We start from the raw sequence: 72,089 nt of genomic DNA, 5'->3' as shown, positions 1-72,089 counted from the left end.
TCAGAAGAATACTTCAGTATTTTGTAGTAAACTACATACTCCCCCCCCCCCCCACCCACCCAAAATAAGGTGGCCTTGGGAGGACGGAGCTCAGAGTACATTTAGAGGCCAGTTGCCGATCTCCAATTTTGTGTTCTGGTCTTACTAGTGCGTCCTTCAGTGTTTCAAGAAAAACGCCCTGAAACATCGACTGCTTGAAAAGCGAATTCACGGGCGGAGGAGACCAGATATAGTATCTGATCTTGTTCTTAGATAAAAGTGCCAATATGTCAAGCTAGTGACGCCATAAATCTTTTTCGCAGTAGAACATACTATGTTTCTCAATATACATCCATGAGCCAGTGGTTACTAAAAGAAGTAACCCACACTCATGGCAGAAAAAAACGGATAAAGTGCCTCTAACAAGATGGTAATGATAAAAAGGAGAACAGGACTTGATACTTGCAATATCTGGAGAAAAACATAAACAAGGCATTCGCGAGAACGAGTCATGGTAATGGAGCCAATTTTATTATTTTTGAAGTGAGCCAAGAGTACAGAGAACATCGAACACGACAATGCGATTAGTGAGAATTAGCGCGTTACCTAAACATGTGCCGCGGCAGTGCGTTTACCGTTGTGAGCGATCTTTGCTTGGTGAGATGATACGAGGAGACGGCAACTGATTAGCAGAAACTTTCGTCTAACTCAACGGCTTACATCCACCAAGTAAGACGAATTAATATCAAGGAAGGTATGATTTGAAGCACGTAAATAACCTTTATGTAAGATACATATGTCGCTGGGCGCGATCTGATATTTGGTAATAAATAAGAATTTTTGCAGCCAAGACTGCATGTTGAAATATTTTTCTCTCCTCATTGGCCCGTTTCGACGGAGTGTAACTGTCATCTTCGGATCTTCTGTAGATAATGCTGACCGGGTTGTTTTGGGGGAGGAGACCAGACAGCGAGGTCATCGGTCTTATCGGATTAGGAAAGGAAGTCGGCCGTGCCCTTTCGAAGGAACCATCCCGGCATTTGCCTGTAGAGATTTAGGGAAATCACGGCAAACCTAAATCAGGATGGCCGGACACGGGACTGAACCGTCGTCCTCCTGAATGCGAGTCCAGTTTGCTAGCCACTACGTCACCTCGCTGGGTAATATAATACTGATGTCCATGAATCACACAACCATAACGAGAGCATACCATTTATAAAACTAAGACGCTACATTAGCTTGTCAGATACATAAAACAGTGGAAAAAGTCCATAGCACAATCAGTGTGCCCTGGATTGGAGGCAAGATCGTCTGTGGAGCCATCATAGCTACGGTCTGTCAGAAGAGACCGAGGTTTCCTAGAAGGAAAGGTACAGTGGAGGAATTACTTAGCCGTAATCTGGAAGGTTGTGAGCGTACAAGATGTGTGGAGGGGATTAATTAGAACGGCAGTTTTCCACCGCAGAACACGTGGCTGGCGGTTGTTCCGGGGCCTTGGCGAGCGTTGGAAAAACCCGAGTGGAAGCTATGCAGGGGAGCATAAGCCCGTCTTGCGCGCTTGGAGGAATTTATATGCCTGAGAAAAATTGATAAAAACGGAACGAAGAGTGACAAGGAGGTGCGAGTTGGCACTCATGGACAGAAAAATATGTAAAGCTAAATTATCTAGACGCGCCACAAAAATGTATAACAGTTTCAAAGTTACTGTAGTCTTAAAAATTGTATATTTACGAAAGTTCAAAAGCTAATATGTAGGCAATGCTTTGGCCGCTTAATATAAACAAAGTGTTTACCGATGCGGCTAGTAGAGCAATCATAATCGATTTAGCAGAAAATGTACCACTTTTGAATGAAAGCTCGGAATATTGGATTCGACTGAGAGAAACTGTGTTTTTGGTAATAAAGAAATTTAAAGAGACGAAAACAGGGGCACCATTCTAAAGCTTAAAGAGGTAGGTGAGTAATTAAGTATGTATTTTTGTTTTTTTATTCGTGTTCAGTGTCAAAGATCCGGGAAAAGCAAAATAGCGCCTCAAGAGCATTATTTGTTAAAAAAACTGTGGCAGATACGAAAAATTGGACTTTAGATTGTTATTGCCCAGAAAATTCTATATTTTCAATGTATCATTTGTGTTTTTGTATTTAGTTTTAGAATGTTCGTAATTTTTGGTCAAACATTGTTTTGAGTTAGACAGTCGTTTCGAGGGTGCATAGGGCAGCCATCTTTGAGGGAAGTTGAGTTAGAGTGACGCTAAGAGCCGAATCTGCCGCCTATCTGCGGTAGTAGTGGGTTGGTAGCCACGATCGGGGACAAGTACGTATGTAAAGACGTTAGAAAAAGATCAAGTTGAGAGCAATATAACGGTTTAGGACAGCAGACAACAGACAACAGTGTATTTTGTGAACTGTGAATAGACTGTCAAGTGCCGTGATCGCGATATGAATTTTATAGTGAAGTGTTGTGGCAACAGTTATTAGTGGCCGTCCTCACGTAAGAGTCACAGAGACTGCATTTTAATTGTTTGGTCAATATATTGAAGACTATTCGTGGAAAAATAGAAATAAACTACACTACTGGTCATTAAAATTGATACACCAAGAAGAAATGCAGATGGTAAACGGGTATTCATTGAACAAATGTATTATACTAGAACTGACATGTGATTACATTTTCACGGAATTTGGGCGCATATATCCTGGGAAGTCACTACCCAGAACAACCACCTCTGGCCGTAATAACGGCCTTGATACGCCTGGGCATTGAGTCAAACAGAGCTTGGATGGTGTGTACAGGTACAGCTGCCCATCTACATCTACATCTACATCCATACTCCGCCAGCCACCTGACGGTGTGTGGCGGAGGGTACCCTGAGTACCTCTATCGGTTCTCCCTTCTATTCCAGTCTCGTATTGTTCGTGGAAAGAAGGATTGTCGGTATGCTTCTGTGTGGGCTCTAATCTCTCTGATTTTATCCTCATGGTCTCTTCGCGAGATATACGTAGGAAGGAGCAATATACTGCTTGACTCTTCGGTAAAGGTATGTTCTCGAAACTTTAACAAAAGCCCATACCTTGCTACTGAGCGTCTCTCCTGCAGAGTCTTCCACTGGAGTTTATCTATCATCTCCGTAACGCTTTCGCGATTACTAAATGATCCTGTAACGAAGCGCGCTGCTCTCCGTTGGATCTTCTCTATGTCGTCTATCAACCCTATCTGGTGCGGATCCCACACTGCTGAGCAGTATTCAAGCAGTGGGTGAACAAGCGTACTGTAACCTACTTCCTTTGTTGTCGGATTGCATTTTCTTAGGATTCTTCCAATGAATCTCAGTCTGGCATCTGCTTTACCGACGATCAACTTTATATGATCATTCCATTTTAAATCACTCCTAATGCGTACTCCCAGATAATTTATGGAATTAACTGCTTCCAGTTGCTGACCTGCTATTTTGTAGCTAAATGATAAGGGACCTATCTTTCTATGTATTCGCATCACATTACACTTGTCTACATCGAGATTCAATTGCCATTCCGTGCACCATGCGTCAATTCGCTGCAGATCCTCCTGCATTTCAGTACAGTTTTCCATTGTTGCAACCTCTCGATACACCACAGCATCATCTGCAAAAAGCCTCAGTGAACTTCCGATGTCATCCACCAGGTCATTTATGTATTTTGTTAATAGCAACGGCCCTATGACACTCCCCTGCGGCACACCTGAAATCACTCTTACTTCGGAAGACTTCTCTCCATTGAGAATGACATCCTGCGTTCTGTTATCTAGGAACTCCTCAATCCAATTACACAATTGATCTGATAGTCCATATGCTCTTACTTTGTTCATTAAACGACTGTGGGGAACTGTGTCAAACGCCTTGCGGAAGTCAAGAAACACGGCATCTCCCTTGAACCCGTGTCTATGGCCCTCTGAGTCTCGTGGACGAATAGCGCGAGCTGGGTTTCACACGACCGTCTTTTTCGAAACCCATGCTGATTCTTACAGCGTAGATTTCTAGTCTCGAGAAAAGACATTATACTCGAACATAATACGTGTTCCAAAATTCTACAACTGATCGACGTTAGAGATATAGGTCTATAGTTCTGCACATCTGTTCGACGTCCCTTCTTGAAGACGGGGATGACCTGTGCCCTTTTCCAATCCTTTGGAACGCTTCGCTCTTCTAGAGACCTGCGGTACACCACTGCAAGAAGGGGGGCAAGTTCCTTCACGTACTCTGTGTAAAATCGAACTGGTATCCCATCAGGACCAGCGGCCTTTCCTCTTTTGAGCGATTTTAATTGTTTCTCTATCGCTCTGTCGTCTATTTCGATATCTACCATTTTGTCAACTGTCCGATAATCTAGACAAGGAAGCACAGTGCAGTCTTCCTCTGTGAAACAGCTTTGGAAGAAGACGTTTAGTATTTCGGCCTTTAGTCTGTCATCCTCTGTTTCAGTACCATTTTGGTCACAGAGTGTCTGGACACTTTGTTTTGACCCACCTACCGCTTTGACATAGGACCAAAATTTCTTAGTATTTTCTGCCAAGTCAGTACATAGAACTTTACTTTCGAATTCATGCAGCTTCAACACGATACCAGAGTTCAGAGTAGTGACTAGCGTATTGTGATGAGCCAGTTGCTCGGCCATCATTGACCACACGTTTTTAATTGGTGAGAGATCTGGAGAATGTGCTGGCGAGGGCAGCAGTCGAACATTTTCTGTATCCGGAAAGGCCCGTACAGGACCTGCAACATGCGGTCGTGCAATACCCTGCTGAAATGTAGGGTTTCGCAGGCATCGAATGAAGGGTAGAGCCTTTGGAAGGAACACATCTCAACTGCAACGTCCACTTTTCAAAGTGACCGAGACGTGTAACCAATCTCACCACATACCATTACGCCGGGTGCTCCGCCATACTACTTGCTCCCAATGTGCGCTCACCGCGATGTCGCCACACATGGATGCGACCATCACGATGCTCTAAACAGAACCTTGATTCATCCGAAAAAATGACGTTTTACCATTCGTACACCCAGGTTCTTTGTTGAGTACACCATCGCAGGCGCTCCTGTCTGTGATGCAACGTCAAGGGTAACAGCAGCCACGGTCTCCGAGCTCATAGTCCATGCCGCTGCAAACGCCGTCGAACTGTTCGTGCAGATGGTTGCTGCCTTGCTAACGCCCCCATCTGTTGACTCAGGGATCGAGACGTGGCTGCACGATCCGTTACAGCCATGCGGGTAAGATGCCTGTTATCTGACTGCTAGTGATACGAGAGCGTTGGGATCCAGCACGGCGTTCCGTATTAGCCTCCTGAACCCACCGATTCCATATTCTGCTAACAGTAATTGGATCTCGACCAACGCGATCAGCAATGTCGCAATACGATAAACCGCAATTGCGATAGGCTACAATCCGACCTTTACCAAAGTCAGAAACGTGATGGTATGCATTTCTACTCCTTACACGAGGCATCACAGAGACGTTTATCCATGCAACGCCTGTCAACTGCTGTTTGTGTATGAGAAATCGGTTGGAAACTTTCCTCATGTCAGCAGGTTGTAGGTGTCGCCACCGGCGCCAACCTTGTGTAAATGCTCTGGAAAGCTGATCATTTGCATATCACAGAATCTTGTTCCTGTCGGTTAAATTTCGCGTCTGTAGCACTTCATCTTCGTGGTGTAGCAATTTTAATGACCAGTAGTGTACTTTTTCAAATTATGAATCAACATGAGTGACTCAATATTTTAAATTTCACCGCAATACCTGCCTGCATTTTTTTTTTATTTCAGGTTGAACATTGAGTTAACGATAGGTGTGAGCTGCCACCCTACGACGAAAAATCAAGCCAAACACTCAGGCCAGGCGTATCCCTCTGCCGCTCAATTAAGCTGAGTGTTGAGTGTATATGTATATATTTTCGTATTTTCGTGCCATAGCACGTGGTGTCACGAGCTAACTAATGAAACTACAGTGCGTAGTGCCCAGTGGCGTCGTAGGGTGTTCCCAGAAAGGGATTTCATTACGCAGCGGAGTTTTTCTACTTAAAATTTTCTGGCACATTAAAACAAGTTTAGAAATTGTAGAATGGAATGTTTGAGGATGGATACTGAACTGTGTCTGCATAGTTCAGCGATAAAAACGCTGGTTGCTAAATGGTTCAAATGGATCTGAGCACTATGGGACTTAACATCTGAGGTCATCAGTCCCCTAGAACTTACAACTACTTAAACCTAACTAACCTAAGGACATCACACACATCCATGCCCGAGGCAGGATTCGAATCTGTGACCGTATCGGTCGCGTGGTTCCGCACTGAAGCCCCTTGAACCGCTCGGCCACTTCGGCCGGCGCTACTTGCTAAAGGTAAGATTGCACGGTCGAGGGTGGTTCCGGTATGGTGTTATAATCTGAGAGGGAGTTTCAGAGCAGCACATGCTCTGCTCCGGAGTGAATACTTCATTCTGGAGATGATTTGCAAGCAAGTGGAATTCACTGAGTGTGAAGTTTCATGTCGTAGTCCAGTGAAGAAGCCCATAAATATAGAGGTAGTAAGGCAGTTACGCCTATGACATTGGTGCTGTGTAAAAGTTGCAAGCAGAATATGTGCTGACCGCTGGTTCAAGCGTCCAGGATCCAGTTGAAAGTCAGCTATCATGGCGACATACAGCATCGAGCAAGAGCGACATGTGCTGGCATGATATGGGAAACTTTCTGTAAGATTGATATGGGAGGTGCTGCAGGTGCGTAACGAATATCTGCTCCGATTTGCGCGGCTCGAAACTGAAAGGAGAGCAGCAGACAATGCACATCGTAACAACTGCGGAACGTTCGCACGTATGACCGAAGTCCACTCACCCTGAAAACCATCCTTACTGGGACAAAGACCTGGCGTTACATATTTGATTCGGCCCAAATGCGTCTGAGGACGATGTAACAACGTTACGATGTATATTTACGTGGAGGAGGTCATTAGAAACGGAGTACAGGCTCTGATTAGAGAAGGATGGAGAAAGAGGGCGGCCGTGTCTTTTCGAAGAAAAGCGGTTTTGGGAGAATCGCAGGAAACCTAAATCAGACTGGCCGGACGTCCTCGCGAATGCGAGTCCAGTGTGCTAATCACTGCGTTGTTATATGTAGTGACAACTTTTAAACTTTTCATTATAAGGAGCACCTTCGGCAGAAGCCGGCCGTGGTGGCCGAGCGGTTCTAGGCGCTTCAGTCTGGAACCACGCGACTGCTACAGTCGCAGTTTCGAATCCTGCCTCGGGCATGGATGTGTGTGATGTCCTTAGGTTAGTTAGGTTTAAGTAGTTCTAAGTTCTAGGGGACTGATGACCTCAGCTGTTAAGTCCCATAGTGCTCAGAGCCATTTGAACTATTTGAACCTTCGGCAGAAGGCTGCGTGAATTTGATATCGCTTCTTAAGTGAAACTCTTAAACGCAAGTGGACGTGGAGTAGAAATTGCCTATTTGCTCAATATCGAACTTTGTGACCAATTTTCAGGCGTCTGCGGTATTATACTGAAATGCTTATTTTATCGGCGCAGTGCAATGCGAGCAGAAACTCATAAATATAAAAATGGCTCAAATGGCTCTGAGCACAATGGAACTTGACATCTGAGGCCATCAGTCCCCTAGAACTTAGAACTACTTAAACCTAATAAACCTAAGGACGTCACACACATCCATGCCCGAGGCAGGATTCGAACCTGCGACCGTAGCAGCAGCGTTGCACCAGACTGAAGCGCCTAGAACCGCTCGGCCACTCCGGCCGGGTCATAAATATATTCCAGACTGTTTTCACCATATTTGGTGATCAAGGATTGTTCACTGCCAGTTCAGTTCGCCATTTCGTGAAACCCCAAGGATGAAAATCATCAGGTTTCGAACCGACTGTCTCTTTGTCGAGCGCTATCGCTCCACCTCGACTCATACATGAGTATTATAGTGATAATACGGTGGAATGTCTTCACTGAAATCCTTGTTTTAATTCAATCTTTTCTGAGACTGTAGTATACAGTACAAGAATGTTACTTGTGAACATCAATCTGTATAGGAAATGTGATGTTTCCATGGTTTATTTTACAGAAGTATAAAATGCAAGTGAAAAGAGGGAAGTGGCTCAACACGAAATGTTTCAGACCATTTCGGCACGATTAGATTATAGCAGAGTTAAAAGTAAAACTGTCAGTCCAACACAAGGTTCCTTCGCAAATGTCATGATTGATTTCTTTCCCTTTCAGCTCTTCGTCTATAATGATACCAGTGTCGACGAATTCTTACTTTCCGAACTTCACGTTTCGCAACAACTCATAGTATGGAACGTAGCTTCACAGAACTGCTATTTACTCTCTCTTTCCGATAAACGTTGCAAGATATGGAAGTTATTTCAAACACTGCAGTGAAACGTAGAAAACACCATGAGCCACGCAGAATGATGAATTACTTTCCGAGGGCGATAACAGTAAATTGTCCCTCGAGAAACGTCCTAAGTGTCGAGATAATACACAGTGTGAAAGAAAAAGTTTAGGTGAATTACACACAACCACCTTCCACCACTCCTACCCGCAATACCACAGACACATTCTTGCAACTAAGTATGAAGAGTAATGACAGTAATATTCTGCAGATATGCCGCCTTCTGCAATCGTAAAGTAAAATTTACGGTGGGATGTGCTTGGAGATAAGGCGGTATCTGGAGAGGCGCTCTCGAGAGTGGAATCCAGCCAGCGAGCGACGCGAGACCTTCGCAGAAGAGACTTCTCCAGGAAACACGCCGCTAAGCAGGTGGCTCACTCGCTTTATAGTGTACGCCACGTTCCACATTTCTGCAAAAACCAAAGGAGGTCGTTGGTTGCCTCTAAGGATAAGCTAATGGTGAGTCCACTTAGGGAGCGTAGCTGAGCATCACGAGCAGCAGATGAAGTGGGTGACTTAGTCATACGATTTTTGTAAGTCTGCATGAATAGCCTAAACACTACTTTCTAAGGTAAATGAAATGAAATGAGCGTTTGGCGTCATCGGCCGGGAGGCCCCTTGTGGGGCAGGTCCAGCCGCCTTGGTGCAGGTCTTATTACATTCGACGCCACATTGGGCGACCTGCGCGTCGGATGGTTATGAAATGATGATGAAGACAGCACAACACCCAGTACCTGAGCGGAGAAAATACCCTGCCCACTCGGGAACCGAACCCGGGCCCATAGGACGGAAATCCGTCACGCTGACCACTCAGTTATCGGGACGTACACTTCCTATGGTGTGAGAGGAATACGCTGTGGTAAAATTTTCCATTTATGTTTGTCGTGAAAGGTCTATAGCAGGCAAATTTAAATACGCGTCTTGACAAATTGGTATAAACTGAAGCGCTAGCGGAGCGTAATGCTTTGCTTCCTAGTAAATGATTGAAAATGGCTTTTAACAAACTGCTATGCCAACAGCATGAGCTACTAACGAATAACGGGAAAAAACTTCTAAACGTAGGCTTCCGCGGCCGTTGTCACAGTCAAGTAAAGTCAGTCAAATGAGCAGTTAGCCACACACCCTGAGGAAGGGTGACAATGCGGCCTCAAACCCAGAAGAATTTTATTGACTAGGGAAAAACTTGTTTACACTGTAAATGGAATTTTAATCTAATCTAAATGGCTTTTATCATACATTTTTAAAGAATTAAAGCAAATTCCGCTGTCAAAATATGTGAATCGTATGTTGATAGTGTTATTTGTTTCTAAAACAAAGGGAGACTGACTTTTTGTGATACTATACATTTTCGACAGCTCCATCAATCAGGAAGGCTGTAGTAGTTCATACAGTTAGCAAAACGATATGTAGCAAAAACTAAAACAAAAATTTTCTCTGATAAATTGTTCCAGGTGGGACACGCAATGCTATGTTTAAATTTGACAGGTAGTGGAAAATTAAGAAGATTTTTTTAACTCGCCCGGAGACGGCATAACCATCCGGCAATAAGAGAACACCCTTTTTCGAGTAAATCAAGAAAAGAACTAAGTTTAAGAGGAAGAAATAGACTGTTTAGCGTCTATTGCTCGCCTTTTCTTTAGGAAACCAATTTCAGTAAGAAGAAACTATGTAACCATCTTCAGCCCCTATAGTTTCATGAACTTCCGATAGATGGCGCCGCTATTCGCAGCCGTCAAAATAGCGTCTGTAACGGAGGTGTGTTCCAAGCAAAGAGCTATCATTGACTTTTTTTTTTTTGGCTGCAAACCATTACATAGTAGAAATTCATACATTCTTGCAGAAATTCTATGGAGACATGGTAGGGAAAAGCATGGCGAATTGTTGGGCGAGGCGCGTATCATCATTATAACAAGGTCACGCAGACCATCCGTTCTCCCGCCTGCCGGCCATCTGCATACAAGTGTAATTCCTACAATGTTCGAACGTGCTGACACTTTCATTCGAGGAGATCGACGGATCACATTCAAACACCACACTGGTCAACTTGTTGTCGGAGGCTGATGTCCGCCTTCATGTGCAACGATGCCGGCCGGAGTGGCTGTACGGTTCTAGGCGCTACATCTGGAGCCGAGCGACCGCTACGGTCGCAGGTTCGAATGCTGCCTACTATATTTCTTTCCCTTCTTTTTCATATATGATTTTTCTTTTGGGACATTACAATTAAATGAATAAGTAAAATATTATTGTTACTAATAAAACAAAAAAAGGTTTCGATCCTATATTATTAATTTGCTAATTTCATTCTGACATTTCATACTGTAATAAACACCGTTTCTTCGGTCACATGTATATTTAATTTACAACATTTTATAACCCAAAAAAATAAAAAAACAATCAGAAGATGGATAAGCGACTGCCAAAAAAAAAAGAAATAAAAAAATAAAAACAGATACTGCCTCGGGCATGGATGTGTGTGATGTCCTTAGGTTAGTTAGGTTTAATTAGTTCTAAGTTCTACGTGACTGATGACCTCAGAAGCTAAGTCGCATAGTGCTCAGAGCCATTTGAATCAATTTTTTGTGCAACGATCAACTACGAAGCATATTGTGCTACTCTCAGCAAACTGAAGAAATGACCTCGGCGTGTTCATTGCCACGAAAATGTAAATGAACTTTCCTTTTTTTGTGACAACGCAAGGCCTCACAAATCTGAGCACCCGAGAGAACCTCGCAGTCGCATCTTCCGACTTCCTTCTGCTCGGCCCGGTAAAGCATGTACTGCGTGGGAAGCATACGTGGATGATAGTGAGGTTACTGATGCAGCAAAACTTTGTCTCCGACATCGGCCAGTAGAGTGATACCCTGCGGGCATATACGCCCACACAGTAAGGTGGCGTAAGACCATCACACTGAACGAAGATTACGTTGAAAAATAGGGTTTCGTAACGAAAGAAAAATGTGATATCGTCTATTGGAAACCTAACCGCAAACAAGCTGCTTTCATATTTAAAAAAAAGTGGTCTATTACTTTCTGAACACCCCTCATACCTTAAAAATCTAACACTTTCAGTTATTTCGTGCGTTTTTACGTACACTCGACCTTCAGCAAAGATTATCGATCTCTGTTTCGGCCAACATAATGCCGCTAATGACATTCTAGCACGATACAGCCAGAATATATGTGTGTGTTTTGTCACGCAGCAAGGTCATGCTTATACTAGTGGCTTCCTTAACATTAAACATAAATTTACGTTTTGTTCCCAAATGACAGCACCCCATCTACTACTTGATGTGAGACCCTTCCATTGTACTTAATTCTTAACCACTCTACTGACTGGTTTGATGCGGCCCGCCACGAATTCTTCTCCTGTGCTAACCTCTTCATTTCAGAGTAGCACTTGCAACTTACGTCCTCAATTATTTGCTTGACGTACTCCAATCTCTGTCTTCCTCTACAGTTTTTGCCCTCTACAGCTCCCTCTAGTACCATGGAAGTCATTCCCTCATGTCTTAGCAGATGTCCTATCATCCTCTCCCTTCTCCTTATCAGTGTTTTCCACATATTCCTTTCCTCTCCGATTCTGCGTAGAACCTCCTCATTCCTTACCTTATCAGTCCACCTAATTTTCAACATTCGTCTATAGCACCACATCTCAAATGCTTCGATTCTCTTCTGTTCCGGTTTTCCCACAGTCCATGTTTCACTACCATAGAATGCTGTACTCCAGACGTACATCCTCAGAAATTTCTTCCTCAAATTAAGGCCGGTATTTGATATTAGTAGACTTCTCTTGACCAGAAATGCCTTTTTTGTCATAGCGAGTCTGCTTTTGATGTCCTCCTTGCTCCGTCCGTCATTTGTTATTTTACTGCTTAGGTAGCAGAATTCCTTAACTTCACTGACTTCGTGACCATCAATCCTGATGTTTTCTCGCTGTTCTACTACTTCTCATTACCTTCGTCTTTCTCCGATTTACTCTTAAACCATACCGTGTACTCATTAGACTGTTCATTCCGTTCAGCAGATCATTTAATTCTTCTTCACTTCCACTCAAGATAGCAATGTCATCAGCGATTCGTATCATTGATATCCTTTCACCTTGTATTTTAATTCCACTCCAGAACCTTACTTTTATTTCCATCATTGCTTCCTCGATGTACAGATTGAAGAGTAGGGGCGAAAGGCTACAGCCTGGTCTTACTCCCTTCTTAATACGAGCACTTCGTTCTTGATCGTCCACTCGTATTATTCCCTCTTGGTTGTTGAACATATTGTATATGACCCGTCTCTCCCTATAGCTTACCCCTACGTTTTTCAGAATCTTGAACAGCTTGCACCACTTTATATTGTCGAACGCTTTTTCCAGGTCGACAAATCCTATGAACGTATCTTGATTTTTCTTTAGCCTTGCTTCCATTATTAGCCGTAAAGTCAGAATTGCCTCTCTCGTGCCTTTACTTTTCCTAAAGCCAAACTGATCGTCACCTAGCGCATTCTCAATTTCCTTTTCCATTCTTCTGCATGTTATTCTTGTAAGGAGCTTCGATGAATGACCTGTCAAGCTGATTGTGCGATAATTCTCGCACTTGTCAGCTCTTGCCGTCTTCGGAATTGTGTGGATGATGCTTTTCCGAAAGTCAGATGGTATGTCGCCAGACTCATATATTCCACACACCAACGTGAATAGTTGTTTTGTTGCCACTTCCCCTAATGATTTTGGAAATTCTGATGGAATGTTAACTATCCCTTCTGCCTTATTTGACTGTAAGTCCTCCAAAGCTCTTTTAAATTCAGATTCTAATACTGGATCCCCTATCTCTTCTAAATCGACTCCTGTTTCTTCTTCTATCACATCAGACAAATCTTCACCCTCACGGAGGCTTTCAATGTATTCTTTCCACATATCTGCTCTCTCCTCTGCATTTAACAGTGGAATTCCCGTTGCACTCTTAATGTTACCACCGTTGCTTTTAATGTCAGCAAAGGTTGTTTTGACTTTCCTGTATGCTGAGTCTGTCCTTCCGACAATCATATCTTTTTCGATGTCTCCACATTTTTCCTGCAGCCATTTCGTCTTAGCTTCCCTGCATTTCCTATTTATTTCATTCCTCAGCGACTTGTATTTCTGTATTCCTGATTTTCCCGGAACATGTTTGTACTTCCTCCTTTCATCATTAAACTGAAGTATTTCTTCTGTTACTCATGGTTTCTTCGCAGCTACCTTCTTTGTACCTATGTTTTCCTTTCCAACTTCTGTGATGGCCCTTGTTAGCGATATCCATTCCTCTTCAACTGTGCTGCCTGCTGCGCTATTCCATATTGCTGTATCTATAGCGTTAGAGAACTTCAAACGTATCTCGTCATTCCTTAGAACTTCCGTATCCCACTTCTTAGCGTATTGATTATTCCTGACTAATGTCTTGAACTTCAGCCTACTCTTCATAACTACTATATTGTGATCTGAGTCTATATCTGCTCCTGGTTACGCCTTACAATCCAGCATCTGATTTCGGAATCTTTGTCTGACCATGATGTAATCTAATTGAAATCTTCCCGTATCTCCCGGCCTTTTCCAAGTATACCTCCTCCTCTTGTGATTCTTGAACAGGGTATTCACTATTACTAGCTGAAACTTGTTACAGAACTCAATTAGTCTTTCTCCTCTTTCATTCCTTGTCCCAAGCCCATACTCTCCTGTAACCTTTTCTTCTACTCCTTCCCCTACAACTGCATTCCAGTCGCCCATGACTATTAGATTTTCGTTCCCCTTTACATACTGCATTACCCTTTCAATATCCTCATACACTTTCTCTATCTGTTCATCTTCAGCTTGCGACGTCGGCATGTATACCTGAACTATCGTTGTCGGTGTTGGTCTGCTGTCGGTTCTGATTAGAACAACCCGGTCACTGAACTGTTCACAGTAACACACCCTCTGCCCTACCTTCTTATTCTTAACGAATCCTACACCTGTTATACCATTTTCTGCTGCTGTTGATATTACCCGATACTCATCTGACCAGAAATCCTTGTCTTCCTTCCACTTCACTTCGCTGACCCCTACTATATCTAGATTGAGCCTTTGCATTTCCCTTTTCAGATTTTCTAGTTTCCCTACCACGTTCAAGCTTCTGACATTCCACGCCCCGACTCGTAGAATATTGTCCTTTCGTTGATTATTCAATCTTTTTCTCATGGTAACCTCCCCCTTGGCAGTCCCCTCCCGGAGATCCGAATGGGGGACTATTCCGGAATCTTTTGCCAATGGAGAGATCATCATGACATTTCTTCAACTACAGGCCACATGTCCTGTAGATACATGTTACGTGTCTTTAATGCAGTGGTTTCCATTGCCTTCTGCATCCTCATGTGTTTGATCATTGCTGATTCTTCCGCCTTTAGGGGCAATTTCTGACCCCTAGGACAAGGCCGTTGACAGAATGAGGCTGACTTCTTATGCCGGAAGTCTTCGGCCACCAATGCTGACTATTTATCAAAATTTAGGCAGTAGCGAGGATCGAACCCGGGACCGAAGACGTTTTGATTAGGAGTCAAAGACGCTGCCCCTAGACCACGGGTACAATATACTTTTCTGTTAAGGGCTTAATTTTGGCCGTTCTGTTTTGTATGTTTAGAGTAAACCTTTTTTTCGATAACCAATTTAGTTGCTCTCTATCAGAAAGAGTTCCCTACCACGTGAAAAACAAACCTGTAGTTTTCAAGATGAAGGCTCACGGCTTATTTAAATCACTGTCTGTAAAGTCTTTCTCTAGTAACATCTAATTCTGACTGGTCGTTTTGTATGTGCTATTTTCCTTCATAATGCACATGCTTAGTGAAATACTAATTGCTGTTACAGCATACCAGACCACAGACAAGTGTGTTCTGGCAATTTACAATTATAAGTGAAGAACGAATGAGCACTGAAAGGGTCGCTTGCTATTTATATTAAGGAAACTTTGTTAGATGATGTGAGATGGGTGGGTTTGATCATTGTATCATTCCTTTATACAAATTCTGTCTAGACTCATGAGGAAGCACATGTTGTCTTAAATGGGAGTTAAAAGCCCACTTGTCTCTATTCTGGCGACGGTTTGACCTACACAATAACAAAAAAGGAATATCTGTTATTGCTGGCGACCACAACTGAGGAATCTGTTACCACTCCGGGAAACTTCCAATATCTCATCATAAACACAATGTAAAATACTTAAAAATTTATATGGCTATCCTTCTGAAGATAACTCTCATATTTAAATCTGTTCCGGCTCTTCTGTGGGTGAGGCCGGCCGGGGTGGCCGAGCGGTTCTAGGCGCTATAGTCTGGAACCGCGCGACCGCTACGGTCGCAGGTTCGAATCCTGCCTCGGGCATGGATGTGTGTGATATCCTTAGGTTAGTTAGCTATAAGTAGTTCTAGGGGACTGATGACCTCAGAAGTAAGTCCCATAGTGCTGAGAGCCATTTGAACCATTTTTTCTTTCTGGGTAAACAGACTGAACCTTAGCTCATTCCTGTTATTGTTTTCAGTGAGCCAGATGCGTAATAAAGGATCTAAGATGTCTGTAATCCTACTTCTTCCGTACTTACGGATCTCAACTCCGCTATATATTCGGCGTTGCTCAACTCCAGGGCTTATCGCTTTATAACATTTCTACGAAGAGAACTGGCGGACTGATGTACTCTCTAAGCAGCGGTGATGCTGATACGCTGTTACTGATTAACTTAACGATACTTTCATTCTAGTGGAGCCACTTCCAAGATTTTGCTTGCAATTATTTTCATGGCATTTAATGTTAATTCTGACTTTGATTTCATATTTAATGAAGACTGTCTCGAGTAAATAAAGACTAACAGATTCAGAATCTAGTTTTTGATAGCGTCACATCATTCCACACAGTTGAAAAGGAAACAAAATAACTGCATCTACATGGAAACTTTGAAATTTGCTTCGTAACAGAGTGTACTGCCAGCGGAACTGTCACAACTAGTAAGCACTCAGTCTTCAGGCCGCAAGTGACCCGTCGGGACCATCCGACCGCCGTGTCATCCTCAGTTGAGGATGCGGATAAGGGGGGCGTGTAGTCAGCACACCGCTCTCCCGGTCGTTACGAAGGTTTTCTGTGACCAGAGCCGTTACTATTCGGTCCAGTAGCTCCTCAATTAGCATCACGAGGCTGAGTGCATCCCGAAGTCACAACAAGTGCAAATGTATAAACCACAGAAAAGCCCGGAAGCACTGCCATAAAATTAACCGCCGTGCCATCACCGCTGCACGGAAGTCTTAAACAGGGTCTCCCCTCAGAAGCGTCTAGTGTATGTCCACATTAGAAATATTCATACCTGGAATTTCAATCGAGATGCTCTTGCCTTATTTCAGTCACTGTCTGTCAAATCTTGCTCTAGTCCTATATAATTCTGAGTGGTCGTTTTGTATCTGTTGTTTTACCAATACAGGCAATTGTTGCAAAGTCTTGTCCCGTCACATGACCTCCAATACTACACGTGGAATAATTTAACATATTTACCTAAGCGTTGATTCAGTGATTTTCTATCGAACTTATTTTGATCTCTTTATATCTTTTACCGTTGGAGATGTGGTCTCGTTCAGCGATCAGATTTCACTTTTTCTGCATAAAACAGTCTGATTCACTTCATTACAGGCATTAACGCCCTTTTCTCCGGTGTTCCGTACACCACTCCCATCATCAAACTTCAACATTAATTCACATACATGTTCCCACCACCACCTTTGTCTACTCCTGCTAGCCATTTAGCACGTGGAACCTCCGTACAAGCACTATGTACAGATTGCTGCCGTGGTATGAAAATTAAAATCCGCCTAACTGGCTGGCATTATTTTGCTTCTCGCACAATGCACTCATGAGATTCTACTGTTCCTTAGGGATGACATATCTGAACATACGTTCATTCTCTTTACTTGCGCCGTTACTGAGTTGTTTATTCGCTATGGTCAGGAAACAGGTTTCGTCTACCAATATTTGATTATGTAACATACACCGATGAGCAAAAACATTAAAAAGCCCTGATCGATAGCTTGTTGATCCACTTTTGGGACGCAGTACAGCAGCGATTTAGAGTGGCATACATTGGGGGGTTTCTAGAAGTATATGGCACCAGATGCCCAATCGCAGGTCACAATGTATTATACTAGAACTAAGAGTCACAGAGACTGCATTTTAATTGTTTGGTCAATATATTGAAGACTATTCGTGGAAAAATAGAAATAAACTACACTACTGGCCATTAAAATTGATACACCAAGAAGAAATGCAGATGGTAAACGGGTATTCATTGAACAAATGTATTATACTAGAACTGACATGTGATTACATTTTCACGGAATTTGGGCGCATATATCCTGGGAAGTCACTACCCAGAACAACCACCTCTGGCCGTAATAACGGCCTTGATACGCCTGGGCATTGAGTCAAACAGAGCTTGGATGGTGTGTACAGGTACAGCTGCCCATCTACATCTACATCTACATCCATACTCCGCAAGCCACCTGACGGTGTGTGGCGGAGGGTACCCTGAGTACCTCTATCGGTTCTCCCTTCTATTCCAGTCTCGTATTGTTCGTGGAAAGAAGGATTGTCGGTATGCTTCTGTGTGGGCTCTAATCTCTCTGATTTTATCCTCATGGTCTCTTCGCGAGATATACGTAGGAGGGAGCAATATACTGCTTGACTCTTCGGTAAAGGTATGTTCTCGAAACTTTAACAAAAGCCCATACCTTGCTACTGAGCGTCTCTCCTGCAGAGTCTTCCACTGGAGTTTATCTATCATCTCCGTAACGCTTTCGCGATTACTAAATGATCCTGTAACGAAGCGCGCTGCTCTCCGTTGGATCTTCTCTATGTCTTCTATCAACCCTATCTGGTGCGGATCCCACACTGCTGAGCAGTATTCAAGCAGTGGGTGAACAAGCGTACTGTAACCTGCTTCCTTTGTTTTCTAATTGCATTTCCTTAGGATTCTTCCAATGAATCTCATTGTGGGATCTGCTTTACCGACGATCAACTTTATATGATCATTCCATTTTAAATCACTCCTAATGACTACTCCCAGACAATTTTTGGAATTAACTGCTTCCAGTTGCTGACCTGCTATTTTGTAGGTTAATGATAAGGGATCTAACTTTCTGTGTATTCGCAGAACATTACACTTGTCTACATTGAGATTCAATTGCCATTCCCTGCACCATGCGTCGATTCGCTGCAGATTCTCCTGCATTTCACTATAATTTTCCATTGTTACAACCTCTCGATACACCACAGCATCATCTGCAAAAAGCCTCAGTGGACTTGCGATGTCATCCACCAGGTCATTTATGTATTTTGTTAATAGCAACGGCCCTATGACACTCCCCTGCGGCACACCTGAAATCACTCTTACTTCGGAAGACTTCTCTCCATTGAGAATGACATCCTGCGTTCTGTTATCTATGAACTCCTCAATCCAATTACACAATTAATCTGATAGTCCATATGCTCTTACTTTGTTCATTAAACGACTGTGAGGAACTGTATCGAACGCCTTGCGGAAGTCAAGAAACACGGCATCTACCTGTGAACCCGTGTCTATGGCCCTCTGAGTCTCGTGGACGAATAGCGCGAGCTGGGTGTCACACGATCGTCTTTTTCGAAACCCATGCTGACTCCTACAGAGTAGATTTCTAGTCTCCAGAAAAGTTATTATACTCGAACAAAATACGTGTTCCAAAATTCTACAACTGATAGATGTTAGAGATATAGGTCTATAGTTCTGCACATCTGTTCGACGTCCCTTCTTGAAAACGGGGATGACCTGTGACCTTTTACAATTCTTTGGAACGCTTCGCTCTTCTAGAGACCTACGGTACACCGCTGCAAGAAGGGGGGCAAGTTTCTTCGCGTTCTCTGTGTAAAATCGAAATTGTATCCCATCAGGTCCAGCGCCCTTTTCTCTTTTGAGCGATTTTAATTCTCTATCCCTCTGTCGTCTATTTCGATATCTACCATTTTGTCATCTGTGCGACAATCTAGAGAAGGAACTACAGTGCAGTCTTCCTCTGCGAAACAGCTTTGGAAGAAGACATTTAGTATTTCGGCCTTTAGTCTGTCATCCTCAGTTTCAGTACCATTTTGGTACCTGTTGGCAAAGGCCATCACCGTTGGAGAAGGCATCAAACATGAATGCATGCAGGTTGTGTGCAACAATGTTCACATAGGTCACAATCGTAGATCCGCTTAGCAATTTTATAGGAGCAGAATATTCTGGGGTTCTCGGGCAGATATTTTTCTAAGGTATGACGGTGGTAGTTATCGTATGCTGCACGCAAATATCTTTTTGCAGACGCATGAATCACTACTAACCTCTGCCGTCATTTGCGCGTTCTCTTTTGCACCGAGAGTATAATAGCCTTTGTTTCCTCACACATGTCCAACTTTCGTTGTTAAATCATGGTGGCTCTTCCCCATCCTTACTTACTAGGCATGTACTTGCACAGAGAACGAATTACAATCTGTTTGAACTTCGCCCATAATTCCTCTAAGACCAATAAATCGAAACTAAATGACGTCATTTCATTTTTGCTGTTAAGAGTACTGATGAGGTTTAGTTCCAAGTTAGGTCGAACTGAACTCTGCAGAATCTTCAAACACGAACTAAGTTTGCAACAAATCTTTCTCCCATACCTTTTTACTCTGAGAAAGCATTACTCTTCTTATACGTATACATTCGAACTCCAGCAGGCACAAGTGGATGTTGGATAGCTCTGGATAACGGACAGTGGGAGGGGTGGGTAATGGCTGAATGTCAGACAAAGGTACTTGATTAACAAGCCTTCAATGAAACCGCAGTTCTCTCCTTATTGCTCCTTCTTCTGCGTTTACTGTAGTAAATATAATAAAACCTTCGTTATTCGGTAGGACGATGGTTCAATCCTGCGTCCGGCCGTCCTGATTTAGGTTTTCCGTGATTTCCCTAAACCACTCCAGAGAAATGCCGAGTTGGTTCCTTTGAAAGAGCACGGCCGACTTCCTTCCCTAATCCGATGATGATCGATGACCTCGCTGTTTGGTCTCCTCCCCCAAACAACCGCCCCCCCCCCCCCCGTCTTAAAGTTTAAAACTGCTCTTAGTTGTGTACTTAAAGGTAATTTCATTGTACTTTTGGGTAATTTCTTTAACACCGAGCTGTATTAATGCGCAATGACATGCAGTAACCCAGATCATTTCAAACGATACACTGCCGGAAAAAATGCACCGCTCTCAGGGATAATGCAAATTTATTTAAAAGTGATGTGACACTAGTTTATCGTTTTAGGAGTATATGATAACAAATGCACACCAAATGAAATACACTTGTCACAGTAAATGGTGCCCAAACAGTGGTGTCAATACACAGTGTATCCGCCCTAAGGCGGCAATGCAGGACTGCATTCTTGCTTGCAAGCGATCATAAAAGTACCGAATGGTATCCTGCAATAGACTGTCCCGCGCACCTTGCGCCTCTTGCAGCAATTTGAGAATTTTTCTTGCAGGCGCTGGAGAACAAGCAAGTTCCTGCTACATCGTGTCCCATGCTTGTCCAGTTGGCGAGGTATCTGCTGATCCTGCTGGCCAGGTATGTTGTTGTACACCATCCTAGCAGCAGCCGTCTGTGCACGTGCATTGTCCAGCTGAAAAACACATCACATTAGTGTCGAAGAAACGACAGGTGAACAGGGATTAAAAAAAACTGTGCATTGGTCCTGCAGAATCACCAAATGTGATGGTTCAAATGGCTCTGAGCGCTATGGGACTTAACACTGGGGGCCATCAGTTGCGTAGAACATAGAACTAATTAAACCTAACTAACCTAAGAACATCACACACATCCATGCCCGAGGCAGGATTCGAACCTGCGACCGTAGCGGTCGCGCGGTTCCAGACTGGAACGCCTATAACCGCTCGGTCACAGCGGGTGGCACCAAAAGTGACCGTGAGTTGTGAGTTGCAACTGATAGCCTCCCACTCCATGAAACCTGGTATGGGACCTGCTTGGTGTGGGCGTACGGACTCCGGAAAAAGCCGCTCACCAGGTCTACGCTGTACACTTATACGCCCACCTAGCTCATGCACTCAGAACCTATTCTCATTACTGAAGACAACAGAGGAAAAAGTTGTTTGAAAACGTTCATACTCTCCAGTCGCGTCTTCGACGACACCAGAATAGCCGTGCTTGGTATTGTTGTGGTCTCAGTAATACCCTGATCAGAGGCATACGTGATCATAGTCCGGCTGCAAGCAGGCGGTTCCCAAGTGTCTTTGGTGACACTGCAGTGCATTATGTGTTCGGGTTTCTTCTGCTGATAATTTTTGTTTGGCCACCGCTGCTCCCACAGTGCGCCGACCTTGAGTTGCACCTGTACTATGCGGACATTCATAATCTGGCACAAGGGTGTGGGAATCTTCCTCGGACCATTGTGGAAAGCAGCAGCACACCACATTCTGCCCACTATGTACAGAAATTTCTCGTTACGTCCATCCACGTTCCCCCAGGATGAAGTTGTTCAATAGGTAAACGCACTCATCCACATGACAGGGTTGTCCCCTACAATGAAAGTTGTAAACAACGTTCTCCCCTAAACTCAAGACATTTACTACCAGCAGAGTTAAAACAGAGGATGCACAGGCAGGCCTTTCTGAGTGCCATCTGATCGCCGATGACCGTGACAAATCCACTGAAGCGCCAAAGAAACTGGTACAGGCATGCACGTTGAATACGGTGCTGCGGCCCTCAACGCCAATGACAACAAGTTTCTGGCGCAGTTGTTACATCGGTTACTGCAGCTACAGTGGCAGGTTATCAAGATTTAAGTGAGTTTGAACGCGGTGTTATAGCCGGCGCACGAGTTGGACACAGTATCTCTGGTGTAGCAATGAATTGGGGATTTTCCCGTACCACCATTTCACGAGTGTCCTGTGAATATTAGGAATCCGGCAAAACATCACATCTCCGACACCGCAGCGGCAGAGAAAAGATCCTGCAAGAAAAGGAACAATGACGACGGAAGAGAATCGTTCAACGTGATGAAAGTGCAACCCTTCCGCATATTGTTGCAGATTTCAATGCTGGACCATCAACAAGTGTCAGCGTGTCTACCATTCCACGAAACATCATCGATAAGGGCTTTCGGAGCCGAAGGCCCACTCGTGTAGTCATGATGACTGCACAACACAAAGCTTTACGCCTCGCCCGGGCCCGTCAGCACCGACATTGAACTGTTGGCTACTGGAACCATGTTGCCTGTTCGGACGAGTCTCATTTCAAATTGTATCGAGTGGTTGGACGTGGGGTAGGGAAGCAAGCTCATGAATCTATGGACCATGCCTGTCAGCAGTGGATTGTTCAAGCAGGTGGAGGCTCTGTAATGGTTTGGGTCGTGTGCAGATGGAGTGATATGGGATCGCTAATACGTCTAGATACTACTGTGACAGGTGACACGTACGTAAGCATCCTGTCTCATCACGTCCATCCATTCATGTCCATTGTGCATTCCGACGGACCTGGGCAATTCCAGCAGGACAATGCGACACTCCATTCGTCCAGAATTTCTACAGAATGGCTCCAGGAAAACTCTTCCGAGTTTAAACACTTCCGTTGGACACCAAGCTCCCCAGAAAGGAACATTATTGAGCATATCTGGGATGCCTTTCAACGTTCTCTTCAGACAAGAATCCAATCCCTTGAACTCTTACGGATTTATGGACAGCCCTGCAGGATTCATGGTATCAGTTCCTACTTGAGACCTTTAGACATTAGACGAGTGCGTGCGACGGCGTGTTGGGCCACTTACGCGTGCTCGAGTGGGCACTACAAGATATTAGCCAGGTCTATCAGTTTCTTTGGCTCTACAGTGTAAATCACTAAGACCCTAAAACACTAACTCCGTATGCACGTGGTACCACTGGACATCACTCTTGAGTGTCTTGCACTTCTTGCGGCAGTGTATTTGATCGCGTAATGAGGAACACATCAGTGCAAAAATGTCAATTTTTTAAACTTGTTGTGCTGGAATTGCATCAGGAAGAATCTCATCTTACGCTCTTTTTATTTAATATAAACATCACAATATAATTATAAAATTTATTTCTACCTTGAGTGTGTCTCGTATAAGAGATTTAAGATACTCTTGATCCACTTGTAAATTTTAATGAGTTCGCAACTTCTCAGAAGGTGTTCCGAATCATTTTTCGATATTTTAAATTGAACTGTAAATGTCTCCCCGTCATAGGTAACCATTACATCCGTGTATCAAATTCTGCAAATGATTCACAATAGATATCGACATTCTTTTGCGATTCTGATTCCTCTTCCTCAACGCTTGTTTAAACACCCAGTTTAAAATCAGTGTTAGTTCTCTGACAACCATACGATTTACTTCAGATGAAACCCCGTTGTAAAATTAGGTGGTAGAGATTTTTATTTGTTGTGTGGGGACAGGTGTTGACATTTACAGTTACTTGCGTGGGTATACACGCGTACGTTGTCAGTGCATGTGTAAACCCTGGAGAAAACTGCATTGTGTTTGTACGAGGGGACAACGAGACACAAGGATACAGGGGACACCAAAGACTGACGCTCGGGAAGACGAGGAACGTTAGTGAACGGGGAGGTCAGTCCATCACTCACGCAGCGCACAGTTTCTCTGCAGGGTCAGTGATAGCTGTACAAAGGGGCTGCCAGTCTAAGAGAGCTGCCGAGATTTACAACTCAACAGGCTACCGAGTTCTGCGGATATCGCTCCCGAGTTCTGCGGATGTCTCTGTACTAAATGTTAGTCAGGAATGTTTATAAACAAACATCTTTGGCAACATTGTCTTTTTTTTGTCACGGTAAAGGAATGTGTGATTCAGTTGTAACCTCCCCCTCGCTTATCGACCTTAATGGCAGTGAAAAATTAAACCGCGTGTACCTAATGAAAATTTGGGAAAAGCAATCGTCACTGAAGTTAATCTGTCGGTAAAGAGGGAGGAAGGGTTACATCTAAATAAAAGGAAAAATGCAAATGAAATTGGCGGAAATTAATTTTGAAAAGGGGTAAAGTTAATGAAGAAAGTAAATGTGCGGTCATTACGTTAAAAATTAACAGGCGTTAATCAGATATTTGAGATTTGGGGGAAATTACGGTCACCAGTCCTATGGACAACTACTGTAATAACTGAAAAAGAAAGGTTAATGCACATATAGTTAGCAACTGAAGGTTGACACGTGTTGTGTGAAAACTGAATGTTTGGCAGAAGCAATAAATTTCGCTACACTCTGACATAATTTAGCAAAAGAATTAATGAAACTGGAAAATTTGAAGTTAATTTAGTGACTGAAATTAATAGTGAAATTTGCTTCTGAAACACTACGAAATTACATTAAATAAGGTTAGTCTTGGGCTACTTCAACAATCATCTCAAAAGCTACTTGAATCTACGCAATTTAGAAATAAGAGATTTAACTTTGAACTTGAATTAAATGATTTTGAACAATTAACATTAGTAAAATTTAGTACGTACCGAGCTGAGCTGCAGTCACAGGTAAGCTAAAATATAGAAACAAAACTCGCACACTTAATTTGTGCTTGTGTAATCCAAATATTATAGCGAACTATGAATTCTTTAACTGAACTTTGAAATTAAAGCAATTAAATGGAATGGTATTACTTTAAAGCTGGCGTTTGAATATCAACGACACAAGGGGTCATTTCGAAAAAGGAAGGGACGCTGCTTGGTAATGCAATTGGGACAATGAGCAACAAAGGTTCATGCTAAGTTGCTGTATTTTAGTGATGCAAATCGAATAGTTTGAAAAGCTGAGGTCTGCCATACAGTTCTAAAACGTTACGTGCTTTCAGTCTTCCTTGTTGGTTGATTGAAGGTTTGAAGTCTTCGATCGAGGAGGTGGCAGCAATCACTTATTGTCGGCCGTCGCTGTTGCAGAAGTTCGAGGTTGGCGCGCCTGAAATATAAGTACCCACATATGATTTAATGAAATTATATTGCAGATATGCAATGCCTACACACAACCGCATTACTATAAACCATGTCACCAAAATAGCGACTCAGCAACCGCCGCATTCAAAACCAGCCAGTCCGATCATCACACTCCACGCCTCGGAGAAGTGGGAAGCAAGCACATGGAAAATTACTTATCAGCATGCCTGTGTGCCGAGCTTTTGCAATCAATGGCTTGTGACTTCTAGAAGCGTGTGACCATGCTTCTGCAATCCTCAAGAGAAAAAAAAATCAGAGATGGCAAGCAACTGAATCTTTACCGCTACAGAATCTTCTTTGCAATCTTGGTACGGCAACTAAGACGTATCATAATAGCCATTATGCGTTGTAACACATTAAAACATTAAGATAATCCAATTTCTTTGTGATAATTATAGATACTAGCGCCAGAGTTCACTGCTATATTTTTTTAGATAATTATTGATACAAACTTCTCCGTGTTGTTCATTATTGATTCTAATCAGATGTCAAGTCGTTATCCAATGAAGGAAGAGCTTTGCTTTAAAAGTGTGCTACAAAGATAGTTATAGTTTAATACTAAAGGAGTAGAATAATAATATCAGTGCCGTTCTACCTACAAGGAAGTCTATTTACTATTAACGGAAATCTTTTTGAGAAAAGTGGATCTGCAGCGGTTTGATAAAGGTCTGGAAGGTAATCAATAATTGAGCTTAAAGTTTTACGAGTGCTTATCCAGAGCCCTAAAAAGCCTACTTGAAGGCTAGAAATTCTGTGAGGAGAATTTTACACAACACCAAATTCAAACACTACACACTTGGTTTCATACATGGGCTATTGGAAGGCGATCCTGGTCGTAAGCTTAGTTTTGCGAGACAATGTTAAATGAATCAAGAGACAGTGATATTGAGTTGTTCCCTAAGGTAATTGGAGTGATGAGACAAAATTATCAGACCACGCAACAGACACAACTGTACCTATTGGTATACAGTCAACCATAGAATTGTTTTTGAGAGGCAGTTAAAATAACCTGATGTGACTGTTTGGGGTCGTATTTCATATCGTGGAGTAATTGGGCTTTGGATTTTTGATGGAGCAGTAACTGGAGAGAACTACAGCTAATGCCATTCCGACACTATAAATAACATACGACGACTTCATCTCACTTTCCTTTCAATATGATGGAGCCCCACCGCAGTGGGCAACAACTGTGAGAAACTACGTTTTTACGGTATATGGCGAGAAAGTTGAAACATCCACTTAGAAAAATTTAAAAATTACTGTGCTGATAAAACTCTTGCGTTATTTCCTTTTCAAACAGCTGAGAAGAACTGAACGTACTCAGACATTTCTCTCTCTGTATTTATTCTGATCAACACTAAACTGACACACAATATTTTTAGCGCAACGCAATCTGACTTTCAATCATCCCTACAAAAGAATGGCCCTGACTAACAATAACCTATACCTTTCATGAGTCACTTACCTCACACAAATCTTCGTTGCTCGAACTACTGCAATACAGCGAGCGCCAATACTGCCAGCTAAATAAAAGATTCTAACTACTGAAGGCACTAACTACTGATTGGCATAGTTAGCAAATAAAAGATATTGATAGAGAATGTAGCAGCCCTTTTTCTGTTTTCGCTTTTTCATCTAATAGGTGAAAGTCTGATTTTATTTTTTACACATTGACTGTTATTGAAGGGTTTTACTTTTATTTAATATTGTACCGGCTAAGTATCAGTTAGATTACTTTTAAAACCCATTGTGAAACGTGGGTCGCTACACGTATAGTCTTCCCAACTCTAAGAGAAAAAATCCTTAGTAGCTTTACTACCAATGATTACAGACGACGATACTTTAACCTTTCGGTCAATTGTTTTAGTTACCAATCGCTAGTTTGTTCTTGGCATAGATCACGTAACCTTAACGTCGCATCACGTAACCTTAACGTCGCATACACTCGTCTAATGTCTAAAGGTCTGAAGTAGAAACGGACACCACGAATCCTGCAGAGCTGTCCATAAATCCGTAAGAGTTCAAGGGGTTGGAATCTCGTCTGAAGAGAACGTTGAAAGGCATTCCATATATGCTCAATAATGTTCCTTTCTGGGGAGTTTGGTGGCCAACGGAAGTGTTTAAACTCGGAAGAGTGTTCCTGGAGCCACTCTGTAGCTATTCTGGACTAATGGAGTGTCGCATTGTCCTGCTGGAATTGCCCAGGTCCATCGGAATGCACAATGGACATGGATGGATGGACGTGATGAGACAGGATGCTTACGTACGTGTCACCTGTCACAGTCGTATCTAGACGTATTAGCGATCCCATATCACTCCATCTGCACACGACCCAAACCATTACAGACTTGTATTATGTTTCAAATTAACAACGTCATTTTATTGACAAGAATTATTAATAAACAGGTTCACTCATACAATCTCATTCAAAGAAGCTCTTTAATTAGATGTCTAAGTAGGATTCCCGCTAGCATCAGAGATGTTAGATAATGTCTTGTCACTTTCGATAAATAAGTTATTTCTATTTAATATCCGCAAACTGTCATTAACTATGATCACTAGTCGCGTGAAGTTAAAATTTCCCACTATCACAATTCAAAGTCCGAATCCGGTTAAAATTCTTAATTCAGTAAAGCGTTTAAATATTCACACGAATGGGCATAAAATCCAAAGAGATTACTATTCACCTTCCCATTTATCTAATCTGATAACTGTCCAAATTAAAGTCTTGAATTGACAATCCTCAAAAACAATCTCATCATGGTCTATTCTTGATCCCCGTTTAATAAAGTCCCAATTGTTGTTCTCTATAGCTGTACGTCCTAAATAACTTCTGAACTAGAACAGACTAGAGACTGGAGTATCGTAATTACAACGTATGGCTATTTATACTTCAATAAATACTATCTTTGGTGTCCCAGACCTACATTCTATGACTATAATATTGATTTTATTACGTATTGCAATAACTAATATTTTAATATTTTCTACTGTTTCCCCCCTTCCCATGTTTCTAAAATTTATAATTAAATTTTCCTTTTCTTTTCTTTTGTTTTCTATACTATTTCCCTCTTTTTTTTATTTTTTTCGTAATTACTACTTGTGGAGGGAGTTGGGTCATTTTGTGAATTGATATTTTAAGGACATGGGAGCTAATTTGGAAGCTATTTTTGTTTTTTCAACACCGAGAGGCGCTGTAGGTGTTACAAGAACAAACAATGTGTTTACCTTAATAATATTCAAAAGTCAAAATATATAAATATTAGTACATGATATCCAGTATTACAAATTTACTCTTTCTGATGGACATACGTCCAGATCGTCGGCTCTCAAAATTCTGCCATCTTTCTGCTCACATCCACAACTGCTGGCGGCTCACCTCCAACTGCGCAAAGCTACGCGCTGTTCACACCCAACAGCCCAACACTACAATAGCAAAATTTCCAACAATGCAAACCAGCCACAGACTTCACACAAAAAAAATAGAAATAGGGCCCCTCCACGCCCGCACCAACGTGGTGGCCAAACCAAAGGTTCTACTGTCACCTCCGTATACATGTTAGTTATCTAGTAGGTGGATCACAGGAGGCTGGGCTGTGATGTTATCCGTGCGCCTGGGTAAGACTACGCATTAACACGGTCCATCAGGTGATAGATAGTGGACGAAACGCGAGTGCGGGTAGCGATTTGAAGAGCAGAGGGAAAAAAGTGCCATGGCTCGTGCCGTGGGAAAAAAAAACCTCTGCCACAGTGGGATGGGTAGTAAGAGCAGTAGTGGCTTACTAGCTGCGATAGTTCATGCAAGGTTGGATTATTTATTATGGGTATCATGCATCATTACCGTGGCAAGCGATGGCGATGTATCCCAGTTGCTGCAGCCGCTACATTCCTGGAACAATCAAGATCGTTATACAGTAGTGGCAGATCGGCCATAGATCATCTCACTGTGTGGGGGATGTGTGGAGCTTGTCTGCATGCAGTGTATGGTACGGCTTCCCTGAGTGGTGCCAGTTATTCGGCAGTGTATTCCAGCTGGATCTCCAGTAATGGCGTCTGATTAACAGGGTCTCGCCTTTACCGTTATGTTTGCGTATGCTTGGTCATAGACATTAGGTCCTCACAAGTATGTCTTTTGGTCTTTTATGTTTCCATCTATGTTCGTGCGGCTTCCTGAACATCAGGACCTTGGCCGTCTTCCAGAAGGTGGGGGAAGTGTTGGTGTTTTAGTATGGCATTCGTTATGTATGTTAGGTACTCAGTTGCTTTATCCGTGAACTGCTGGAGGACACGGTTTTCAATGCCATCATGACCAGGGGCTTTCCTAGCAGCGGAATGCATTATAGCCCAGGAGACTACGGCTGTGCTAGCATTTCGAATGTCGTCGCGCAATGGTTGGGCTAGAATGCGTGTAACCTCTTGGTCAGTAGCAAGTGTGAACACTGGACCTAATGGTACCAGGTTCGATGTGAATGAGGCTGCGAGTGTGCGGCCCATTTCTCCTCCGCTGAGTATGCAGGTCCGTCAGGCCCTTGAAGCGTTGAGGTGTATATTTTCTCCCTGGTGAAGTGTCGGGCTAGTTGCCACACGCCAGGTCGTGCGGTGTCCAGCCCTTCGAGTTTTTGGTTCCACTGTTGTGTTTCAGCGCAGTCAGTGATTTTCATATAGAGCGGTACGTGGCGTTACCAACATAAAAACCTAAACAGCCTACTTACAAAGTTGTTGGTGGGTGAGGGGCAGTTGAAGTGCCAACCACATCTTCTGATCTTAAACCAACTGAATTACAGCTTTGGTGGTTATGTTAACGTTAAAGTATTTACTCAGGGGCGCCGGATTTCGAAAATCAATTTGTTTGCGCCAAATCATATTTTATACATGTTGAAAACTGACTCTCCTGAAAATCAAGTTCCTGGTATTTTTCAGTGAGAAACACTTAATGAAGATAAACAAAGTATTGAAACTTCCTGGCAGATTAAAACTGTGTACCCGACCGAGACTCGAACTCGGGACCTTTGCCTTTCGCGGGCAAGTGCTGTACCATCTGAGCTGCCGAAGCACGACTCACGTCCGGTACTCACAGCTTTACTTCTGCCAGTATCCGTCTCCTACCTTCCAAACTTTACAGAAGCTCTCCTGCGAACCTTGCAGAACTAGCACTCCTGAGAAAAAGGATATTGCGGAGACATGGCTTAGCCACAGCCTGGGGGATGCTTCCAGAATGAGATTTTCCCTCTGCAGCGGAGTGTGCGCTGATGTGAAACTTCCTGGCAGATTAAAACTGTGTGTCCGACTGAGACTCGAACACGGGACCTTTGCCTTTCGCGGGCAAGTGCTCTACCATCTGAGCTACCGAAGCACGACTCACACCCGGTACTCACAGCGCACACTCCGCTGCAGAGTGAAAATCTCATTCTGGAAACATCCCCCAGGCCGTGGTTAAGCCATGTCTCCGCAATATCCTTTCTTTCAGGAGCGCTAGTTCTGCAAGGTTCGCAGGAGAGCTTCTGTAAATATTGGAAGGTAGGAGACGGATACTGGCACAAGTAAAGCTGTGAGTACCGGGCGTGAGTCATGCTTCGGTAGCTCAGATGATAGTCGGCACGGTAGCTCAGCGTGTTCGGTCAGAGGGTTATGCGCCCTCTGTAATAAAAAAAAACTGAGTCAATCGATCAAATACGAACATAAATGGATGTCATACGACGTCCGCCCCGAGCAGATGCAACGAACAAAGACGAACAAAATAAGATTAAAAAAAATGGTAGAGCACTTGCCCGCGAAAGGCAAAGGTCCCGAGTTCGCGTCTCGATCAGGCACACAGTTTTAATCTGCCAGGAAGTTTCATATCAGCGCACACTCCGCTGCAGAGTGAAAATCTCATTCTGGAAACAAAGTATTGTTTAAAAGGTTGTTTTTCTACACGAATTAAATAATAAAACTGTAATCTAGAAGCTTTATAGAATTGTTTTATATTTTCATGTCTTTTTGTACTTTCTGAATCTCACTCTGAAGAATGTATTCCCCCGAAAGATGGGTCGTCTGATGAAAATGTTCACTATAGTGTCAAGGCACAAATTTTGTTTCTTCTTGTTGACGGACATGCGTGATACCGTTGACATTTCATTTCTCTTGAGTCATGGTGTTTCACAGGTACGTTTATATCTTCTAAGGACGAAGAAAGAACGTTCTGCTGTACATGTAGGAAATAGTACAGTTAAAGAGATCATTACCAATTTCGTCACCTTTGGAGACAATTTACCAACGTGCTTGTTTGAGGAAAAGAAGTCTTCCGTACTTCCAAAACCATAATTTCTAGATTTACACACACAAAACACCATATTACCATGAAAAGTTAATATTTCTGGGTCGAAGTCATCAAAGACTATATTACATAACTGCAGCCTTTAGCTTTGGAAGGGAGAATTTTTTTTTTCTGTGAAGTGAGTCATATCACTTTTATAAAATCGATCCTAAAACCTCAAAGCGAATTCTCAGGTAATAATCATGGGAGACGGTAAAATCACAAGGTAGGTCATGAAATTTTCGATAAATCTTTCAGACTTTCAAAATTTTCGGACCTACGACGTCAAATTTGTTGGTCAATTTAAAATAAGATCAAGTTTCATCGAAACTTTCATCAGTGCGAGATAACTTCGCAACATCTCAGACACTGATATTATCCATGGCTTTTTGGAGCTGTAGAGGAAAATTTTGCCGTGAGTGAATATATTGACGTAAAACAGGTGGTCTAAATCTCTGCCGACTGTTACCCGTTGGGCGTAACGTTAAAAATCCTCCTTGATTTTTCCACGAGATAGTAGCGCTGAGCACTTGCCAGTTATTTCTGGAGAACTGAGGAGCGCTAGGCTGTGCTTTCATGGGCCTAAGTTTCCCAGGTTGTCTGACGAAATGTATTAACAAAGATGGGAAACAATCTGAGAAATAATTTTTAAATAATCATTTAGCTTCAATAAAATGTTCAGTTAATTCAGTATGCCGGTTGTTTGTTTTGTATTCAGTTGTGTTATGACGTTTGGCTGACCCTTGTATGTGACGAAACCGGAGAGAAAGCAACATTCATTGAAAGTGACAATTTGGCATCCAACTTTCACAGTCTTCCTACTGAAAACTACAACAATTCATAAAATAAAGATGCCAATTTGAATGACTTCATAAATCCATCATCACTTAATCAGATCCCCAACAAACTGAACACCACATAACTGACTCTCAATGGAGAGGATGGTGGGGGGGTGGGGGTGGGGGGGGGGGGGAGGACTAACTAACAATTTGTCTACTACAATATCAGGATTCATCCCCCCAGCTTGTGCATTATACGTGCAGTTATCTCATGGCCTTCCCTCAAGCCGTCCTCACAAGCGAGGTGTTTATTACGAAGTCGCGATTGCCGCACGCTTTATAACGAGCAGCTACATCTGGCGGAACGTGAGACCGCAGCACTTTCCAGTAGCAGTTCTCGACTGCATCTGGCATGCAAATCACACAGTTCGTTTACGAGACGGACACGTGTGAAATAGCTGCGTTACTTCTGCCAACTATCAATGAAGAAGAGCAGAGAAAATTGCGAAGAAGGTTCTGCACTCGTGGATGAGTTGTGATTTGAACAGCGAACTGCTGGTAGAAGAACACTACACATGGTGTAATTGCCAGTGCCAAACAAAATAAACTACCAATCAGTTTTGGCAAAAATTATATCATAAAATACACTATTAAAACTAAGCTACTAAGTTCATCTACCTGGGTCTCCCTAGGATTTTTTCCTATTTTCCATGTTCTAAATATTTAAAAAATTTGTTTAGAATTCCTTTAAAGTCACAAGTTTAGGCCAATGCATTTCACTTTGTAAAACACACGGAATAACATCTCGGCTTGACAATATTCTTTGTTTACGTTTGATGATGAACTACAGTTTCAAATATTGAAATTTATTCCTGAAGTTCAACTTAACTGTAATAGGTGTAGATGTACTACCTAAAACGACATATGAAAATTTTTGATAGACAGGGACTTGAAACCGAATTTGCCGCTAATCGCAAGCCGTCCTTTACCATTTAGGCTCTCCACACCCACTCTCGGGCCCATCCAAACTTCCACATGTCACACACCAATCTATTTCTCCACTTATATTAGTAATAAGGTATAATTAATAATAATAATAAATAATTAATGGTATTCTGTGATTATTAATAGTATTTGAGATTCTAGTCAAGAAATATACACATAAACAGCGACGTGCCTGTGACGAAAACACCAACGATGGTATGACCTATGGTTGTCTCGATTCTAAAACCTGCACAGGAATCACGACATGTTCGAGTATGGATAAATGAATTAATAACCTATGAGAAGAAATATATAGGTGTGTACAAATATAGAAGTTTGCGTTGGTTCAGGCAGTGGGCTCGAATAGCTTAGGTGTGATAAAGATGTGGACACGACACCGGAGGAGTCTGACGGCACTGTAATAGACGAACTGGCTCCATCTCCCCGTCTCGCATCTGTAGCAAAATGGTTCAAATGGCTCTGAGCACTGTGGGACTTAACATCTGAGGTCATCAGTCCCCTATAACTTAGAACTACTTAAACCTAACTAACCTAAGGACATCACAAACATACATGTCCGAGGCAGGATTCGAACCTGAAGTGCCTAAAACCGCTCGACCACACCGGCCGGCGCATCGGTAGCGGTGGCTCACATAATCACCAACGTTTGTCCACATACGAACCTTTTTCGTGGAACACAGTTATGTACATATGGAACCTACGACTACCAGGACCTCAACGGCACGTGATATATATCGCATCTTGACTCGACGACGGCCGAATAATGCCGTAGAGCGCCGACACCCAACGGTGACACCGTCAGTGGTATGGTGTACAGTGCACCACACACACCTTGATACGTAGCCTTGTAGTGGCACCACCGTTTAAGATGGGAGAAGTATAGCTTCAGTGCAATATTTTTGATCCACCAAGTTACAGCCAGGTGCGGGCCTGTTGACAGTAAGTTACGCTACCAGAAGTAGAATGGAGGCCACTGGGCTGTCGAATCGCTGAAAAGAGTAAATGCAGCGGTTTGTATGGTGCAAGTTCCAGGCAGAAGGGGCCCACTGGCCTACCTAGCTGTTATGAATACATGACTTGGAGCTGCACATTACCAAAACAGAGGCGCACAGCCGAGTATAAATAGGCGCCAGTTAACTAACAAGGCATGTGACAAATCTCCTGGACGCCGGGGCGGGTCACACCACTAGCTACGTGCAGCAGCAGATGGGGTGCCACTATTCCAGTCCACCACGAGTCGCTGGTTCTGACGTCTGAGGCCAACGTGGGGTCCGCAGCCAGCCAGCGGCGGGTCATGCCACGGCTCACTACTGCGGGCAGTCTTGCTGGCTCCCAACACACGCTGGAGGCATCCCGAGGCGAGAGCTGCAGATTTGGACGAGAGATCGCGATCACCTTGCAACTCCCAGCGGGTGTCACTGAGGCAGAGGGCCAGAGACTGCTGGGTCAACTGCCAGTGCTCCCTGCCATCGTCGCAACTCCACAGCTGCACAAGGCCAAGTCACAGCATGGCGTTCCATAGGTCACTGAGGCATCCAATGTGCGCCGTGCCAAGCCATTTTGCAGACAGTGAAGTGGTTTCCTCAGCATTGTGGGACCTGGTGAGCAGACCGAGAGGAAAGGGGGCACTAGATGAAAATAATGAATCACTTGGGAAACTCGGACGAGTTTTAATATGGCGCATCCTGACAATTCCATCCTCGTCCTAAATCCCTCTACAATGTGGACACGACACTTGACAAATCTGACTGGGACCTTGATAGATGAACTGGCTGCATCACCTCATCTGGCATCGGTAGCGGTGGTTCACATCTCACCATCGCTTGCCCACATACTAACCTTTTTTGTTACAGATCGAACTACCGACTACCAGAACAGCAATGACACATGATATATATCGCATCTTGATGACGGCTGAATAATGCCTTAGTGCACTGACAACCTACAGTGACATGGTCAGTGGTATGGTGTTCAGTGCACCATGCACACCTTGATAGGGGGATGTGCGCACTGTGGTATCACGTAGCGGCCACGCGGGATTAGCCAAGCGGTCTAGGCAGCTTCAGTCATGGACTGTGTGGCTGGTCCCGGTGGAGGTTCGAGTGCTCCCTCGGGCATGGATGTGTGTGATTGTCCTTAGGACAATTTAGGTTAAGTAGTGAGTAAGGGACTTATGACCTTAGCAGTTAAGCCCCATGAGATTTCACACACACATTTTTGTATCACGTAGTAAACAGGAAATATGTGACTCGTTCCAGGCTGCATACAATTCACATGGCGGATGGGCCACTGTGTCCACAGTGCTATGTTATAGACACAGAGGAACATCGCCTGATATGCGAGATACCGGCGGACGTGTGGTGTTTGGTCCAAAAAATGATCGCCTTTCTCCTTCGCGTGGTGCCACACGCAATAGAATCATGGATACTACTTCTCCCAGGTACGACATATTATCCCCGAACGAAGACAAACGCAGTGACTTGGATTCGGGGTCTGACTGTGCTTTACCTTTTCCGGGAGGGAAGTAAGAATGTACTCGACTTTTTGGCCCTACTACAGGAACATCATTGACGGATTATGAGATATCCGAGATATAGAACATATTACGCTAATTTTTTCGGGAGTGCCTTGCTTGATCCCCCATCCATTTGGGATGTACCGGGTAGGAAAATGTAATTATTGCCTAAAAATATCCACAACCAGAAAGGACCAGAAGAGTGGAGAGGATCCACTACTATACGTGAACACGTACCAGGCATCAACGCGAGGTACAACGGGATTAACGGTGAACGCGCCCAAGAAGAGGGATATGGTCCGTTCTTGTTTTTTGCTGATAGAAGCAGTTTATGTTTTTTATTGTTGAACCATTACGTCAAAAAAATTCCACTTATTTACGTTTCCCAGAAATATTTTGTTTTACACAGAACATTGTCTTCTTTTTTCACAAAAGTGGTCTGTACAAAAAAAAAAAAAAAAACATGGAAGTAGGAGATAAAAAAAGTGGCAAGGCGAGCGCTCGTGACGAGCAGGAAATCCGGGTTCCAGTCCCGGACCGGTAGAAATTTCCATATGCCGCTTTGGATAGTATACGTATACCTGTTGCAGTAAAGCTGAATTTTAGGAATAAATTTCAATATTTTTTGTTTTAATTCTTACTTTTAAAACTTACGGGGTGTCCCACTCGGAATGGGCTCCGGGAAAACTGGTACATAATCTTAATAAAAAGAAGGATATGAAACCAAGTTCGTACGTGACATACCAGAATGACTGAGAAAAGAAGGTGTATTACGGGAGGTAATAGAAGTGACCTCCCCCCACTATTATACACAGTTCAACATGCTACCAGCATCCCGGACCTGAGTGCCCGTATTTCCCGGCGGATGTTCTTGTGTAGCTCCTCGATGGTGCGTGATTTGCACTTAATACATTACCTTTCTTAACAGCTCTATGTCACGTTCTAAGCGATAGTCCAGTTTCCTGCGCTAAACGGCGAAGAGACTTACCAGCAGACACACCAATCGTGTCATTACCTCAGCCACATTTTCTCTCAATAACCACGGGTTGGTCCCCAACATGCAGATCTAACAATGATCCCTTTGTCTCCAGCTTCGTAACCAAACCTTGAAAGCAGTGTTTAGACAGTTTACGCAGAGCACCGAAACATTCCGAAAACAGTCACTGACATGTCATAAAGAAACCACTTATCTGTTCACCTCAACTCCTTCTAACCAACACACAGCTGTGACTGGAACCGAGGGAGAAACAGCTTTCATCAGGAAATAGACATCCACACTGCCTTCGAATGAGCTCTCGCTTGTCACGCGGGTAGCGGTTTGGTGTCAGTGGAATGCACGCTACAGCGCGTCTGCCTCAGAGCTGTCCTCGAAGTAACCGATTTGTGACAGTTCTTTGCGTCACTGTGGTGCCACCTGATGCTCGGATTGCTGCTACAGTCACTTTACGATGTGCCGCTGCCATACATCGGATTCGACAGTCTCCTCTCTGGCAATCTGGAGCCCGGTTTCCTTGCGACCGTACATTCCCGTGACCACTGCTGCCAGCAGTACAACTTGTACAGTGGCTACACACCTGCCAATCCTTTCTGAGATATCGCAGAAGGAAAATTACATTACCTCGTACAAACGCAGATAGCTGTTGATAATGGCATCTTCGTCCCCTTAAACGCTGTTCTCGAGTAACATCAACTCACTACGTCTAATCCTGAAGGTCCGTTACATCAAGTATGTAAAGTATCCCTGATTTGTATCCTCATATTCAAACTACTAGTGCCAGTCTTATATGGCTGGCGCCAAATTTGACCCGACATCATTTTTCAAATGTAGAAACACAACTTTCGTTTATCTCGCACAACTCTTTCTTGGTGTTCCAATTTTTTCTCCGACCGCGTAAAAAAACCACCAACTCCATATGACTTTATCCAACATGACCTCTCCTAAGTTCTTCTCGTAATTGTACCTCTCTGGCCACGGTTCTCTCCAAGAGGAAAAAGTCGGACTTTGAAGTATTTTTCCTTTCACACTTCGCAGTGAAACTGCAGGCTGGGACGTCACAAATCTCTTCGTCTACGGATGGTTTCACGTCCTGTAGTCGGCATTATACCAGTATATGAGCAAGAAAACTGATCGACTATACTATTCTTTCGCACTAGTATTGCCGGCCGCTATGACCGAGCGGTTCTAGGCGCTTCAGCCCGGAACCGCGGTGCTGCTACGGTCGCAGGTTTGAATCCTGCCTCGGGCATGGATGTGTCTGATGTCCTTTGTTTAGTTAGGTTTAAGTAGTTCTAAGTCTAGGGGACTGATGACCTCAGATGTTAAGTTCCATAGTGCTTAGACCCATTTGAACCATTTTTCGCTTTAGTTTTATTCCGCGTTCCAATTCTCGAGCAAGACTTCCTTATTTAAGAGGAGCGTTCAATAAGTAATGCAACACGTTTTTCCTGAAAGCAGGATGGTATTATTCAGGATTCCTATACACCATATTATTGTCTACTCAGATCCTAATTTCCAACTTAATCTCTGATTCAGTGTGATTGCCTTACGTCACCTTACTGGGAGGGCCTGCATGACGGCATGGTACCATTCTACTGATCGACGTCGGATCCAACGTCTTGCTGCATCAATAACCTCCCCATCATCCAAGTACTGAATCTCAAGCGGTGCATCTTTCCTTGGGCCAAACAAATGGAAGTCGGAAGGTTTGAGATGCACGTTGTAGGAATATTGAAGAAAATGAGTCCAATAAAGTTTTGTGAGCTCCTCTCGGGTGCACAGACTTCCGTGAGGTTTTGCGTTGTCACGGAGAAGAGTGCACGGTACACTTCAGAGATGATCGTTGCACCATGAAGGAGGAGACAGAATAACCCCTTCAGAGTCCGAGAAGATCGTCACCATAACTGTACCGGCCAATGGTAATGTACGGCGACTTGAAAAAGAGAATGAAATAGTGAGACCGTGATACGTACGTGCGTATGATAAAGCCCTTCTCTCGAAAATTTCTCCTTCATACTTCCTTTATGTTAACACAGATGACGTGTCACTTATTTCATTTGTGCTTAAGACTGCAGTACACGAGAGGTACCTATTTGCTTCCACCGTCCTGAGTGGAATGCATAAGTTCTATTGCATGTCCACGAACCGAGTCTTCTGTAGAAAACAGCACATACGTCGTGAATCCATTATCTTGACTGTGTAATAAACAGCAAGGAACTGATATTGGAGAAATAATAAATCTTCAATAAATTTGTTTATAAGTGATACTACCCGCTTTTCTTTATTAGCGGAACACGACTGAGCCTTGCAAGGCTCGTGCTCATGCCATTTATTCATTGTCATCTTCTATTACTGTACAGCCGCCTCGTTTTCTTATTCCATTTACTGGCATCACTAACTTCCTGCCTTACTTGTCCGTGAGGAGCAAGAGCAGCGCGTATCGATAAGTGCACTGTCATACCATCGATGGAGCGACCGATAGTATTTCCGGGTCGTCGTGTGTCTGGCAGCCAGTGGGAGACGGACGAGCTGTGCAGTCTGAACGCAGCAGCAGTGAAGTCGGGGATAGCCAGTGCTAGCCGACCGCTGGGGACACACATGAACTTTCCGACGGAGGGAGATTGGAGCGGGACGACCGTTGGTTGATCGTCTCATCGGCCGACGTATATTCGGTCCTTTCTCCGTTTCCGGGCCACGGTTGGCGTGGAGCAGCGAGGAAGTCTCGGTGGCGCGTGTCTAGCCGTTGCCGCGGGCGGCGTCCACGCGCGGTTCGAGTGTTCTGTTCCCATTGCTACGAGGTCCGTGGCTCACCGACCCCGGACACGCAAGTTGAGTCTTTACTTAATCTACCAGCCAGCCCCAACTGTTCACTTTGTGTCGTTTGAATTTCGTTGTGGGCTGTTGGGACATTCCCGCGCGCAACAACTTGTGTTTTCAAGTTGGTGAAATTCTAGCCGCCCTCCTGTGGAGTGTAACTTTACTTGATTAATTTTGAATTGAAGTGCACCAGCTGAATCTTCTGCCTTGCGCCGATACCTTCTGCGTTCTTCCATTGAAGTCCCTGTTGTGTGCTGGTTGGGTGGAGCGGAAGTTATCCTGTCGCTTGGTCTGTTGACTGTCTGTCGGTTGGGTTGCCGTCGGATTGAGAATTGTTGGGCCAACTGCCTGTCTCACCTAAGCGAGCGTTAGTGTTTGAATTCCAGGGCGACCCTTGGAAACGTTTGAGGGCCGTTTAATGTGCTGCCTGTTCTTATTTGTACACGTTGTTTGTTTCTGTATGGCTTCTAGCCGATTTTAAATTAAAGTTGTTTTGCCCTTAAGAGGTGAGATTGTCTGGGCCTTCAGCCTAATTTAGAGAAATGTTTTAAGATAAGGCCTTCTGCCTTTTAAAATTCTTGTTTTGAGTCTTAAGTGATTGGCCTTCAGCCGGTTTTAAATGAAAGTTGTTTCACCCTTGAGGCGTGAGACTGAATGGCGCATTTAGCCGGGAATTAAGTTCTAAGATGCTGAAAGTATCTAAGATTAATGTTTGGCTTACTCTGTTTTTAATATTTTCTTTACTCTTGTATTGTTTGTCAAATGAATAAAGCAGTATGTTCGAGTGCAACTGACATCCACTCATTTTAGCCCCTTTCCACAAATTAAACTATCTGTCCTGTCCTGCGGGTATAGCAGGGGATGCTAACGAGGAACTGCACAATTATAATCCCCTTTATGTATCACGTTTAATCTCCAACATTCACATTATCATAAAAACAAAACTGCGTAGTTGCGTTATTACTGTCAAATCGTTCTCAATTACACATCACAATAACAAGGGATTGCTAATTAAGTCCTTAACCGATACCACCTGACACAGATAACATGTCAGTCTTCCGAGACTGCGAACCGTTTCTGATATTACAGCCGAAACACTTCGTCCGCCATACAAGTTAAGCGTGATCCGAAGATCTCATTAGTGCTAAGTGTGCCTTTGCGTATAGTAGCTGTTTACTATTCTGCTGGTAGTTAACACTTTTGAAATAATGGAATGATGGCCTGTTATTGCGAGATGCTTTTACACGAATGCAAGTAAATGCAGTGTTTATTTTTCCTAATATTAATAGCTAAAAATGTTGGCTCGCTACTTCCGAACGCAGCGGTCAATCGCGGAGGAGGACCACAATTTAGGTCTTTCTCACATCCCTCGTATCTGTCACCGGTGCCTCACACCTCATAACGTCATCTTCCCACTGCTGCCTTATCAACTGCTCTAAGAAGAGCTTCTTGTACGTGAATATGATGGCTACAAAGCCAGAAATATTACAACGCATTTGAACTTTTTCATCGGAGGAGAAGTGGTGTGGCGCCACTCTATTGATTGCAGTTATTATTCCGTGTCGAAGTGATGAACCCATGTTTCATCGTACGTGACGATGTTAGATAAAAATTGTCACAGCCTCGTAAAGCGCTGGCAGCTCCGCTCAAATGGGCCTTCATTACTCTTTACCAAGGAAACCAGTGTTCACACGCCTCTGAGTATCGCAACTGGTGGACGAATGTGTCAGCACTACCAACACTGACGTCTGTTGGAGCAGCCAGTGATCGATTGTCATCCGTCGATCACCTCGAATGAGAGTGAATGTCAAGTTAAACACATTCTAGTTTCCAACTTTATTTTATTTGGCAACCAGTTTCAGCGTTTTACTACGCCATCTTCAGGTCTCTGACAAACGTGTAGGGAGATTCTACTATTGTGAGCGAGACAGGGGCCATCAGTACTGGTGTTGGTAGATTTATGTCACTATTGCTACGAATTCTAATCATCCCTCAACACAAGAAAGCATTTTTTCGTTCTATGTTCCACAGGTTACAAAAATTTGCACTCGGCCACGAGGCCACCGATCAGGAAATAGAAACCATTGTACAGACAAGGATAGCAAATGGGTTTAGGGAAACTGATAGTAGGAAAATGGGAGAAAAAATGTTGTCACAGGGCTACAAAGGGACCATAGTAAAGAATCAAGAAGTTAGCTGTGCTGCTATCACGTATGATGGCCCACGCTCTCCGATGATTAGTAACGAATTTAAAATGCATAATGTGGTGGTGGTTTCTAATACTATTACAGATTGGGAAGTTCCTCCGGCACAGTACAGAGCAGCCTGTTAGTAAGTTTTGCAGAGGAAAAGGGGGCGGGGGGTAGGGAGGGGCTCATACGACTGTGTGCGGAGCTGGTGACAAGTTTTACATCGGACAGACTGGGAGGGAGTTCAGAGCACGGATAACCTACATGCACGAAGAGCTCATTTACGTCAGTGCAGTCATCAGCTACGTGACATGAAAAACAATTAACAGATTCTTCATTATGAGAATGGAGATGTTTATTTGGATATTTTGGAAGGCCCAGAAAATTTCGTCAATAATTGACGCTTCCATGACCGATATCTTAATGAGGTGCTCTATAGAACAACAGATGTTTTCTTTCAAATTTTTTTATAATTTCTTCAGTTACCATCGGAAGTAAAAATTTTTTAAGGGTGAAGTTAATCGTTGTGACTGGGAGTCGCAGGCACATATCCAACGATATCCTACAGTTTAATTGCATGGCGTAGTCGTTAATGTATGCAGCTGATGTGTGGCAAGTCGTACGCTCGAATCTCATCTAATGCAATTACTATTGTCATTTTTCTAAATCTAGTCAAAAGACTTCTGTCATATTTTTATTCAAAAGATAGCTTTAAACGTTTTTTTTCTATTTTTGATATTTTTCCACGTCATTTTTATCATCATATTGACTTTACTTGTTCTTATTTTTCTTCCTTTCTTCCATTCTTCCATTCTTCTTTACTTGGAATCTGCTGATATCGTCTATAATGTGCAACCAAGTGCCAACCATTGCCGCTCGTCGGTTGGTAGCTCGGCATCCCGTGGAAGGACAACCCCAGGTAACCGATGACAGAGGTAGCTGCAATTTTCTTTTACCACTGAAATTGACATTTTGCTGCGCAAGATGGCTATGCAAACAAACGTTTTAAGAAATTTTCAGTCTTGAGTTTCTTCACTTAAAACTTCCGGGCTCACAGGCCGTGGTCAATGTATAAAACTCTCCCCTGACGTTTCGTCTCCACGTGCGGGAGACATCCTCCGAGGTAAAGCAGTGATCTGCAAAGAGAACTAGAGGAAGGGCTAATTATATAGGCAGTGCAGAGGGCGCCACTGCCCATCACGGGGCGTAGGGTCATAGTTTATCCCTATTTTTCTTAGTAATTCCAAAAATCATACACCATTTTCCACAGTCGAGCTCTTTTCGAAGGTCGACAAATCGTATGGACAAATCTCGATTTTTCTTTAGTCTTGCTTCTCTTATCAGTCACAACGTCAGAATTGCCGCGCTGATGGCTTCACCGTTCTCAAGCTCAACTGATTGTCATGTAACACATTCTCACTTTTGTTTTCCTTTCTTCTGTATATCGTTCTTGTCAAAAACTTGCTGTTAAGCCTATTCTGCGACAATTCTCGCAGTTGTCCTCTGTTGCAGACTCGCCGGACTTACAGATCCTACACACTAACGAGAATAGTCGTTTTGTTGCCTCTTCCGTCAATGAATTTAGAAATTCTGATGGAACGTTATCCATCCCATAAGCGTTATTTAATCTTAAGCCTTCCAAAGCTCTTTTAAATTCAGGTTCGAATACTGGATCCCCTATCTCTTCCACACCGACTCCTGTTTCTTTTTCTACCATGTCATCAAGCACGTCTTCCCCCTCAGAGAGGCCTTCAGTGTACTTTCTACCTATACGCACAGTCTTCTGCACTTTACAGTGGACTTCTCATTGCACTCTTAATGTTACCAACCTTGCTTTTAATTTCATCGAAGATTGTTTTGACTTTTCTATATGCTGAGTCAGTCCTTCCGACAGTCATTTCTTTTTCTATTTCTTCACATTTATCTTATAACAATTTCGCCTTGGCTTTCCTGCACTTCCATTTTATTTCATTTCCAAGTGACTTGTGTCTCTGTATTCCTGAATTTCCCTGAACATTTTTGTACTTCCTTCTTTCATCGATCAGCTGAGGTATTTCTTCTGTTACCAATGGTTTCCACGCAGTTACCTTCTTTGTACCTATGTTTTTCTTCCCAGACCGTGTGTTTGCCCTGTTTAGAGACGTTCAATTATCTTCAGCTGAATTGCCTTTTGAGCTATTCCTTATCGCATTATCTGTAGCCTGAGACAACCTCAGACATCTCTCTTCACTCCTTAGTACTTGCGTATTCCATTTCCTTGTACATTCGTTCTTCATGACTAGTCTCTTAAACTCCACCCTTCTCTTCATCACTACTAAATTGTGGTCTGCTACCGGTATTTTTTCGGCAACAAATAAGTGTTACGGAGATGCTTCGGGAACTCAAACGGGAATCCCTAGAAGAAAGGCGACGTTCTTTCCCAGAAATATTATTGAGAAAGTTTCGAGCTGACTGCCATACGACTGTACTTCGTCAACACACATTGCGCGTAAGGGCCATGAAGACAGCATATAAGACATTAGGGCTCATACGGTGGCATGTAGACAATCGTTTTTTCCTCGCTCTATTCGTAGTGGTATTAGATTAGTAGCGGTATAAGGTACCCTCCGTCACTCGCCGTTCGGTAGCTTGCAGAGCATCTATGTATATGTAGATGTGTATCGGCTCTTGGTTAAGCCTTACAGCTCAGTACCTGATTTCGGAATCTGTGCCTATCTACGACGTAATCTGAAATCTTGCCGTATCCCGGCCATTTCCAAGTATACCTCCTGCTCTTGTGATTCTTGAACAGAGCGTTCGCGATTACTAGCTGAAATTTATTGCGGAGCTCAATCAGCATTTCTCCTCTCTCATTGCTAATACCAAGCCCATTTCACCCGTAACTTTTTCTTCTATTCCTTCCCCTACAACAACATTCCACTCCCAATTACTATTAGATTTTCCTATACGTATTGAATTTAAGGTCCCCATATACTTCCTTTATCTCTTAAAGTAATTTTATTTGGTCTATAGTAATATAATGTCACTGTGGCGGTTGACCAGATGCTCGTCCCACCGACGGAATAAAAAGTCCGGTTTCTGGAATTTATTTTTGAATCAGATGTATATTGTAACTATCAAATTTAGGACGTGAATCTAAGTATTTCAGCAACGTTAGCTCAACTATTAGTTGAACTTAAAGCCTTTTATGGAATAGTGATATATTGCGTTTGTTGTAACTGTAGTATAACCTAATGGCTGTTGTAGAAAATTTTGTATTGCGTTAGCTTACCTAGTGTTATATCTCAACGAATTAAAGCTTCATCATTGTTTTAGTTTTTAAACTGATGCCTTAACGAGGTGATTGATAAAGTTGATTTGGAATGTGAGCGCATACTCTTGACTTTAAGCGACTTACTTCTTGTTTTAGTGTATGCGTTGTTGTTAATAGATGTATCAGTCTGTCATTACTCTCCCAGACCTCGATCAACACCCCCAAGTGGTAGAGAAGTGATGTGTGATATACATGTGGACCACAATTTTTCTTCTGTAACTAACACAAATTGTGCCCTCTTCCTTAAAAGCGTGCACCTTAAAGACAGTAGGGATTTGCGTGCGAGTCTCATTTCTGCACATAATGTTAGTCTCTGACAAAACATGGTCAACGTTATATTCCACTGCGGAGTAAAAATATGTCATAAGGATGTTATATGGTCTTACTGCTGCTCCTCGAAGAATGCAGCTGCGTCAAGAGGTCCAAACAGAGAAAAGATTAGGTAGGTATTTAGCAGGGGTTGAAAGTAGCTATTGGAACAGTTTAAGTGTATCCACATCTACATCTGCATCTACATGACGGCTCGGCAATTTACATTTAAGTGCATGGTAGAGGTGTAATCGAACAACTTTTAGACTATTTCTCTACCGTTCCACGGCAGAATAGCGGGCAGGAGAAAGTGCGGGCTCGGATTTCTCTGATTTTGTTGCGTTGGTAATTTATCTCTATGTAGCTGAGAGACAGAAAATTGTTTCCGTATTCGGAGGAGAAAGTTGGCGGTTGAAATTTCGTGCAAAGATCTCGCCGCAACGAAAAACGCCTTTGTTCTAATGACTGTCACTTCAATTCGCTTTTCATATCCACGACACTCTTTCCCCTCTTTCACGATAATACTAAACGGGTCACCCTTCTTTGAAGATTTTCGACGTCAACCTTCAATCCTATCAAGTAAAGATTCCATACCGGGGAGCAATACTCCAGAAGAGGACAGACAAGAATAATATAGGTAACTCTTTAGCAGACCTGATGCATCTTCTAAATGTTCTGCCAGTACAAAACGGTCTTTCGTTTTCTTCCCCACAATGCTAGAAATGTGAACGTTCCAACTGAAACTATTCGTAATTGTAATCCCCAGGTATTTAGCTGAACTGACAGGCTTTAGATCTGAATGTTTCATCGTGCAACGGAAATGTAACGGATTCTGTTTAGAACTCATGTGAATGACCTGCAAATTTTCATTATTTAAAAACAACTGACACTTTCCACGTCATGCAGACGTCTTATGTATATCATTTTGCAATTGGTTTGATCATATGAGACTTTAATATACGGTAAACGACAGCATCATCTACAAACACTGTAAGAGGGCTGCTCAGATTGTTTTGTCTCCTAAATCATTTATATAGATTAATCAGAGCTGAGAGCCCTCAACACTTCCTGGAGAACGTCAGCTATCACTTCTGTTTTTCTCAATGATTTTCCGTCAGTGACCTTGCTGCCAGAAGAGCACGAATCCAGTTGCACAACTGAGATGATACCCCACAGGCACGCAACCCGAATAGATTATGCTTGTGAAGAACGGTATCAAAGGCCTTCTGGAAATGCTTAAATATGGAATAAATTTGAGACCAACTGTTGGCTAAACCCGTTCCTTCGTAAGAATAAAGAGCTAGTTGTGTTGTTCAAGAACGATATTTTCTGAACCTGTCCAGACTGTTGGTCAATAGATCACTTTCTTCGAGTTAATTCACTTCGTTTGAACAGAGTACACGTTTCAGAATATTACTGCAAGACGAGGGCCTGTAATTGATCGGATTACTCCTATTTCTTTCCTTGAGTAATGGTGTGTCTTGTGCAACGGCTCAGTCTTTAGGCGCGTATCTTCCATCGAGCGAGCTGTTGTATGTGACTGCTAAGTATGGACCTACTGTGTCAGTACTCTCTGAAAGCAACATAACTGGCATACAATCTGTACCAAAACACTTACTTTCATTAAATGATTTAAGCTGCTTTGCTACACAGAAAAAATATACTCCTAAGTTATTCATATTGACACTGGTTCTTACTTCGAATTCTATACTTTTTACTGTGGTTTAATGGCACTGTTGTCAGCAACATTACCATTCCTGTTGCGCAGTGAAGGCTTGGCTTGAGTCTTGCCGCTAGTTTTCCGCCTGATTTCGAGACAGAGCTTCATTTTGGAAACTAAAAGCTTCTTTCATTGAATTCGACTCTAAATTTCGACCTTCTGTACAATATCGAAAATTTTGGACATTTTTGCGTTCTTTTAAATTTGGTATGTTTTTCCGTTTCTTATGCAACAATGGTCTAATTGCGTTTTCCGTACTATGTTGGTTCAACTCCGTCCCCTATTTTATTTGGGATGAATGTCTTAACTGCTGTCTATACTATTTCTTTCCATTCAAGCAACACCTAGTTTATGCTTTAACAGTTAGTATGGACGAAGACTGTGTCGTAGGAACGTGTCAAACGAATTTTGATCTACTTTTTCAAACAGATATATTTTGGGATTATTTTTGACCAATATTATGAAAAGGAAAGACTGCTGCTCGCCATATAGTGGAGATGTTACGTCGCAGACTGGCACAACAAAAATATTGCTAAACATCTAAGCTTTCGACCAGAAGGCCTTCGTCTGAAGTAGTACCGAGGCCTCAGCAGACAGAATCAGTGATCATGTGTGTGAGAGTTGTGTTTGTGTGAATATGGGTGTGTGTTGTCTTCTTCAGAAGATGGCCATGTTGCCTAAGGATTACTTGCTTAGCAGTTCTTTCATTGTGCCTGTTTGCGACTCAAAATCTCAATTGTATTTACCAAGGAAAATCACCAAATAGCCGTATGTTTTGAGAAGTTATTTTGTTTAGACTACTAATTTCGCCGTCTCTCGACATCTTCGTTCCCCAGTGCACACCACGTAGAGACAATCAGACGCTTGCATAATTGGCGCGTCCATTATCTAGATTCAATGAGGTCGTTTTTGGAGTGTTTACTTCGATGACTTGTCAACAGAGTGAGTCGTGGTCAAGTCCTAAGTAAATACTCAAAAAAGGAATTCACAGAATCCAGATACTGATGGCTTGAGTTATGCAACCATCGATAAATCTGTGTATACAAGGGACGCATAGGGGCCTGAAGATACCATTATACAGAAGTAGAAACTATTTGGCCGTTTTTCTTGGTCAATTTCTGGCCGACCACTATTCCGTACCAATAACGGACGAACAGAGATCTGCCTTATGTAGTGTCCAGAAATCTATCCTTTTCAAACACAGTCCAACCTCGATATAACGAATTTCATGGGACTATGAAAAATTAAATTGTTGTACCAGGTTTATTGTTATAATGAGGTTTTGTTATCGTGACTCGGAGCAAGGAGCCATGTTTTCATGGCTGAGAAGTACATTACTGTAGTACTTTCCTGATAAAAAAATAACATTAAAATACAAATAATGAAACACATTTTCTTCGTTTTTTTAAGGAATGTAGTTAACGCTGATTGTGCGAGTCCATACTTTCTCGCCACATTTTACTTGTTGCATTCCGTTATGAGTGGAAACGTCAATCTTTGCTCCAACCTTAATTGTTTCCAAGTTCTAGCCGTAGTCCAAATCATAGCGAAGTCCAAAGCGTTTACATCAAGGAGAACATTGACAGATTGCAAAAATCACTGAGATAAGGTGCATATGAGCCCAACGAAACACTTTTGTATGCTACTGAAGATCGACAATGGTCAAACTTAACACTCGTTCAAACAAAGGAGCTCTTTCACGTTTGCCGCTCAGCACAGCTCGCCCGCGGCTGTACACTATTCTCTTACCGCTAGAACAAATACAGTACTGTAGTATATAGCGAAAAATGGTTCAAATGGCTCTGAGAACTATGGTACTTAACGTCTGAGGTCGTCAGTCCCCTAGAACTTAGAACTACTTAACTCTAACTAACCTAAGGACATCACACACATCCATGTCCGAGGCAGCATTCGAACCTGCGACCGTAGCGGTCGTGCGGTTCGAGACTGTAGCGCCTAGAACCGCTCCGCCACTTCGGCCGGCTTACATAGCGAATCTCCTGGAAATAAAGCGCCGAAAGTCTAGTAGCTACAAAACAATACCCACCGCTATAGTGAGCTTCTTAGAAGTAGGAAATCGTAAATTCCTTGAAATTTTGTCTTCGTTATAACAGGCTGTTGCTAAATTTACTTCATCGTTGTAATGAGGGGTAATTAACACAGTACATATAGGAAATCAGCGGGGGCTTATTAAATTATCGCTGTACGCGATTTTATCGTTGTATTGGTAATCGTTAAACGGTGGTTTGACTTGTCATTATTCCATCTTGAATTTCCACAGTTTGATTTTGCGTTTATTTTAGTGGATTTGGTTGTTAAGGTACTTAGTGTTTCAACAGCAACCTTGTGGTCGCTAATCCTCGCGTCTGTATGATATGAGTCGTGGGAGCATCACGCCTCTTCTTAGCCGCGTAGCGGTAGGTTACTGCGCAAAAAGCGGTTCATCCAGCAGCTGTCATGAGGAACACGCCGTCATAGCGCAGTGGCGACTCTCCTACGTCTAGTGCGCAATTACGGAGTCGGCACGAGTGCCTAGTGCGGCTGTGGTCGCATGGGGGAGAGGGGTGAGGGAAGAGGGGGGGGGGGGGCGGGAGAGCCGGCTCGGAGCCTTTGATCAGCGACGTCGCGGTGCCACAAAAATGGCGAGGGACGCGGCCGCCGCCGCCGGTATAAGGGCAGCGAGGCGGCCTCCGCAGTTAATTAGCGAGGCGCGGACGAGTCGCCATTGTTTACGGCGGAGGATGCGGCTGGGGCAGTCCACTTGTCGCCGAGGAGGAGTCGTCTTCGGAGAAGCTGCGGCTCCAAGGCGTGCACAGCTGTGAGTGGTGGGGGGCGCGCAGTGTGTCACCAGACCTCATTTCATATTCTGTTCGGGAATGCTCAGTGACTACATTCAACAAATCATTAGTTCCAGGAGGTTCGAGTCCTCCCTCGGGCATGGGCGTGTGTGTTTTCCTTAGGGTAATTTAGGTTAAGTAGTGTGTAAGCTTAGAGACTGATGACCTTAGCAGTTAAGTCCCATCAGATTTCATACACTTTTGGACATTAGTTCCAGTCTGAGATCAACAGGACCGTTCATCACCAACACTCGACCTTCCATACAATGACGGGGAAAAAATCGCAACATCAAGAAGGAATTGTGCGACATAAACGAAAGTTTGTAGGGGCGATCATACATCTGAAAGACAATGTCTGTCCAAATTTCGAGCCACTACGAGGATGCAAATCGGGTTTTCTTTGAATGCACGCTCTAGCGGTCGTGAGCGTTAATTACCTTCAAGACTGGACGTAATGCACTAACGTTAGTCAATAGTTTTATGACGACAAAGACGGCGTTATCAACACGTCACTGAGTCTTAACGAGATGGTGCAACAGGGCAACGAGAAGCTCGATGTTCCTTCTGCGATACTGCAGAAGATCTTGGCAGGAATGTAGCCAGTGAGGATGGGTTGTGAGTCGTGCTTGGGTAGCTCAGATGGTAGAGCACTTGCCGCGAATAGTAAAGGTCCGGAGTTCGAGTCTCGGTCTGGTACAGAGTTTTAATCTGCCAGGTAGTTTCATATCAAGCGCACACTGCACTGCAGAGTGAATATTTCATTCCGAAAACATCCCCCAGGCTGTGGCTAAGCCATGTCTCCACAATATCCTTTCTTCCAGGAGTGCTAGTTCGACAAGGTTGGCAGGAGAGCTTCTGTAAAGTTTGGAATGTAGGAGACGAGGTACTGGCAAAACTAAAGCTGTTAGGACGGGGAGTGAGTCGTGCTTGGGTAGCTCAGATGGTAGAGCACTTGCAGGCGAAAGGTAAAGGTCCCGAGCTCGAGTCTCGGTCCGGCACATAGTTTTAATCTGCCAGAAAGTTTCATATCGTCGCAAATTCCGCTGCAGAGTGAAAATCTCATTCCAGTGTGTATGATTTCTAGCAGCGGTGGTCACGAGAATGTACGATCGCAAGCAGACCAGGCTCCAGATGACGATGTAGCACCACTGTGAGGAAAAAATGGTTCAAATGGCTCTGAGCACTATTGGACTTAACTACTGTGGTCATCAGTCCCCTAGAACTTAGAACTACTTAAACCTAACTAACCTAAGGACATCACACACATACATGCCCGAGGCAGAATTCGAACCTGCGACCGTAGCAGTAGTGCGGTTCCGGACTGCGCGCCTAGAACCGCGAGACCACCGCGGCCGGTACCACTGTGAGAGACCATCGTGTTCAGCGTATGGCTTTGTAGCACTGTACCGCATCTGAAGGGGCAATTTGAGCAGCAGTTGGCACGAGTAACCTGAGCAGCAGTTGGCACCTCAACCGTTCCTTCAGGAACACCGCTGAGCCAGATACGCTCCAGCGTGCGTTCCAATCATCCCAAATCACTATCATTTGCGATTTCAGTGGCGTCAAGCGAGAGCTCATTGGAGGGCAGGGAAGAGGTCTGTTGCGTTTTTCATGAAAGCTGGCTCCGCCTTGGTGCCAGTGATGGACGTGTGTTGTTTAGGTGGAGACCAGTTGAGGACCTGCACTGAACCTATCTGCGTGCTAGACACAGTGGACTCACAGGGAGATTTATGGTCTGGGATGCGATTTTGGGAGACAGCTGGAGCTCTCTCGTGGTTGTCCCACACACCCAGACTGCAAATTTGTACGTCAGTCTGGTGATTCGGCCACATGTGCTGCCATTCATCAACACCATCTCAGGGGGTGTTTTCAACAGGTTAACGCTCGACCACATAGTGCAGATGTAACCAACATGACCTATAGATGGTCAACGTATTTCCTTGGCTTGCTCGATAACCAAGCCCGTCTCCAATCGAGCATATATGGGAAATTATCGGATGATAACTCCTGCGTCATCCATAAACAGCATTAGCCGTCCCTGCATTCACCGAAAAAGTTGTGATGTACATTTTGCATTTCTTGCTTTTATGTTTTCGTTTTCTTCAAAGGCAGAGAGAAAAGGCGAAGCGGGAGCCCAGCGTAGAACCTGCCCCTACCGGCATGTATGTTTGATTTTCAAATGTTAAAAAACAAGACTTTTTCCTTTTCTTCGCTATGAGGAAGGACTCGCTCTAGGCTAATGAACGGAGATAGACGCACGTTATTTTAGAGCGTAATCGGCGTTAGCCATTTTGGTTGTGCTAATAAGTAAAAAGTACGTATTTTTTATGTTGAAAGGAAGAATATAGCATTATTTTACCAGTGAAGTTGTGTGAGTCATTATCCCAAGTAGTACTGTGATATATAAAAATCCAAGAAGCCCAATTGTGCACTTCGAAGTTACCACGATAATCCGATTACTACATTATGGACACGGTCAAGATTTTGTAGATGTATACCGCGATCGGACGTAGTATTATTAATTGGTAAGCATGAATCTACAAGAAGAGAAAGACTATTTTGTTTATGTGGAATTAATATGAAAAGATTCTTTACTCATTTACAGGAATATCTCAGTTTATTGTGCTTGCCCGACACGCTGGAGAATTAATCTCATTATTTCCATACATCTAAACACTATTTTTTATATTATATTATAAAAAACAACAGGCCTGGAACTCCTTCCCACAAACTGACATCCGCTATCTCTAAAATACAAAGCATGCCCGTTTGCGTGCTTGTATTCAACATTCTGGCGGTTACGCTGGTTATTAACGAACCAGCATTTAACATTGTAGTCGCTTATTTCGCACCTACATTAACCTCTGATCTTGCAGTGTTAATCATTTAAACCCAGCTTGCTTTGGTGGTATTTCTTTATCTAGGTAGATTCTCAGGCGCTCATGCATGACACCGAGAAGATTCCTTCTGGCATGTGTAGTCAATGAAATGGACCTGTAGTCTTCACAACGCTGTGCGTTTCCTTTCTTATAAAACGGTAACATTACTGACATGGTCCAGTCTTCTATTCACGTTCGGTTATTCCAGACGCTATTACATATTTCATGAATTATACGAAACACTAGTCTCCAGATGCTTTAATCATTGCAGCAGTAATGAGGCCAAGCCCTGGTGCTTTGTGATTTTCAAATTTTTGTATAGCTTTTGGGACCGGCACAGATGTGGCGGGCTTACGGTGTACTTGGTGCATACTATGGTCAACTGTGTCCCTGATACGTAAGTCTGCCCTCACGTTCCTATTGAGTGCAACCCTAGGCAACTGTCACATCTGAATGCCCTAGAAATACGCATACTGCGCATTCGAAAACCGGCCGAATGGCGACACACAATGACGCCCCTTTGAAAATCTCTCCTGCGCTGACAACACTGCCTCGCTCAAGTACGCGGCATTTCCGTGGCCTACACGCTAGTCGCTCCACATCTGACGCTGTTCACACCGCATGTACGAGGTGTGATTCGGAAGTTTAAAGACTGAGTCTCATTTCTGAGTAGCGGAGCGCGCGCAGACCGGTTCCGCCGGATGGAAGAAGTAGTGGGGGTCTCAGGGAAGGAACTAACGCTGCGGCAGGTGCCTCCAGAATCCTGGACAGTGCTGATCACTTGCATTGTGAGTACATGTCATTGACCTAGGTCGAAAAGTGGAGAGGTGATAATGGGGCAGCACTTGGAGCAGCGTTATGCGATTAAGTTTTGTGTGCGACTGAAGAAAACCGCCACGGAGACTCTCGCTATGATTCAAGAGGCCGTTAAAGAAGAAGCCATGTCCTGTGCAGTGGTTTTCATGTTGCATAAACGTTTCAATATGGCCGACGATCGCTCTGGGAAGCCATCATCAAGTCGAATGGATCAAAATGTGGAGAGAATGTGGTAACTTTTAAGCAATGACCGACGTCTTAGTGTGATTGCTGTGTCCCCTTGAGGGATCAAGTATGCCATGTCTGCCCTGCGATCAAGGGCGATTGGATTCTCTACCACGACAACGCGCTCGCTCACACGTCGCGCACCGCTGCAGTAGTTGTGGTCAAATTCAACTGACAATACTGCCGCAGCCACCCTAAGCCCCGACTTTGATCCAAGTGACTTTTCCTCTTCCCCCGAATCATGACTGGCCTAAAAGGGAAGCGATCCGACGAGAGCCCTTGACACCGTGACGCTCGAGGCCTTCCAGAAGGGCTACGAACAGTGGAAGACGCGCTGGCAGCGCTGTGTTGATGCTGAAGGATCATATTTTGAAGAATTGTAGTCCACTGTACTTAAATGTCCAATAAATTTCTAATTCTGAGTTAAGTCTTGAAACTTTTGAATCATACCCTGTACCCTACCAGACCTGGTAACTAACCAAACACAAACAACACTAATACACTCTGATGGCCGCTGTACCTGCCACATAGATTTTCAATTGTCATCACTTGCATACCGACCGTCGGTGTGTACGTCGTGGTGCTTCACTTTTTTGTTGGGTAGTGTAATTTACTGTTATTAGTACTAAAATCGGAGGCATCTGTTGCACGTTAGAATCGTGGTAGACCGCAACCAATATTTGTGGTGTGGTGGGGGTGGAAACGGTAACGAACTCTGACGTCTCCCTATCTCCTCTTGTAAACCAGTGGTGACGCAGTTTGCCGACACTTCCAGGAGTATTTATGATTCTCTAAATGCGTTAACACTACACAGACTACAAACTTAGTAACCAATACACTGTCCAGTGACCTTCATGTGGCTGCCTGTCAAAAACAAGAATATCTACCTTTTGCAGCGCATACCGCTGCGAGACGTGAAGGAAGAGAGTTTGATGTCCGATCTGGATGTGATGCCATGCCGACTCCAATGCCATGACAAGCTCGGTTGAGGATCCATGGCGCCTACAGTCAGGTCAAGATCGTCCCACAGATTCTCCGTTGGGTTTCAACCTGGAAGTTTGGTGGACAGGGAAGTATGGCAGACTCATCCTGGTGCTCTCTAAACCACGCTGATATATGCCATCGGATCCGAGGAAAAATAAACTGCATCTAGTGGAGGACCTAGTTCCCAAAAACTCTTCCCGAACATGCCACAGGCGTCACTGAATGCGGATACGGAGGGGCATGTGGTCTGCACATTGCTCTCCTTGCCGTATGTCAGTTTCCGAGAAAGGAGCTGATACTTCTCAATCAAGTAGCCCCGCTTGCCAACAGCTTTCGGCAGACCGGATGGTCACCCATCCAAGTGCTAGCCTAGCCCGACAATGCTTAAATTCGGTGACCTGACGGGAACCGGTGTTATTACTGCGACAAGGCCGTAAGGTGGTCCCCAAAGACAGATGAAAACTTGTGTTGATGCATTGTGCCTTTCAGAATGACATGACTCGGGAATGCCACGAAACGTGATGACTGGGTGTTGTGTGATGTCCTTAGGTTAGTTAGGTTTAAGTACTTTTGAGTTCTAGGGGACTGGTGACCATAGATGTTAAGTCCCATAGTGCTCATGAGCCATTTGAACCAATGCCACGAAAACATTCCCCAGACCATAACGTTCCTTCCTGGACCCTTCCGACAATTGTTGCAGGGTGTTGTTCGCTCTCAGACGTTTTACGCCGATGGAGCACAAAACGTGATTCTTCTGAAACAGCCACATGTCGCCTCCCGCTGGGCATCCAGTTGCGGTATTGGTGTGCAAATCCCAGCCATCGCCTCCGATGAACTACTGTCAATAGAGTGCATGAACCAGGCGCCTGCTACGGAGGACCGTACGCATCAACATCCGCTGAACGATCTTCGAGAAGACACTATTGGTAGCCTCTTGCTTCATCTGGCCGGTCAGTTGCTCTATAGTTTCACGTCTATTCACTTCTTCACATCTCAACAGCCGTCATTCATCCTTGTCAGCTATGGCCCGTTTTCGTACCACAGTTGCCTCGGCGGCGGTTTTTGATAGCAGCATTTAATCACGGAGGCAAGCGAACAGTTTAGGTACTTAGGCATTTCGGAAATGCTTCCTCACTTGGCTCGAAAGCCAACTGTTGGGCCCTTTAGGACGTCACATTAATGGTTCCGTTTTCCAATTACGACAACGATTTCACAGTTTCTTGTGTCGCCAAGTGTGTGGGCTTTGCCGGCCGGTGTGGCCGTGCGGTTAAAGGCGCTTCAGTCTGGAACCGCGTACCGCTACGGTCGCAGGTTCAAATCCTGCCTCGGGTATGGATGTGTGTGATATCCTTAGGTTAGTTAGGTTTAAGTAGTTCTAAGTTCTAGGGGACTGATGACCACAGAAGTTAAGTCCCATAGTGCTCAGAGCCATTTGAACCATTTTTCAACTATTTTCGTGTGGGCTTTGTATCCCCTCCACTGCTCATGTCGCCACCTATCCTCTGTGGCTTGTTATTGCGCACTGGCGTCGAACATAGGCTGGTCACATTAATGTGTGTTTAACTAACGTATAGCAACCCAATCTACATAAAGAACGTGTGTAAGGCAACTGTACTCTTCTTCCTGGAAAGACCATTTCCCCTGACACAGACAACAATACGTCACTGCAATTCAGTGGCAAATAGTTCTACTCTTCATGCACAACATTTCTGTAACCCAGTGTCCATATTGTGAGAACCATGTCTCACTTATAACACAAAAAACTGTACTTTTATTTGGGAGGACGGTGGTTCAAACCTTCTTCTGCAGTTAAGATTTAGGTTACCTTGATTTCCCTAAATTCCACGAATTTTTTTCTGAAAAGGCATTGCCGATTTCCTTCCCCACTCGTTCCGAACCCGAACTTGTTCTCTGTCTGAAATGACCCCGTCGTCAACACGATGTCTAACTCTTCCTTCCTTTTTTCACAAAGAAACCAATAAACAGTCCTATGACATTGCCGGTGTGCTACTCGAAAAGTTTTTGCTTCCTCTTCGCACAATGGCCGCTTTCCACGCGGTGTGTGACAGTTACCCCTTTCGTGTATCTATCAAAAGTAGGTTACTGTAATCTCATCCATAACAGTGTGGTGTTGTGTTATGTCTGTGTAGTTGAAAATTAATATTAAAAAATGCAGAAAGGTAACAGACCAAGATAACTGACGGAATCAGCTACACCATGGCTAACAAAAGTTAAAAACTGATTCAGTACTCACTAAGAATGCGCACCCTGTCTAAAATCAAAGTAACGTCTACCTCGGTAAGAGGTAAACGGCGATAGCGAATAAGTTAGTTTACTTGAAATGAATTCGCACCTTGACGTATACTGATAAGTGCACTGTCCAACGACATTTCTTAAGAGCCCACGAGGCTTTGTCACAAAAGCGGGCACAACAAACTGTATGTTAACCTCTGAGCCACGAAGCGAAGACAAGTTCAACAGCATTACCTCACCCCTCGAAAGCGTTGGTGGTTTGGAACAATTATAGGGAACCGTAAGGAAACGGATATTGATAATCATACAACCTAACAGTTCTGTTACTTCGCACAGGCTACGTCACTCCACTTTCATATAGTTTCAGCACAACGATCTGTGATCTAATTCTTAGAATTACAGTGCTTCATTTCTCACATTTTTATGCAAAAATATTCACAGTGGACTTTGTCATATTCATAAAGGTGGAAAATTGCCGTGACGATCAGATGTGCTTACGTGATCGGACGTAACGATACAGTATTTATAATTGGTGTTTGAACAGCTGCCATGTATTATTAGTTATTATTCATCGATGCAGAACGCTTTCACGTTGTGTGCAGCGCACAAGCCACTAAATCAGATCTATGAGCAGCTTTTGTATTAGTAAACATGTCATGACGTAACAAGGGTACACGCCCATCACTCATATTAATTTATGTGTTTTGTATGTTAAAGAACTATTGTTATCATTCAAGTGACGTTCTTGTCGCTCAGAGTAATAAACTAGTCCAGTGTGTATTTAAATCATTACTACTATATGATACAGATACTGGACGCATTCAAGGTGAAGAACGTTGTGTAACGCGCATTTCCTCGTGACAACCTTGGAAGATTGTTTCAGCAGAAAGCATGCTAGTTGCTCACAAAGTTTTCTCATTTTTTAAAAATTAAAATCATTACATAGATTAATGTTTTGAAAAGTTTGTTAATTACTTTCCACGAGCTAGAAGTCTCATAGCTACAGTAACTCAGACAGTCAGGTATCAGTAACCAACTGTGTTCGATACATTACTATTTCAAATTACATTACTGATCTTCAATGTCCACTGTCTCTGGATTGAAATATTGTCCCTCTTTACATTCAGTGTAATTACACGAATAAAAAGCTGTCCTAGTGCTCTTAGTAAAGAAAAAAAATTTAACATTGCGATGTACTTGCCAAATCGGGTTGCTAACACAGTCATGGGAAGTCAACGTTTTATCACAAGCGTGACTGAGTTTAATGTTCATTCACTATGCTCACTCACACTTGTCTCATCACTCGATAAGTAGTTCTACTGACTTCTCAAAAATTTATTACTGGCAGGATTTTGGACACTGGTGAAACTTAATAATGTTCTACAAAATGCTTGCTGGTTTATATTTAAAAATAAAGTGTTCTGAATCTTTAAGTTTGTCAACTAGCACGACGGCAGACTGAATTCCTTACCAAACATCGCTAACTGCATCGCGTCACTCTACTGTTGAATACTTAGTACTTGTGGCTAACTATCTACAATTTTACAAGTCCGGCACTTGGGCTTAATTGTTACAATTTTTCGGCTAAATGGCAGACAATATTACGAGACCGGAAGCTTTCCCCAAAACTCCGTATCTATCTAAACTTTTCTGTCACACGACTCCTGCACGAAATACCTCGACTATACAAAAATTGTGAACGGCGCTAACGTGTGAAAATATTACATGTCCACGAAACTGTTCTTAAAATTTCTATCACTTTAAAATTGCGACTGACTCGTCATTCATGGGAACATAGATCCGACATCGTTCAGGTAGCGACCGGTGTGGCCCAGCGTTTCTACGGGCTTCAGTCTGGAACCGCGCGACCGCTACGGTCGCAGGTTCGAAACCTGCCTCGGGCCTGGATGTGTGTGATGTCTTTAGGTTAGTTAGGTTTAACTAGTTCTACGTTCTAGGGGACTAATGACCTCAGATGTTAAGTCCCATAGTGCTCAGAACCATTTGAACCATTTTTTTCGTTCAGGTATCAGAGCGAACTTTCTCGTGTCAAGATGTCGGCTGTCGTTTTATGATCTCGACCTGTCATCAGGCAGACTGCTCAGATACACGAACATTTCTCTTACTGCTACCATTCATCTGACACATCAGTATAGACCAGATTTTCGCCAGTGTTTCAATAGTGCCATATTTTTGATAACTTTCTTAGGTTTTGAAATAGTTACAATTTAATCAAAATCGGCTCTGAGCACTATGGGACTTAACTTCTGAGATCATCAGTCCCCTAGAACTTAGTACTACTTAAACCTAACTAACCTAAGGGCATCACACATATCCATGCCCGAGGCAGGATTCGAACCTCCGGCCGTAGCGATCGCGCCGTTCCAGACTGTAGCGCCTAGAACCGCTCGGCCACAACGGCCGGCTGCAATTTTATCAGTGGAGTAGTACATGCACATTAATCTACTGTTAATTATTATCATAATAATGAAATCTACACAATTATAGAGGGCTACCACAGACAAATTTATAATACTGCCTCTACTTTTAGCGATTTACGAGTTATTTCACATTGAATTAAAGACCTAATTCTTGGAGTGTACTGTGCAGCTTATATTTTAATATACATGTTTAAAAAATCTGAAACTACATTTCGATAGGGCTCCTCCAGCGTATCTAGACACCTGGTTTGTTACAACCATTTGAGGTGTTTCGGAGTTTTTTATTTTCTAAGTTCATAGGTATTTAAATATATTGCATCTTGAATAAAATTCTATTCGAAGCATTGAGAAGGCGTCTAGATGCACATTCAAGCCTCAGTTCTCTCTTTAAATCGACGCTCAGCTATCTTGATTTAGATTTTATAGATTTTATGCTCGTGAAATAATTTTTCAACCACTCAGTTTCCGCCATCGTGGTACCTTACCCTGCCAGGATCGTCCAACTTTCGACCACCTGGTTTGCCCCAGCGGCATGACACCACACTACCTGCTCTCTTCTCCTAGGCGTGTTAAGCCCGTTTTACTCGAACGACTTTCTGTTCAATACCGACCACCCGGTTTACATGCACCGTTCGTGGCTGTGCATGTAAATAAGTATCCAACAATGCCGCGAGCGTGTCTACGACGTCAGTGCCGACTGTAGAGTTCCATATTTTCGAGTGTACTGCACCCTGCGCATGTGCATAAACAAAGGACTGTGCCGGATTTTGATAACACTAGATGTTACCTATTCTGTTCGATCTCACTCCCAGTAGAGAAATGTATTCTGTGATTTAATTGCTACTTAAACTTTACTGTGTTGGTTGCTTTGTTTTTGAGATACATTGAAAAAGATACACGAGTCCTTGTATTTTTCTTACTACCGTTGTCCTACGAGAGAGACGAAATATTAGAAAGCAATCAAGTATTTTTGTTTTACAGGAAAAAAAGCCTACACTACGCGTAAATAACAATAAACAAATAAAAAGCAACAAGTGCGAGCAGGACTCTCCCTCAGAAGGTTCCGTACAAGATTAATTATGTATGTACGAAGACGTGCAGAAAAGTGAAGCCTGGGATATTTATGTGAAAACTCCTAAAGCTTTTAAAACAAAACTGACTTTATTAAAATTCTATATCTCTGTTCTTCAGTTATACATATCTATTTTTTAACATAGACACCTCTTCAACGAAAAATTTTCTTCCAACGAGAGACCAGTTTATTGATACCATCACGGTAGAATATTTGACGTTGTTGACGGAGCCACAGCCTCACCTCCGGTTCCACCGTTTCTTCAAAGTGGTCGTTGAGGATCATCTTTAAGTTTTGGAAACAGCGGGAATTCGGATGAGGTCGATTCGGGACTGTATGGAGGATGATCGATGACAGTCAATCTAAGGCGTCAGATCCTTGCTGACGTCGCGACGCTCTTGCGTGGTCTGGAACTGTCACGCTGAAGGACGGGGTGCTCTATGTGTGTACGAACTCTCTAAATTCTTAACTCGATTACAGCACGCTTTTTATCAGGCATCGACGTACTTACGTTACACACCGCCATTTTACACCCTACCATTCGGTGCCCCCTAGCGGCAGAGGGCTGAAAGTATGTAGACATGAGGAATAAATAACGTTTGTTTTATTTAAAAAGATCTAAGCGTTTAAAGATAAAAAATCGGAGGTAATACTTTCCAGCACGGCCTCGCTGATAATTCATCCATCCTGGCGATCGAGAATCTCGATGATGTTTGCTGTTATCGATATTGATAATGGCAAGATATCGGTGCCGGGATTTCCAAGACTTTCTAGAATGTTTTAATTTTAAATTTTGTGTAATTTTGTATTCGCTACTGTCATTTGCCATTTCTTTTATTAATTCTGAAGTTATTTTGACACTGTATGCTACATTTCTGCTCATAAATTAAGAATAATGCCGATACATGGTGAAACAACGCTCTGCTGGGCGGCTTGCCTGATGGCAAAGGCATCGTTTTCACAGCGGCAGGGGCCTTCACTTCATCGCAGCTCTGACATGTAGCCAGAAATATTTGTAAACCATATACACAAACCAAACCCTCATCGTGAATCATTCTACGTATACTTATTCCTGAAAACGAGACCACAATCCCTGTAACAGTTCCTGAGACTTTTGACGTTTAAGAATGCAGTATAGGTCTGTAATGGCAAAAAATATTTCTTATGCAATATAATTACAAATTAACAATTTTCGGAATTTTTTCTTTACTTCTGTGTGAAACCTTGCTTTTGATGAGTGTTTTTGCGAGTATTAAAAATGGCCGTATCTTCTGATGACATTAACTTAGCTTACATTTTTTACACCGTCAAGGGACCGCAGACCCTAGTATGCGATTATTTCAACTTGATATTTCTACCCGTTCCTGGGAAAATGGGGACTTAACAGTCGAACAGTGAACAGACAGAAAAGACAGAGGGAAAACAAAGTGATCCTTTAAGAGTCCCACTTTCACCGGTTGAGGAATGGAAACTAAAGGAGCAAAAAGATAACCAGTGGTGTAATGAAAATTACTTCAGCTGTGAAAAATTCAGAACTATTCGACGAGAAAAATAGATTTCAATGTTAGCTGGCGCTTAGTGGAAAAATAAGACACAAAGAATGAGGTGAAGCGGCGCAAATTACTGCGTTCTAGATATAGGTTGCCGTATGTGCAAGTATATATTTTCCTATTCTTAGTGTACTCAAGAGTGTAGAGAATTTACCACACGACCTTTGGCAAGGGCATCCACATGCATGTCACTTTGGGCATTAATAAACTCTTTGTTTGTTCCTACATTATATTATTATATTTCGATTTTTTTAATAGGGTAGTCCCCCATAAACTTGCTTTCACAAAGTTCAGGTGCAAAGTGCACATCAGACACAACAGAAGCAGTTTTGGTGCTGATGCATAGACGAAAACAACCATTGTAGACACACTCATTTCACTACAGAAATAAAACAACGTGTGTATGAAGGCCGAGGAAATTATCGTATTGCTCACCTGAAGTCATTCACATTCATGCATAAGTGAGACAGCATCTGGTAAAAGAGATTCACGTAATGCGAATTCACTACCTGATCTTCACATTATCGGAATCAGGTCCAAGAAAAACAACTGAGTCTCACTAAAGCTAATGACCACACTTTGCTTATGACCGAAACCAGAAGCCAGTATCCAAAGGTGCTAAGTACTCAAAAAATTGTGGTCTAGTCATAACTTTTACTTCGACAAGCAATGTAAGAATTTAAGACACCAATGCTCCCTAATGGTTGAATTTACTTTGTAAATACGCGTGTAAAGTTAGCTTGTTCCGTTCTACGCTGGTAGTTCAAGAAGGTGCCTTACACCAGTGAAACGAGCAAAAACGGATCGCTGTTGTTATTGTTTCTTCTTCAGTCGTGGTAAATTTACAGGAATGTGAGCAGCAAAGTGGGGACATACTCTGTTTAATCTTTTAAAATGCCGTTTGTGAAAAAGTAATTCGCTTCTTTCCTTATACTCAGATGAGTACAAACAACTATGACGGAGGCTGTTGCGCTATTAAATTTGACTGAACAAAAATTTAAAATTATTTTTGGGCTGATTCGAAGTCCAAGTGACATCTGCGTCGGTTGTAAAAACGCATTTCGCCAAAAGACATTTCTCCTCCGCAGTCAAAATACCCTGCAATGTGGGCCACGTTGACATCACCGCTGAGACGCAGGTTGCGGTCTGACAGGCGCTACGCGCATTAAGCAGCCTTGTCCACGTGTAGACACAATTTATGAGACGTGGAAAGATGAAATTGATTCAAACGCAAGCTACCACTATCAGCGAGGTTGCGATGACGAAAAGGCTCTCGAGCCATAGATAGCTAGTTGTCCTTGTGTTGAAAGATAACTGGTATTTTTGTACGTTGGAAAGGCAACGAATGAGAGCTTCTCTTCCTGTCTTCGTGGTGACAGCCAGATAGTGGACGGGACACGAGAGTGTGTTCCTTGTAACAGAAGCAGGCACATGTTCGGCAAACGCGGAGGCTTACCACTGTGTGTGGAAGAGATAAGTGAAGGCCGTTGCAGCCAGCGGGGAGTACCAGCGGCCGTAGAGCGTCGGTCCAGCGGAAATGGACGCATCGCTGGACGCTGCCATCGTAGACGACCCATCTCCTGCCGTTTTGGAGACTCCATCCAGAGTTATGGCCTAACTCCTAGGCTGCGTAGATTAGAAGAGTAGTAGCTTCTAAAGAAAGGTGTCATCTGCTGCAGAACATAGAGGAACGAACCTCCACCACCTTGTGAAATGGCCCCTGCAGCTGCAAAGACTTCCTCCAGGGATATAGTCTTAACTGAACTTAACATTGTACCAATGATTCAGAATTGCATTTAGGTAAACTAACTTATTTCCCCAGAATACGTATACTATTCATAAACTATATTTAATCTAGTGATTTATTATCTGCAAAAATCATTGTAAATTATTGACTATACACCATTGCCCGCCTTTCCTCTGGCAAATTTCGCGTGGAACGATGTAAAAGTAGGTAGGGAACTGCGTGGCATCATCTTGCCAAAATCAGTGCTATGAAGAGATTGCAAATAAGAGCCGGCCGCTGTGGCCGAGCGGTTCTAGGCGCTACAGTCTGGAACCGCGCTGCTGCTAAGGTCGCAGGTTCGAATCATGCCTCGGAAATGGTCGGGCATGGATGTGTGTGATGTCCTTAGGTTAGTTGGGTTTAAGTAGTTCTAAGTCTAAGGGACTGATGACCTCAGATGTTAAATCTCATAGTGCTCAGAGCCATTTGAACATTTTTTTTTTTTTTTTTTTTTTTTTTTTTTGCAAGTAAGTGAAGTTCCGCGCTACATAGAACTATGACCAATTTAATTTCAGACAATAGATTTAACTTCCTCAATGAGCTTTTGTTTGATTAACTCAGTCACTGCTGAAGCTTGTTTAGTTTGTTTTACTAACGTGTCAGTACTAAAATTAATATAAAACATTTATTTTTCATCTCGTACACTAGACTTGTTTGATGAAAACGAAAATCGCGTTCCAGCGTTGCTGGTGAAAGAAATGTGTTCACCACAGATTTATGTGGCGTTGTGGTGACCGGTGGTTATAACTAAAGTGCTGTTACTGACGGGGGTTTAGTGTTGGCTGTAATTATCGTATGACAGCGACGCTTGGTAGATATGCTAAAGCGTTAATGGGGAACCGATATACGCTGAAGAAAAATTAGTTCGAATTATGGCCACCAAGTGGAAATGTGACGCTGTACACTAGTAAAACTGTACCGTCATCTGAATGGCCTGAGGAGAGGCCCGCTGTCGTTAAATGGTTTAAAGAAGATGACAATGAAGTCAGCAAACGCGGATGATCTTGTTGTGACACCTGGAAGAGGAAGGCGTCCTATCCCTTCTCGTGCAATGTCACCAGAATTGTCCATCCCATAGCCAACACTATGGAACGTTTTGCGGTCTATATTACACTGAAAGTCGTACAAGATCCAAACAGCGCAGCACATAAAGCCTCATGATGAACAGCAACTTTCTGAATTTGCTCTTCGGTTTAGTGACGCGAGCGAAACTGATGACTCCTATGTAGTAACGAGGCTCTTTTTATGCTACAGGACACAGTAAACACACAGAACTGCCGTATTAGGGGCAGTGTTAAATCGCGAGTCGTGTAAGAAAAGCCATTGCTATACGTGACTCTGTTCTGTGGATTGGCAAGCACCTTTATTCTCGATTCCTTTTTCTTTGAAGAGAATACACCCAGAGAGCCTCTGCTTGTTATCGAGATCTTCTTGTACAGCAAGTGATTCCTACTTTGGAAGAGATCAACTATGTGGAAACAACTGTTTTCGTGCCAAACGGGGGTACGTCTCATGTCGCTCGCGCAGAGAAAGGTCTGCTTAATGTAGTCTTCCTCGAATGTGTTATCTCCACGTGTTTTGCTGATGCATGTTCTGCAAGATCACTTGATATGAATACATGTGACTTTTGACTCTGGGAATATCTAAAAGAACAATTTTATCAGTGACACGTTCGGTCTCTGCCTGATCTGAAGGCTAGCGTACAGGAATACTTTGCTCAGTTTCCAGTGGAAGTACTGCGATCAGCTGTTGATGATATCGTTTTACGTCTGCTGCATCTCGTCGGCGTCTCCGGTGCTCATAGTGAACAAACTGCGTTAATAATAAAATCAACATTATGCCTTTTTCACTTGTTTCTCCTCTCCTGACCACGCCGCGACCCCAATCTATTACACACGGCAACATACGTCTTTCTTCCACTCACAGTGTCAGATTTGTACCTGGTGGCTAAAATTAGAGCTAATTTTTTTTTCCAGCGTACATCGGTTTCACATTAATGCAGTAGCATATCCAGCAAGTTTTGCTGCCATGGGATAATTACAACCAACACAGAACTTCTGTGTGCAGCTGCACTTTAGTTATAACCATCTGGAATATTTGCAGGAAAGTTTAGTTTACAATGGAAATGAAATGAGTGTATGGCATCGTTGGCCGGGAGGCCCCATCCCGGTAAGTTCGGCAGCCAAATGCAAGTCTTATTTCAGTCGATGCCTCAATGGGCGGTTTGCGCGCGGGTCATGAGGATGAAACGTTGATGAGGACAACACAACACCCAGTCCAGGAGCGGGAAAATCTCCAGCCCAGCCGGGAATCGTATAATCGAATCCGGACCCGCTTGCGTGGGAGGCGAACACGTTACCACCCATCTAAGCAGGCGGACTTACTTTACAATAAATCAGTTTCATTGACTATGATCAAATATGAAGAAGAGCGGGGAAGGCTGAAGAGAGAGCGAAAGTTGTAGTGATTGTGCCCTGGTCTGTTGCAAGGAGCGGGAAGTTTTTCGTACGGCGTTTACGACTCCAGCATAGCGAAACTGAGACTTATGTTCTCCACGTAGAACACACTTTTCTGTCGTCAGTAACTTCCGCGTTGACCATGCAGATATTATTATAATTAATTTGACACCATATCGAAATTAAAACAACGTCCGATAGCCGAAAAATTGTTGTGACCTGAAGGAAAAGGCAGTTTTTGTGACAAACAGCACTTGGTGCATTATTTATCACGATTTATATATCTCAAGCATTAATAAACGTTACAGGATAAAAGTTGGTACGGATTCATTCGGAAAATGCTTTCTCGTGAAATTTGATATGACTTAATAAAGCCTAATAAAGTGATTTTGCAAGTCGAAGTAAAGTCGTCCGTCGTAAAAAAAAAAATTGGAAATTTGTGGTAAGTTCCTATGGGACCAAACTGCTAGTCATCTGTCCCTAGGCTTGCACACTACTTAATCTAACGTAAACTAACTTACACTAACGACATCACACACATCCATGCCCCAGGGAGGACTCGAACCTCCGACGGGGGGAGCCGTGCGAAACGCGGCAAGGCGCCTGCGACAGCATGGCTACCCCGCGCGGCCGTCATAAAATAGAACGGTAGGTTTAATTCCAACCTGTCATTATTGGATAAACAGTTAGCAGGTGATACATTTTCTTTAATATCCTGAAGTTTCCGGCAGCTGACACTGTTCCAGTCCTCAGGAATCAACAACTGGCTGTTTCACCATTTTATAGATCTCTTTACAGAACGTTTCAAACGTGGCTCGGTGGAGGCAAATGCAAAGGGGCGAATTGAGTAGTGAGAAGCAGCTTGCCGTGGCGACTAGTGGTGAGTAAATCTGTGGGCTCAAGCCGGCTTCAAAACAATACTGAATATAGTTGTCGATATTTTGAAGAGCATCGTGATCGCCTACAAATAACTTGCTACATAACTACTCCATTTCTTGTACAGATGTTACGCAACAGAGATCTTACGAAAAAATGTTAACAACAGATTACTTTTTTACTAACTTTCGTACAGTTATTTTTACTATAATGAAACAGGGTAGAACATCCGGGAACGCAATATAAAGTACACAATAACCATAAAAATGACACCATTTTATGGTAATTACAAAAAATAAACAGCAGCATAGGAGCAGTGCTCGAACTGATTTGTGCGTGGTAGAACTACCGCCACATCAGTATACTAAACACGTATGGGACCGGTTTGAAAACGTTTCCCTGCCTAATGAGTTCGATATCGACGAGGTTTGGAAGCCTAATAAACACGAACTGTCGAAAGAGTTTTGAGATTTGTCGACAAATTCCACACGTATGACTGCACCGTAGTGTGCCTGGTATTAAGAAGTGAAAGTTGACGTAGAGGAGGACGAGATGCAGGAAGACGGCGCAGGTAGGTATGAGTCCGCTCTCCACCTTACTGCTTCGACTGGGCGGTCTTAGCAGCCGGCAGTGGAAAGCTCTTCTGGTGGGAGAGATGTCGCTCCGACACTGCTACGCTTTCACTGGTGAAGGCCTCAGCAATCCAGTCTGAATAAATGCCCGTGTTCACTCACATTGCGTAACTTCTTAATTATGTAAGGTTCACGCCTACACATTCGTGTTATAGGCAACGAGATCACGCTGAGTAAAATAGAACTAGCGTACTCTAATTGCACAACGAAATGCGGAAAACTACTTTCAGATTGTCGCAGAGATAAGTGGTTGGCGGTAGGAGTGGTGAGTCGGGCAATTCAGGATAACTCCACGTTAATTTCTGTATCACAATGTGAATGAGAGTATCGACCGTCCGTTGGTGCAATCAGGTCTACGAGTGGTAGTTTTTGTCACCAGAAGAAAAATGCACTGAGGTGACAAAAATCTAGAGATACCTACCAATATAGCGACGGACCGTCTTTTGTCCGGCGTAGTGCAGAAACTCGACGTAGCATGGACTGAAAAAGTTGTTGGAAGTCCCCTGTAGAAATATTCACGTAGGGTGCCCCTTCCGCTGTTCATAACTGATAAAGTGTTGCTGGTGCAGGATTTTCTGCACGAACTGACGTCTCAATTACATTCCATAAATGTTCGATGGGATTTTCGTCTGGCGATCTGGGTGGCCAAACCATTCGATCGATTTGTCCAGATTATTCTTCAACCAGTCGAGAACGATTGCTACTCAGTGACATAGCAAATTGTCATGCATAAAAATTCCCTCTTTGTTTAGGAACATTAAGTTCACGAATGGCTGAAAATGGTCTCCATGTAGACGAACATAACTATTTTCAATGTTCAGTTCAATTTGGTCAGAGGACCCAGCCCATTCTACGCAAACACAACCCTCACCATTATGGACCACGACCCGCGTGCACGGTGTTTTGTTGACAACTTGGGTCCATGGCTTCGTGGGCCACAACTGAACCCTACCATTAACTCTTAACAGATGAAATCGGGATTCATCTCACCAGGCTCTGGTTTTTATGTCGTCTACGGCCCATCGAATATGATCACGAGGCCGAAAAAGTCATGGCGTTAGCAAAGGACTCGCATCGGTCGTCTGCTGCCATAGCCATTTAACACCAAATTTCGTCACAAATCCTAACTGATACGTTCTTCGTACGTCCCACATTAATTTCTGCTTTTATTTCACGCTGTGTTGCTTGCTCGTTAACACTGAAAGCGGTACACGAACGATGCTGCCCTCGGTCGATAAGTGAAGGCTCTAGGCCAGTGCGTTTTCGGTGGTGTGATGTAATGCCTGAAATTCGGTATTAACGGCACAGTCTTGACAATCTGGACCACAGAATATTGAATTACCTAACGATTTCCGAAATGAAAAGTCCCATGCTCCTAGCCCCAATTACCATTCCGCGTTCAATGTCAGTTAATTCCCGTCGTGTCCCATAACCATGTCGGAGATCTTTTCACATGAATGACTTGAAAACAAATGACAGCTCCGCGAGCGCACTGACCTTTTGTACCTTGAGTACCCGATACTACCGCCATCTGCGTAAGCACATATCGCTATACCACGACTTTTCGCACCCCAGGGTGCAGTTAATGGATTAATTTTTTATTCGTTAGCACGTAAATGGCTGCTTCCCTGAGGCGAGTTGAAATGCCCGTCAGACAGAAACGTAGTACGTCGCTACACGGGCCTAAACAGAGCAGTCCATAAACAAAATGGAGTGAAGTTTCGCTTTATGGCACTAGACGCGTCCATCGGGACCGACCGATCGCCGTGTGATCTACTGTCAATAGCGTCTTCGGATGCGGTATGCTTGGGCATGTGATGAGCTCACCACTCTCTCAGCAGTTGTCAGGCTTACTGACCTTGGAACTGCCCAGCAGCTTCAAAGCTGGCCTCACAAGGCTGAGGGAACCTCGCACAGCTCTCCCACCAAACGAAAATCCCTGGCAGCATCTCGGATCGTATCTGGGTTCCGCAGCTGACCACGGGAGCATCGTACGGTGATTAATTGTCTTCATTTGAAAGGGGAAAACGCTGTCACAATCCATGGTGAGTTGGTGGAAGTGTACAACAACATCGCACAAACATGTGGCACACTGGTAAGATGGCAAGACGCCTCAAACGTGATGAAACAAGCCGGAACGGCGATTTTTTTTTTTTTTTTTGTCATCAGTCTACTGACTGATTTGATGCGGTCCGCCACGAATTCCTTTCCTGTGCTAACCTCTTCATCTCAGAGTAGCACTTACAACCTACGTCCTCAATTATTTGCTTGACGAATTCCAATCTCTGTCTTCCTCTACAGTTGTTGCCCTCTACAGCTCCCTCTAGTACCATGGAAGTCATTCCCTCATGTCTTAGCAGATGTCCTATCATCCTCTCCCTTCTCCTTATCAGTGTTTTCCACATATTCCTTTCCTCTCCGATTCTGCGTAGAACCTCATCATTCCTTACCTTATCAGTCCACCTAATTTTCAACATTCGTCTATAGTACCACATCTCAAATGCTTCGATTCTCTTCTGTTCCGGTTTTCCCACAGTCCATGTTTCACTACCATACAATGCTGTACTCCAGGCGTACATCCTCAGAAATTTCTTCCTCAAATTAAGGCCGATATTTGATATTAGTAGACTTCTCTTGGCCAGAAATGCCTTTTTTGCCATAGCGAGTCTGCTTTTGATGTCATCCTTGCTCCGTCCGTCATTGGTTATTTTACTGCCTAGGTAGCAGGATTCCTTAACTTCATTGACTTCGTGACCATCAATCCTGATGTTAAGTCTCTCGCTGTTCTACTACTTCTCATTACCTTCGTCTTTCTCCGATTTACTCTTAAACCATACCGTGTACTCATTAGACTGTTCATTCCGTTCAGCAGATCATTTAATTCTTCTTCACTTTCACTCAGGATAGCAATATCATCAGCGAATCGTATCATTGATATCCTTTCACCTTGTATTTTAATTCCACTCCTGAACCTTTCTTTTATTTCTATCATTGCTTCTTCGATGTACAGATTGAAGAGTAGGGGCGATAGGCTACAGCCTTGTCTTACACCCTTCTTAATACTAGCACTTCGTTCTTGATCGTCCACTCTTATTATTCCCTCTTGGTTGTTGTACATATTGTATATGACCCGTCTCTCCAGATCGCTTACCCCTACTTTTTTCAGAATCTCGAACAGCTTGCACCATTTTATATTGTCGAACGCTTTTTCCAGGTCGACAAATCCTATGAACGTATCTTGATTTTTCTTTAGCCTAGCTTCCATTATTAGCCGTAACGTCAGAATTGCCTCTCTCGTACCTTTACTTTTCCTAAAGCCAAACTGATCGTCACCTGGCGCATTCACAATTTTCTTTCCCATTCTTCTGTATATTATACTTGTAAGCAGCTTCGATGCATGGGCTGTTAAGCTGATTGTGCGATAATTCTCGCACTTGTCAGCTCTTGCCGTCTTCGGAATTGTGTGGATGATGCTTTTCCGAATGTCAGATGGTATGTCGCCAGACTCATATATTCTACACACCAACGTGAATAGTCGTTTTGTTGCCACTTCCCCTAATGATTTTAGAAATTCTGATGGAATGTTATCTATCCCTTCTGCCTTATTTGACCGTATGTCCTCCAAAGCTCTTTTAAATTCCGATTCTAATACTGGATCCCCTATCTCTTCTAAATCGACTCCTGTTTCTTCTTCTATCACATCAGACAAATCTTCACCTTCATAGAGGCTTTCAATGTATTCTTTCCACCTATCTGCTCTCTCCTCTGCATTTAACAGTGGAATTCCCGTTGCACTCTTAATGTTACCACTGTTGCTTTTAATTTCACCAAAGGTTGTTTTGACTTTCGTGTATGCTGAGTCTTTCCTCCCGACAATCATATCTTTTTCGATGTCTTCACATTTTTCC

Source organism: Schistocerca gregaria, chromosome 8, assembly GCF_023897955.1.
Source record: "Schistocerca gregaria isolate iqSchGreg1 chromosome 8, iqSchGreg1.2, whole genome shotgun sequence".
Classification (NCBI taxonomy): domain Eukaryota; kingdom Metazoa; phylum Arthropoda; class Insecta; order Orthoptera; family Acrididae; genus Schistocerca; species Schistocerca gregaria.
The sequence above is the reverse complement of the archived record's forward strand: the minus strand, read 5'-3'. Positions refer to the sequence as shown.